The sequence below is a fragment of the Capricornis sumatraensis genome, chromosome 8, assembly GCF_032405125.1.
Source record: "Capricornis sumatraensis isolate serow.1 chromosome 8, serow.2, whole genome shotgun sequence".
NCBI lineage: Eukaryota > Metazoa > Chordata > Mammalia > Artiodactyla > Bovidae > Capricornis > Capricornis sumatraensis.
In genome coordinates this window covers 99,556,426-99,627,927 of record NC_091076.1, presented here as the reverse complement: position 1 = coordinate 99,627,927, position 71,502 = coordinate 99,556,426, and the positions used below count along the sequence as shown (strand labels likewise).

The 71,502-nt window shown below is 50.9% G+C and overlaps 1 protein-coding gene across 1 annotated transcript; it reads left to right on the top strand.

Moving 5' to 3' along the window:
- Positions 1-53,629: 53,629 nt before the first annotated feature.
- On the top strand, positions 53,630-68,527 carry METRNL (meteorin like, glial cell differentiation regulator). Its single transcript, XM_068978660.1, has 4 exons — positions 53,630-53,790; positions 59,566-59,951; positions 66,836-66,895; positions 67,853-68,527. Exons 1-4 carry the CDS (start codon positions 53,630-53,632, stop codon positions 68,173-68,175), a joined length of 930 nt encoding a protein of 309 aa, XP_068834761.1. The 3' UTR covers positions 68,176-68,527.
- The last annotated feature ends 2,975 nt before the right edge of the window (positions 68,528-71,502 follow it).

Below are 71,502 nucleotides of genomic sequence, written 5' to 3'. Positions count from 1 at the left end.
AAAATGATTCAGTCTCTTTGTAAGATAGTTTTGAAGTTCCTCACAAAGTTACATGTACATGTATTGTATCATCTAGCAATCTATCTCTAGATATTTATCCATGAGAAATGAGCACATATGTTCATGATAAGACCTGTACACAAACTTTCATAGCATCTTTAGTCATAATAGCCAAATACAGGAAGCCACCTAAATGTCCATCAATGGATGACTATATAGATACACAATTTGTGGTTAATCCATGCATTAGGATATACTAGTCAACAATAAAAAGACTGAATTATTGGTATAAGAAACAATATTGATAAATCTCAAAAACATATGCTGAGCCAACAAAGGCCAACCACAAGAGTATATATTGTATGATTCCATTTACATGAAGTTCTAGAACGGGAGTATATTAAAACCTAATGTACTGAAAGAACAGATAATATAATTAGATCACTAACCTAAAGAAATCACATTTGCGGTTGCTTCAAGGCATGGGAGAATGACTGCAAAGAGGCATGAGGAAACTTTTTATGGCAATGGAAACATTCTAAATTTGACTAAGTTGGCTTTTATATGTGTGCATACATTTGTCAAACTCATGGAATGTACACTTAAATGAGTGTACTTTATTATATGTAAGTACTATTCCAGTAACACTGATTCTTAAGGTGAGTGAGTGAAAGTCGCTCAGTCATGTCCAACTCTTTGTGACCCCATGGACTATACAGTCCATGGCATTCTCTAGGCCAGAATATTAGAGTGGGTAGCCTTTCCTTTCTGCAGGGGATGTTCCCAACCCAGGGATCTGAACCTAGGTCTCCCACATTGCAGGCCAATTCTTTACCAGCTGAGCCACAAGGGAAGCCCTTTTAAAGTATAATGTCTCTAACAAAGTACACTCAGCGTTGGGCTTCCAGTGCAAGATGGTGGAGTAGAAGGATGAGCCCTCACCTCCTGTGACACCACGGAGAGTGCGACTATCCAGTGCACAACCATGGACAGGAGGCTGCTGGAGCCCACCAAAAAGGGCACTCAGTGTTTAGGGAACAACGAATCTGAGTTCATTCCATGACGCTTTTTGAAAATATTATAATTCTGGGCTTATTGCACAAGCTGCACAGCAGGAATCCCAAAAATGCTCAGTATTATATATTACACAGTATCATCATCCTCTGAACATACTATTTTCACCATTCTAAGTTCCCTTCTAGTCTCTATCTATATGCATATATAATTTTTCAACAGCTATAATTATAGCATAAGAAAAACACAAAAATAACTTAGAATCAAACATGCAATTTTACTACATACACAAAAATTCAAGTTGTGCCTTTCCCTCTGCTGACAGCACTCCCAACAGAACCCAAAACCTGAGTGCTGCCAATGCCCCTGCCCCCACTTCTCGCTCTGTCCTGGGTGCGTGGAGGAGGGAATTCCCTTGAATTGGGAGAAAAGACAAGAATCCTCTCCGACCACCAGAAGACTGGCAGGAAGGCGGGCAGAGGGAGTCTGGAGGCGGAGGGCTCGCCTGGCACTGTCCGTGGTCCTGGTCCGCCCAGAGCACACGCATGCAGAGCAGACCGCGCCATCTCTGGGGTGGAATCCACACCATCTTTCCTTACAACTCTGCCACTTCTCCGCAAGTCCACCCTGGGGGTAGGCTCTGCAGGGCAGGAGCTTGGAATTTAGTGCCCACTGGGCCCAGGACACTACCACAGGAGGCAGAGAGGCCTCTGCTTTCACAGTGCCCACAGTTTGGTAAGACAGTGAGAGACAGTGAAACTGGCAGTAAGGGCCAGACACAGCAGTGGACAAGATGACCACTCAGACCTCAGGAGCCCAGTGGATGAAGAGCCTGGGGCAGCATGGTCCAGCACCGACCGTGATGGGAATAGAAACACACATGCCGCCTGGGCTGGGTACAGAAGAGCCACTGCGGAGCTCCTTAAAGCCAAGTCTGCTGAACAGACCTGGAGCCTGAGCCCCTGCAGCAACAGGCCCCAAATCTGTGTTTCTAACAGGTTCTCTCCCTGGCCACCAGGTTTTGGAACCAGTGCTGAGGAGGAGCAGCCCAACAAATACCCAGGTCACTTCCCTTCCCCAAGCCTTAAAATGAAAACACTCTGCACAAATAAAAAATATCTCAAAAGCTCACTAGTGTCTGAAGCATCTTCTCTTTTAAAACACCAAGTTTGGTGGCACTTGGCAAGAACTATAGCTTTCCAAGCACAACAGGTTATGATACCGACAAAACAAGAATATGTAGGGCGCCGAGTGGCTGACGTTGAGGGAGTGTGGGTAGCAAGGGTGCCAAGATTCCTCAGGTCTTTCCTCAACTCTTTTCTGTCTTTCCTCTGTTCAAGAAAAACCCTTCTGAACAGGAGTGTTGAGAATAAGGACTGTCTCTTCTTTCAAAGAAGAGAAGTAGAAGACTCTACACACATGGATCTTCACTGATTTGCAGCTGCCACCAAATAAGGGGTCACCCCATCCTCCCCCCTCAATAAACCAAGGGCCCAATCTACTTCCCAGCGGTGCTGCTTGAGCTTCCTGGGAAACAGCCATCACTAAAGCACATGGCCCTGCTCCTGAGCTAACTAATACCCTTCAGGTCTTGGGTCCACACAAGTCCATAATTTTTCTCTAAGGAAAGAAGAGGCAAGGGGGAGCAGAAAGGAAAGTGAGTGGTGTGTTTAGATGCTGAAAATTGAGCTGAACTTCAGCGGTTTTCAAATCAAAGTATAACTTTAAAACATGGCAGAAGTATCTTTGACGTGAAAACCACTAAAGTTCAGCTCAATTATAAACATATTTACATGAAAACACACAACCTCCTCTGCACCAGCAGCTATAAGGCAGGGGAGAGGACTCAGGGACAGCGAGATGCCAAGAGACAGTAGCTGGAGGGTCCCCAGCATCTCATGCTCTGGCTCTTCCTGGCCTGGTTGCCTCTCTCCTAGGGCTTCCAAGCAACATGTCTTCCGCTTGGGGTTGAGGGGCAGCAACCCTTACCTGTGGAGCTGAAATTCCCAGGTGGCATACCTGGGAAAGCAGCAGCCTCCACCTGTTCCAGACCTGAACGCACATTTCTCAACTGTTTTCTAAAGTTGTAGCAGATTCTCTCTAGCTGATAACAATATTCTTTTCTGAATGATCCCGTACTAAAATTGAAGTCAAACAGAAAAATCAGGTGGTCACAGGGAACTATATTCAATATTCTGTGATAAACCATAATGGAAAAGAATATGAAAAAGAATATATACATATAAATATACAGTTACTGTGCTGTATAGTAGAAATTAATACGACATTGTAAATCAACTATACTTCAGTAAATTTTTTTAAAAAGTAAGGTGGCATGTATTGTGGAGACAGGAGAAACAAACTTCCTCACTCTGTTGGGAACATCTGCATTTAGTAAGTTACTGGCAAGGATGCCATTCTAAATATAGTGAAAATAACATTATTCAGTAGCCCTGTGGTAACCACCATGCCCTGTGGTCAAAAGCTTTGCTCTCAAGAAACCTCAGAGTAAAGTGCGTGGCCTTGTGTTCCACTCCCAGGAGGTACGTGGCGGGAGGCACTCAGTCCTCTCCCTTCTGCGTCCACATTCCTCCCCCTCCCCACAAGCACAGGGAAGAACTGGGGAAACAGAAATACAAACCACTAATATCTACACCAGCCAATATTTCCACTTACCAGAAGTTTGGAAAAAATGTTTAACGGCAAAAGAGGCTGAAATCACTTTTCCAGTCACCTGTAAATCAGTTATTTAAAAGACCCCTCTTCCCCCAACCAGATTCTGTAAGCCAGTTCCTTCTCTGATCCTATAAATTTAAAAAGCCAGACTGCGGTGGGAATGGCACAAGGAGGACTCAGCTTGGCCCAGGGCCCCCCTGTCCCACATCTCCTTTTAGACCCAAAGGTGAACAGGTGGGGGAAGGGTGGAACAGAGCCGAGAATGTGAGGGTCCAGGACAGTCTCTCCAGGAACACAATGGCCAGCCCAGAGTGTAACAAAAGGCCACAACTGCACAGGAACTCGCGGGGAGAGTAGCTAGCAGCCCCAGGACCGACCACAAGCTCCAGGAGCCTGCAGAGCCGTGGATGCCCTGGGGAGGGCCGTTGTGCCCAGGCACACCAGGAGGGTCTGCAGAGCTGCTGGGAGGATTAGGGACACCAAACGATTAAGCTTCTCTTCACCCGTGAGGCTGGGAAAGAGCTGGGTTTTGAATTGGCCAGAAACATAGGACACCCGGGAACAGGTCTCTCCCAGACCCAGCAGAGACTACTCACCCATGGACAGAAGGGCTCAATCCCAGGAATGGAGGCCCCACACCTCCTGGCTCGCCTGCTGCCATGGTCCCTGGACCATGTGGTCTGGCCTCCAATGGAGCAGAGAGCCATAAACAACCATTAATGAACCTAAGAGGACCCAGGACACAAAACAAAGTGGCAGTCCTCTAGAGTTGCTGGAGGAAAAAACAAAAAAGAAGAGCTCTCAAAGGTGCCCTAGGACGTGGAGGAATGGAAAGCATACATCTAACTTCTAACAGCAAAGGCGAACACAAAAAGGGTGGTCACAGCTCACAACTGAATAAATGAACTGGAGGGTCAAACTGTAAAATGCAAAGTTATAGAGAAACAGAAATCAAGAGGGAAATGAGCAAATGATAAGACTCAGCATTCAAACACCAGAAGCCAAAGGAAGAAACAAGGTACAAGGAAGGAATTAACAGCCAATACAGAAAACTTCATTTCATCTGAAAAAAACCTTGAGTCTGCATTTTAAAAGAGCTCACCACATTCGAGAAATGATTCCTGACACACAGAGAAAAATTCTCAAATTCCAAGAAGATGGAAAAAAATCTTATAACTCTTCGGTAACAACCATATTTTAAAAACCAACAAATTCCAACTGATACAGAAAAAGCATGTGACAAAATCCAACACCTGTCCACACGATAAAAATTCTGAGCACGTTAGGAATGGAAGACAATACACTACATGAAAGGTTGGTGCTTCCTCCCAGTTCAGGAGAGGGTGAGGATGTCTGCTCCACACACACGGAAGTTCCAGCCAGAGCAGTAAGGCAAGAAGGCAAATAAAAGGGCCTTGAGATCAGAGGAGAAGAAATAAAACTGCCCACCGTTTGCAGATGATGTGACTGTCCATCTAGAAAATCCTTAGGAATCTACTTTAAAAACCTAGAACCAGTGAGTTTTGCAAGATCAACAGATAAAATAATCACATTTCTAGATGCTAACAATGAACACAGAAATTAGAGATGCTATGTTCATGAACACGTCCTCCCAAAGGAAATGAAATATTTTGGTGCAAATTTAACAAAATATGTACATGAACTGTATTGTGAAAAACCACAAGATGTTGATGAAAGAAATCAAAGATGATGTAAGCAAATGCAAAACGTATGTTTATGAAAGGACACAGACACCCCCTTCTAAGTAGGAATTTATTTCCTGACAGCAGTGCCCAGGTCACAGAGTGTGGGTCCTCTGTCTGAAGGCTGGAGACAGAGCCTTCAAGCCCCGCGGGAGATACCAGGCCTGCTTTGCATGGGTTCCCTTTGGGGTGGGTCCCTGTGTCCCTGAGCTTTGTGCTTGGCCTCTCAGGTTTGGAGGGACTGTACCTGAGGACTTCACCTTCCCACGAGGGGATGGGCATCAACCACCCGCTCACCCGAAACACTGCTGATGGGACACCCTCTGACACAATTTGGGATCTTTGTGTGACTCACTTTCTCTCCAAGATGAATATCCTTGGACACATCAGGGACTGGGAGTGACATTGAGGTTGCCCCGGGTGGCCCTTTCAACCCACTAGAAAGGCACCACTGGACCCAGGCAGCAGTCTGTAGGATGGCTCCTAAGAGCACGCTCTCTGAAGGGCTATACTACAGCGATGGGTGCCAAAAATCCATCTGTAAACACACTCAGGATCGCTCTCCATGGAAATGACAGCCAACAGAGTGGCTGGGTTCCAAGATAAGTATACAGAAGTAACTAATTCAATCTAATGTAACCATTTATATTGAACACATAAACCCAAAGCCCACTAATTCATTTCACAACCATCTATTAATATCTACTACTTGCCAAGTTCCAGGTGCTTCAGAAACATCAGGCAAAAAACAAGCCCTACTCCATCCGGTGTGGAGCTGGTATTCTACAAGGGAAGGCAAACAAAGACAATAATAAAGGACACAGCACTGAAGGTGAGAAATGTTGTGTGCAGAACTGAGATGCAGGGGCAAGGACATCCCAGATGCAGGCAGGTCCCACCACCACGCAGAGGGGTGACAGTATCACTGAGAAGCCAGAGGGGACGGTGGGCCATGCAAGTACTTGAGAGAAAGACAAAGGGCACGGCCTGCGGTGGGAGCGGGAGGCACGGCAGCTGCTGTCAGGGGCGGCTGGGGAGGCAGCGACTTCAGGGCCTGAGGTCGCCTGAGCTTTGGCCTTCACTGTATCCGTCTGTCTGCTGCTGTATGCCCTGCACCCGCTGAGGCACCTGGCACACCCAGGTACCGATCTGATGAATGAAGGAGCTCTGGTCCAGGAGCAGCATGGGAGCTGGCCTCCAGCTATGCTATTGCTCCTAATGAAATACATTCTGAATCCAGACACAGTCACCAGACTGCATCCCAGGAAGCTAACAAGTCAAAATACAACCTCAATGCCCCAGCAAAGGGGCCTCGTGAACCCAATCTTCCTGCAGAAATGGTCCATTTTGACACAGGCTGTGGGCATGCTGCACTGGCATCACTCCTGCACTGAGACAGAACACACTGGTCATGCTCAAGCCGGGTGTTCACTGGAGACAACAACCATCTTCTCCCAGAAAGCACGTGCTCAGCGGGCTGAGACCCATTTCCCACACCCCCTGCCCAAAGCCCAGGGCAAAGGAGAGGTCTCTACAGGAGGCCCTGTGGGCCATCCCACATAGGAGATGCCTTCTTCATTAAGTGACCAGAGGGCTTTGTCAGAGTTGGGGCACAAATCACAGGTACCCAGGGAGGCAACAAGAAGAAGGCAGTGCCCCTTCTGAGATTTCTGGACAGACACTTGGCCTAATACCGTCACTCAGTTTAAAGGGCATTCTACAAAAATGCCTGGGAATCTCTGAAAACATCAAGATGAAGAAAGTCAGGGAGGGCCTGCAGAATGTTCCAGATGAGGAGATGAGAGACTCCCAGGTAAAGGCAACATGGATTCTGGGGCCCTTAGGTGACTGTGAAGGAGGTGGGCACTAGGGTCAGCCCCTGTTGGCAGGATATCCTTGCTCTGGGTCAGAGGAGATGTCCTTGTTTGCAGGAAATACACACGGACGGGCTCAGGGATGATGAGGAACGGGTCAGCAATGCTGGCCTTGAAAACAGAGTTTTCTGTACTATCCCTACAGCTTTCCTGGCAGTTGGAAAGGGAAGTGGGTAAAAAGATGCAAACACACGTCATGAAGAAAGGAAACCCACAGGGCCAATCAACGTGGGGTGATGCCAACCATGGCTCGAGACCAGGGCGCACACATCAAAGCAGAGTGAGGCTCCAGCCTACTCCCGCCCGCTGGTCGAAATCTAAGAGCCCAAGGGCACCCAGTGCTGGGGAGGCTCGGGACCCACAGTGACCCGCCAGGAGCGACAACGGCTCCAGCCAGTCTCCAGCCACGTGGCAGCAGCACAGCTCCTCTCCTGTAGATAAACTGCTCGTCCCTGGAGGCCTGGGCACTCACTTCTGGGTGTGAACCCCAGAGGAACTCTCGTATGTGTACAACAGGGGGTGCGTGCAAGAACGTCCCCAGCAGCTATGCACAAGGGCAAGAGCGTGGAAACGGCCTGGGTGCCCGTCAGTGCGAGCACGGGTGAATACGCGCAGTGTGTTTGCCCAGTGGAATGTTGTACAGCGGACGAATGAATGAGCTGCAGACAATAGAGAGACAGAACGGAACAGAAAGTCTGGAAATAAACCTACACTGACACGGCCAATTGATTCTCAACAAAGCACCGGGGCAATACAACCGCGAAAAGAAAGTCTCTTCAACACTGTGCAGCTTAATATCCATACGAAAAAATTAACCCCTGCTTCCTACCACAGGAGACACAGAAATGAACACAAGGTGGATGATGGGTCTAAATACAAAAGTAAGAAAACAAGAGAATAATTTCAAGCAGAGACTTCTCAGAAAAAAAAAATTAACTAAAAAAGAGAAAAGTCAATGATTTGAACTTCATCAAGATTTAAAACTTCTGCTTATCAAAAGACTCCATTAAAATATGAAAAGGCAAGTCACATGGGAGAAAATACTCGGGAAGCAGGTATCTGACAAAGGACTTGTATCCAGAAACATATCAAACACTGACAACCAATAAGAGAATCCAATTTTTTTTAAAAATGGGCAAAGATTTCGATATCTCACAAAAGAGGATTTATGAATGGCCCGTAAAGCGATGAGAAGGTGCTCAACATCACTAGCCATCAGGGAATGTCACTGACAAAAATGAAATGCACTTCGATTCTGCTAGAGGGGTTGAAGCCAAGGCTGACTCATCAGTGCTGGGAGAATGTGGAACAGACGGATGGGCCACACTGCCCCTGGCAGGTCCCTTTAGACCTGTGGTTCTTCAACCCCGCACCTTTTATCTTCCCGAGAGAAATGCCACACACACCCACAGGAACACCTACATGGGGATGTTTATAGCACTTTTATTAAAATAACCCAAACTAGTAACTGCTTGAATGCTAAATGCAGGTGCTCACACCGCGTGGCCTCTGTCTGGGAGCAGCTCTGGTTGACGGAATCATCGTCTGCTCCGATTCGGCTGTGAGTGACAGGGGTGTGTACGGATGTCAGAACCCTCACGTTGCTCGTTTTGCATAACATTTTCACATTTTGATGCAAAATGAAAATCTTGCCTGTCACTGTATAGAAATTCTCCCTCAATTAAAAAGCAAAAGCAAAACAGAACGAACTACAATGCCGTGCAACAATATGGATGGACCTTAACATTATAAGTTTAAAAGGTTCCAGAATATTTTATACAACCTGGTACCCTTCTTATAAAGTTAAATACAACTAAACATTTTTAATTGTTTTTTTTTTTTCCAGATTTGCTTAGACACCAAAAAGTTCAGCAGGGAGTGGGGACAGGGTGTTGTGTGGTGGTCGCCAGGAGTGGCAGGCAGTGTAAACAAGGTTGGAGCAGGAGTCAGCACTAGTCTTGGACAGCAGGATTATGGGTGCTGAGCGTTAGCAAAAGAGACATGGGCACAGAAACAAACAAGGAGATGGATGCATGGCCCAGCAACCAGGATGCGTCCTGAACCCAGGGTCAGGGTTCATCCAGTTCTGTGCCCCTGAGACCCGGGGACCTATGGTCACAAAGAGGGAAAGGAATTACCATGGACACTGGAAAATAAACTAAGATTTCTGCTCAGAACCTATGGGACACCACACAGCTGTCACGAGAAGAAAACGACTGCCTTACACTGCACTTCAGAGAAGGGGAAGGGCTGCAAGTATGGAGCCCAGGGTCCAATTTCAGGTGTCAGAGGTGGAGCACCAGGATGAATCCAGATGCAAAACCACAAAGATCAAAAATCAAAGAAACAAACAGAAATAGAGGAAAAGGAGCCCCAAGGGCAGAGGTCAGACAAAAGGAGTGCAGCCCCACCCTACGCCCCCAGGCCTGGAGGGGGCCAAGGGAAGACTGCCTACAGATAAATGTTCTCAGAGTGCCACTAAAAAGAAAATCTACACATGAGTATACACAACACATACAATTACGGGTTCTTTTTTCACTCACAATCGTCATTTGTCATGTTATTAGAAATTCTTTATGAACATTACACTAATTTTCTCATACAGATTGACCACAATTCACTTCACCATTACTCTCCTGTCCAGTATTAACTTGTTTCCATTACCTAACTTTCCATTATAATTAATAACACTAGAGCTTCTTTGTACATATATCTTTTTCAGAATTTCAAGGACACCTAGAGTGAAATTCAGGGTCCAGAGCATAAGCCTTTTTAAAGTTCTTAATACAAAATGCAAAATTATGCTGTCAACGCTACCACTTGACACGGCATTTCCAAACACTGAGTATCTACATGTTTAGAGAACTTGGTTAATTTTATTTTTAAAAGTAGCACCAAACTAATTCAATTTGTGTTTGATCACAAATGATGTAACATTTAAAAAAATCACTGCTTGCATATCTACCTTTGAAAGTCTCCACTCCTGTCCTTTTCTGTTTATCTACTATTCGTTATTCTTTGTGTTTTCTCACCAACTTGCATGAATTAGTTCTATTAAAGGCTATTAATCTTTTAAGTATTGTACCTGCCAACATCTCCTTAGTTTATCTTCACTTTGTTTATATGCTTCTCTGTTGTGCAATTTTCTGTTTTTATGTAACCCCATTTATCAAAAATCAATCCCCTCAAGAGGTGCTACAGGAATTACACAGAAACAACTTGCCAACATCAGAGACTGATTGTCACATATTAGAACAATGATTTTAAAGACCTACACTAAAATGTTATATCTCTTATTTACTGAACCAACATACAGTCAGACATGTTAAAGAAAACAGTTACTTACCGCATCCAAGAAGCAAAGGTAAGACCCTGAGCTCTGTGCTACCGCTTGATTTTTAGAATATCCGACTGATAAAAGAGAAAAGGAAAAGCTCTTTTAGAATTCAGTTTTAGTGGATTCTCTTGCATAAAACTTACTGCGATGTACACGGTAGGAAAGCTAGGAACACTCTTCACTGCCAAGTGAAAAATCAGACCAATTTAGGTGAAACTGATGCAGTAAATATAATGATAACAGACAACAGTCCACCTAGTACTAGTGTAAAGGCAGAATGTGCTCACAGAAGAAAAATAAAGCTGGCAAACAGCTATCCAGCACAGCACTAAGGTAACCCTGGAGAGTATTTTTAAAACACAAAATTACAATGTCCCTGAATGGAAGGACTTGAATAGAACTGGCAGAAACACTTTCTCTAAAGCCTCTGCTGATTAAAGTCACGATACAGTTACCTGACAGATGGGGCCACAAACACATGAGAGATTGGCTTGCAGAAGCAGCTCACTGGACTGGACGCATCACGGGCACAGGTTTCACTGAACATGTGTTCCGGGGATGAGTTACAGGCCCTGTCAGTGTCCACTCTTCCTACACGTCCTGGGATGCCCCAGCTCCCCCAGGAGATGCAGACCGAACTTCACCAAGACGTGACTGGCACAAGAACCCCTCACAAAATAGAAAATAGACCACGTGCATGAAAATCCTGGCCGCACACAGAGTTGGTGCCACTTGCACTGCTGAGCACTGGGACGGCACGTGGAGCACAAAGGCTGCAGATTCACCTGTGCCTAGAAATCAGGGAAGCGGTGCCCCGGGGATGGGGGGGCTTCCAGGGCTGGTGAGGTCAGCTCTGCTTCAGGGAGCTGGCTGCAGGGTGTGTTCAGTTTGTGGAAAAATAATTGAGCTGTACTTTGATGATAGGTGTACTTTCCTACATGGCTATTACATTTTAAAAAATGGTTTAAAATCCCAGTCTTCAAAGAGATTACAACAGAGTTGGAAAGAGAGGTAACCAAAAACCTATGTAAAGTGCCAAACGAATGGTGGGAAGCACTAGGGAGGCTTATGGAGAGGAGATGAGACCATGGCAGAGGGGGTCAGAGAAGCAACAGGAGTGTAAATTCAGAGAATGAGGTTCCGAGTGATGGGCTGGGCAGTGAGCAGCATGGGGAGCACAGACAGCACTCACAGGGAGGGCAGCTAGGGAAGGCTTCAGAACAGGGAGAGCGCAGAAATCAACACACAGCAGGCCTGGTCTGCATGCAGAGGGCGGGGCAGGTTAGAGGAGGCACTGAGAACCAAAGAAGGAGCCAGGGGCCTTTGTGGGGCACAATTCCCACCTCCCTAGAAAAGAGGTTCCGGTACCCTAATTGCATTACAGAGACACTTAGATTTGGTCCCTCCCTGGAAAGTCACACAAAGCAGAACAGGTGTGTGCAGAATTAAAACAATAAATCCCTCTGACTCAAAGCTGAGATGACCTGAAGACTGTGGTCCGTCCCAGGGGACACCAGCAAAGGTCTGCCCCAGGCCTCACCCCAGGTGCTCCCCAATTTTCTGCAGTTAGGGGAGCAGGCGGAGAAAGCAGGTCCCTCCTGTTACTCGGCCGTGCTCTGGAGCACTGCAGCCACAAGGATGGACCACGGCCCTCGTGCAGGGCATCAAAGGGTATGACCCAGAGCGGTGTCTGGCTATTATCACGTGAAGTAGCACCTTAATTTCCAGCATTAATCCTAGAGCTTGGCCAACCCAAACCACTTAGTGGGACTGTCACAGATTTCAAAGAACCACAGGTATAACAAGCAAGCAAAGGAAAAGCACAGAAGGGGAGGCAGGAGCCTGCCTCCTGACCCCTGGGGATGGATTAGCAGCTAGAGCTGAATCTCCATCATCACTGCAAAGCAAGGCAGGCCCAGAGAAAGAGCGCATGGAATCAAAACGAAAAAAAACGGGAAGAGACTTTTCATAATCACTTTGAAATCAGCAAGAAAGTGGTTTTATTGGCGTTGGGTTTTAGAAGGGGAAAAATTGACCCCAAGAATTTGGGTAATGAAGGAAAGCGCATCTACCAAGGAAGCTGAAAGTTTCTCACGATGAGTCTTGTGTTTGGCAAAGATAAGGAATTTGCTTTAATATTATTGCCTTGAAAAGTCAAATGTTTGTGCCAGGGCCTGATGTTTGGGGAGGCCTGTCCCTTTGTGAGGGAAGTCGGTTGTCATGGTCACAGCAGGAAAAACTCCCGCCTCGGTGCGATATTAACATTCCTTACTCTTGGAGAGAAGAGGGTGGGATTGTGTTTTACTTCAATTTTAGCAAGTGATCACATTATTAAGAAATGTTTTGCTCTATTATGATATGAAATAATAGTAAATGAATCTTAACTCAATTTAAATACCCAACACTTCTAAAAATAGATACTTTGGATCTACAGTATCCAATAGTCGATATAACATTGCCTATTTAAGAAAATATTATTATAGGAAAATGCGTCCTTTCTGACATAATCATATTAACTCCATTTTTTGAATGTGTAACACAGGATTCCCATGAATTCGCCTTATCCAACCTCAAAGAGACAGCAGAATCATTTCTTCACAATATAACAATTTACTTTTTTGTAGAATACATACAAAGGTGATGTGGCTCAAGTTATATCTACTCTATAAAAAGCATTTTATGAAAGATAAAACTTGCTTTGAAAGTAGAGATTATACAACCAATCACAGGAGTCATCAAAATGCCTTTAACTTACTCTCATTCCACTATGGAAGATGCAAAACATCTTAATTTTAAAAAATCTTCAAAGGTTGTTCATAGTCGTTGTTGCCGTTCAGTTGCTCAGTCGTGTCTGACTCTGCCGACCCATGGACTACAGCACGACAGGCTTACCTGTCCTTCACCATCTCCCAGAGCTTGCTCAAACTCACATCCATTGAATCGGTGATGCCATCCAACCATCTCATCCTCTGTCATCCCCTTCTCCTCCTGCCTTCTATCCTTCCCAGCATCAGGGTCTTTTCCAGTGAGTCAGTTCTTTGCATCAGGTGACCAAAGCACTGGAGCTTCAGCTTCAGCATCAGTCCTTCCAGTGAATATTCAGGACTGATTTCCTTGAGGATGGACTGGCTGGACCTCCTTGCAGTCCAAGAGACTCTCAAGAGTCTTTTCCAACACCGCAGTTCAAAAGCATCAATTCTTCGGCATGTTTCAGAAGGAAGTTGAAATACACGTTCCCCAATAACTGATCTATAAACAATTTCTAACAGACTAAGCAAGAGAGTTCCAGAAAAACATCTATTTCTGCTTTATTGACTATGCCAAAGCCTTTGACTGTGTGGATCACAATAAACTGTGGAAAATTCTTCAAGAGATGGGAATACCAGACCACCTAACCTGCCTCTTGAGAAATCTGTATTCAGCTCAGGAAGCAACAGTTAGAACTGGACATGGAACAACAGACTGGTTCCAAATAGGAAAAGGAGTACGTCAAGGCTGTATACTGTCAGCCTGTTTATTTAACTTATATGCAGAGTACATCATGAGAAACGCTGGACTGGAAGAAACACAAGCTGGAATCAAGATTGCCGGGAGAAATATCAATAACCTCAGATATGCAGATGACACCACTCTTATGGCAGAAAGTGAAGAGGAGCTAAAGAGCCTCTTGATGAAAGTCAAAGAGGAGAGCGAAAAAGTTGGCTTAAAGCTCAACATTCAGAAAACAAAGATCATGGCATCCGGTCCCATCACTTCATGGGAAATAGATGGGGAAACAGTGGAAACAGTGTCAGACTTTATTGTTCTGGGCTCCAAAATCACTGCAGATGGTGACTGCAGCCATGAAATTAAAAGACGCTTACTCCTTGGAAGAAAAGTTATGACCAACCTAGATAGTATATTAAAAAGCAGAGACATTACTTTGCCGACTAAGGTCCATCTAGTCAAGGCTCTGGTTTTTCCAGCGGTCATGTATGGATGTGAGAGTTAGACTGTGAAGAAAGCTGAGCGCCGAAAAATTAATGCTTTTGAACTGTGGTGTGGAGAAGACTCGAGAGTCCCTTGGACTGCAAGGAGATCCAACCAGTCCATTCTGAAGGAGATCAACCCTGGGATTTCTTTGGAAGGAATGATGCTAAAGCTGAAACTCCAGTACTTTGGCCACCTCATGCGAAGAGTTGACTCACTGGAAAAGACTCTGATGTTGGGAGGGATTGGGGGCAGGAGGGAAAGGGGACGACCGAGGATGAGATGGCTGGATGGCATCACGGACTCGATGACGTGAGTCTGAGTGAACTCCGGGAGTTGGTGATGGACAGAGAGGCCTGGCGTGCTGCGATTCATGGGGTCACAAAGAGTTGGACATGACTGAGCGACTGAACTGAACTGACTGAACAGACTAAAGATAATGAAAACAAGAACTATTTGGGGGGATATATTAAAAATGTGCACCAGATGATGAAGAGGAGGAGGAGGAAGAAGACAGTAACAGGACAGCTGCTAGACTTCTTGAGGGCCCACCACATGCGGCCTCTTCTGCAACCCTGCTCCCATCAGCTTGTCCTACACCCTCCCAACGCCCACGTGGGCACTACTGATATGGCTTGTTCACAAAGAAGGAAATCAAGGCATGGGTTGGGTGCAGTGGACCCAACTGTGGAGCCCTCACCCACCAACAGGTATCTCTGCATGGGGTCACCGTGCAACGTCAAAGAACACAGTCTTTCCATAGGAACCTTCTAAAAGCAGGGGGAAAAAAATAAAAGAGCTTTCTTCTTTTAAAGGACCAAGATTTTACAACTATTTCTGATTTTTAATTTTTTTCTAAAATATTTTCTACAGTTTTCTGCTTTCCTAGGTAGAGTGCACTGGCTGCTATTTGTGAGGAACACGAGGCAGGGCAGGGGAGCATATTTTGGGAGAGAAGTTTGTTTCATTCGCCAAAGTCCAATTGTTTCTTAATTCACCTTTACCAACATTCACCCTTTACTTGTCCCCCTCCCCGAAGAAACAAAAAGAAAAATACTGGCTGGAAGCTACAAAAGGCAAAGCAAAGGGCACTTGTCCTGGTTGCCCTCGGTGGGACGATAAGCCCCTTCGCAGAACAGTGCACTATATTCCTTAAGAGCTAGTGTCCAGAGATGTTTAAACCCGTTAGAGGGCGGGCCCCAGAAAGCTCAGCTCGGGGGTGGGAGATGAACTCCAGGTAAATCAGCAAGTCCCCCAGGGGCGGCAACAGAGTCCTCCCAGAACTCAGGCGAGAGCCACGTGAACTTGCAAGGGGCACAAGCAAGAATCATCAAGTGAAAGTGAACACCCAGCGATGGAAGAAAGGACCAGAGAGAAAGCAGGAAGATGAGAAGGGGGCTTATAGGACGAGAGGTGTAGAGAGAGCAGGACTATCTCTCCCACTCACACTTTTCCCCTGAGAGCTATCCTGAATGCTCCAGTCCTAACCCAAACCCTACTGACCCCCTCACTGGGAAAGGATCTGAGCAGCGGCGACCCTGTGTGTTGGTAAGTCACCCACTGGGTCAGAACAGGATCTCAAAGTGAACACCCCCTTGGATCTCATCTGAGGGGTATTCCAGGAGAATCCCAAAATCTTTAGCTGTGTCAGGAGCTAACAAGACTCCCTCAGGACCAAGCCCACCATAGAGTGGAGGTGAAGCTGCACATTCCTGAGGGTTTTAAAGGAGTGGATGTACCTCAGTATCTCGTGGGAAGATTCTTTACAAACCCCCTGCTATGTTTGTACCCCAGACAAATTACACAAGAAAATCTTAGTGTAGCAGGACTTGGGCATCAGGTTTCCTAAAGCCCCCTAGACTATTCTAACATGCAGCCAAAATTAAAGAAAGATATGACTCCTAAAAGTTACAGGAACCTGTCCACCAGCCAGTCTTATCATCTGTCCTGCATCCACCTTCAGTTCTAGCAGTCTGTGCAGGCATATAAACTTATTCTCAAGTTTTACCTGAAAACTGTAAAGTCAAACTACTGGAAGCACAATAGATTACAATGAAAGCTAAGAATGCAAAGCTAATCATTCTGTAAAGAAACAAGGGTAAATGAAGAAACTACCACATCTTGACCCAGCTTCATGAAATTTCAAAACTCAAAACAAAAAGAGAAAAATCTTAGACACTTTCAGAAAAGATATCTTTAAAATAATAAGAATCAGACTGACATAAGATTTCTTACTAGAATCAGCAGACACCAGAAGATAATGAGGCAATTACTCCAAAATTCTAAGGAAAAATATTTTGCACCTAGAATTCTATACACAGCTAAACTGTCAAATAAGCATAGTACAAAATAAAGACATTTTCAGACATGTAAATACCCTGAATATTTTACAATCCACATACCAGATATGGAAAAACTACTTGAAGAAGTTTTCCAGAGAAATGAAAAAGGAACATAAAAAGAAAACGAAATAAAATAAAAAGAGAAAGGGAAAAAAACAGTGGCACATGCATATAAAGTAGAAGGGAATAAAGCAGAAGATTTTTTAAAGGCTCCATAGATCTTGACACCTGGGAATCCCCTCAATGTGCAGCATGGGGTTAGCAGCAGATTCATTTCAGTTCCTCTTCCAAGTCTAATCCACTAGGTGGTCTGCAGTGAAGAACAGTTACTTATTTACAAGGTTTAAACAGCTGGAGTCAACTTATTAATCAAGTTTATAAAACAAAAAGAGTTACAGAACAGAATGTGAAGATTATAAACGCTGACAGTATAAATATAACAAACTAAAACTCTGAAGGAGAAAAACAGAGAAAGGGAAGTGTGAAGTCCCTTCAGTGGGTTAAATGTTTCCTCTTTCATAGCAAGTATCAACTGATTCTGTGAGTTAAATAAATCCAGTAGGAACTAGAAAACACTGGTTGCTCCTAGGGTATGGGGCTTTTAACATCTCATTGCAGACTTTCCTATATGCCTCCATTTTTTTTTTAAAACCACATTTTCTTTATTTTAAAAATATCTGCAATTAGTCAAAGCAGACATTTATTCATGAAAATAAGTAAACGGTTTTCCTGCCATCTAAACGTAGGCTGGAAGCTAGTTTACTGGGGAGGTTGAAACAAAAGGGGGCCGAATTGTTCTATGCAGTCATTGCTCTTACAAAGCTACGTTATCAAGCCCCCGATGGAGCCAGACATGTAACTCACACAAGAAAACTACAAACCAATGTTCTCTGTGTACACAGATGTAAAAATCCTTAAGAAAGCGTATCGATTTCATTGCATAAAAACACTATACTGTCACTGTTGATTAATTTTGGCACTGTAAGAGTGATTCATTATTAAGAAAAATACTAATGTAATTTACCACGATAAAAATTTGGGGAGGGAAAAAAAAATCACCTTAACAGATATCTAAAAGACATTTAATTAAATTATATACTCATACCTCATTTTCTGAAGGCTTACTAAATTAGAGATATCAAGGTACCTGATAAAAGTATCTATCAGAAAGCAATAGTAAATATCATGCTTGTAACGTGGAAACACTACAAACATTTCCACTAAGACAGCACAATAAAAAGATTAGTTAATGTGATCCCACATTGTTCGTCTAGACTTCCTACCCCAATGCTACTTATGAAAACAAAGAATAAATCAGAAATAAAGAAACAAAACTAAAATATTTATTCAGGATTAGATTGCCTAACTAGACAATCCAAGATAATGTGATAAACTATTGGCATTGGATATGACAGGGAACCAAAGAAACTGGGAGTCTTCCCTCTCTACCCAAGTCAACACTACAGGCAAAAGATCATAAGGCTCTGAACACCCAATTGAAAAACTGTAGGAACCTCAAGAGGAGCCAGAAAGAGGTCGTACGCTGGTGTGGAAGGAAACCCAACACCACAGTTCGGGGGCTTGCTTGGCAAGAACTTCTGGACTATGTTCTTTCCTCCCCCTACTGCTGTTTGGCGAGCTGACTGCCCACCCATCCCTCCATCTCTGCGAAGCTCAAGAACTGCAGGTTCAGGAGACAGCACAGGAAGGGAGAAGCTGCTCCCGCAAATACACAAGGCCAGCCACCTAAGGCCTCCCCTTCTCTTCTCCCTGTCCACTCTGAAAAGGAACAGAGTAAGACGGAAGCACGAATGGAAGGGAAGCAAAGGGAGGAAGGCAAAAGCAGTACAGGCAGGTTACCCAAGAGACAAGCTCACTTGAATGGGGCAGGGCTCTGGGGGCAGAAGTGAAGTCGCTCAGTCGAGTCTGACTCTTTGCGAACCCATGGACTGTAGCCTACCACACTCCTTCATCCACAGCGTTTTCCAGGCAAGAGTACTGGAGTGGGTTGCCATTTCCTTCTCATGGACTAAAGGAAGGATGATAAAGCTTGTGATGAAATTTCTTCATCACAGTATTCACCAGCCAACACTCAAATGCACCAGATAAAGACATACAAAAGGTGTAAGAATTCATTGCCAACAGACCATCACTACAAGAAATGTTTTAAAATGTCCCTCAGGCAGAAGAAAAAGCAGACGGGCATCTGGTTCTATTCAAAGAAATGAAGAGCACTGAAAACCATAATTATATGAGTAAATGAGTAATTTTCTTTCTTATTATTTCACTCTCTTAAAAAGATGATTGACCATTTAAACTAAGTTAATACCAGCATTTGTGGGGTCTACAGCACATGTAAAAGTAGAATGCATGACAACAGCTTCAAAAAAGGTAGGAAGGGAGAAATGGACGTGCACTGTCCAGTTCTCACACTATACATGAAGTTCTACATACATTTGAGGGATTGAACTTGCTAAGTTGTATATACTATAAACTCAAATCAACCATTAAAACAGCAAAAAAGGGAACTGTAACTATTAAGCCAACAAAGAAGATGAAGAAGAACCATAAGGAATTTTTATTGGAGCTGGTATGATGGTATGCAGAGCTCCACAGCTGCTTGCCAGCAAAACTGGTGAAACTTATTTTTAAAAACCCAACCATTTAAAGTCTCTGGAAATAGCCCTAAGGGCACCAAGCAAATGAAAAAAAAATTTATTCAAGAAAATCTACTAAAACTCAGTAATAGTAATATCAAAAACCTCAGATATGCAGATGACACTACCTTTATGGCAGAAAGGGAACAAGAACTAAAGAGCCTGTTGATAAAGGTAAAAGAGTGAAAAAGCTGGCTTAAAACTCAACATTCAAAAAACTAAGATGGTGGCATCCAGTCCCACCACTTCATGGCAAACACATGGGGAAACGGTGACAGGCTTTATTTTCTTGGGCTCCAAAATCTCTGTGGATGGTGACTTCAACCATGAAATTAAAAGATGCTTGCTCCTTGGAAGAAACACTATAACCAACCTAGACAGCATGTTAATAAGCAGAGACATCACTTTGCCAACAAAAGTCCATCTAGTCTAAGCTATGGTTTTTCCAGTAGTCATGCATGGATGTGAGAGTTGGACTATAATGAAAGCTGAGCGCCAAAGAATTGATGCTTTTGAACTGTGGTGCTAGAGAAGACTCTTGAGAGTCTCTAGGACTGCAAGGAGATCAAAACAGTCAATCCTAAAGGAAATCAACCCTGAATATTCACTGGAAGGACTGATGCTGAAGCTGAAGCTCCAATACTTTGGCCACATGATGCAAAGAACCAACTTACTGGAAAGGAGCCTGAATCCTGGGAAGGACTGAAGGCAGGAAAAGAAGGCGTGAGAGGATGAGATGATTGGATGGCATCACTGACAACAATGGGCATGGGTTTGAACAAACTCCAAAAGATGGTGAAGGACAGAGAAGTCTGGCTACAGTCCACACTACAGTCCATGGGGTCACAAAGAGTTGGACACAACTGAGAGACTGAACAACAACAAGATGTTTGAGCTGAGATCTGCTCCTTCCCTCCCCCTAAGGAGGAAGCCCACCCTAGACAGATATAGCCAACACAAGCTTCCCTCTTCTGCTTGGCCTGTCAAAAGCTGTTTTCCTGGAAGAGACAGGGCAGCAATATTTCTCATCCTGACCCCAGGTACCTGTTGCTGAGGTTGAGGCCCAGGCAAGTCGAAAAGTGGGGCTCCCTTTTCCCACCAGCCCCCATGCTGCATTGGATGCTCTGTCACCTTGGGTAGAAAACTGGGGACCCAAATGCCCTAGCTCTGGCTTGTGGGGTAGGGGGTTCCTATGAAGAGAGATAAGGGGTTGCTGCCCTTCCCCTACTTCACTTGCAATAGGGTGTGAAGTTTAAGCCCTAGGGTACGCTCAAAACAGAAGTAAAGGCAGCTGGAAGAAGCGACTGATAGATTCATCGACAATACTGGTTAAGCTGTGGGACGACCAGTTTGTCAAACATAAATGGGTAAGAGATTGCTGGGAAGAGCTCTCCCAGTGTCAGAACAAACTTTAAACACTGACCTCAAGAACTATTCCTTTGAAGGAGCTTGAGTTCACCTGAATTATTCTTATGCCCCTGAGTATAGCTGAAAACAGTAAAGCAGCCAGCAATCAGTGGAGCTTGTCAGCTGGGCGAGGTCAGGGGAAGAGAGGCCGGCCCACACCACTGCCCCTCAGGATGACTGTGGGCACGCCGGCACTGCACTCCTGAGGCAGAGCACTAGCGGTTCCACGCAGGCACAGGGGAGCCGACTTTACTGAGACTATCCAAGCAGTCACTTCACAAGCAAACAAGTCAATGAGAGTAACAACCCTAGACAGAGGGGAAACCAGCACCTGGGACATGTTATCTACTATGTCCAGGTTCTAACAAAATTAGGAGACATGTGAAGAAACAAGAAAGCAAGACCCAGACACCAAAGAAAAAGAAGGCACAGGAACTTCCAATGAGAGCACCAGGTGTTTGATTTAACAAAGACCTCAAAGTAACCATTATACGTATGCTCAAAGACCTAATGCGCTGTGCTTAGTCGCTCAGTCATGTCCAACTCTTTGTGACCCCATGGACTGAAGCCCGCCAGCCTCCTCTGTCCATGAGGATTCTCCAGGCAAGAACACTGGAGTGGATTGCCATGCCCTCCTCCAGGGGATCTTCCCCACCCAGGAATCAAACCCAGGTCTCCTGCATCGCAGGTGGACTCTTTACTGTCTGAGCCACCATGGAAGCCCAAGAATACTGGAGTGGGTAGTCTATCCCTTTTCCAGGGGATCTTCTCAACCCAGGAATCAAACCAAGGTCTCCTGTGCTGCAGGTGGATTCTTTACCAGCGGAGCTGCCAAGGAAGCCCCAAAATAAAAATACAGCATACCAAAACTTATAGGAGGCTGCAAAATCAGTGCTCAGAGGGAAATTTATAGCTATAAATGTCTACATAAGAGATCTCAAATCAACAACCTAACTTTACACCTCAAGGAACTAGAAAAAGAAGAACAAACTAAACAAACAGCTAGCAGAAGGAAAGAAATAATAAAAGGTTCAGAGCAGAGACAAAATGAAATAGAGAGTTAAAAAAAAAGTGAGACTCAATGAAACCAAAAGTTGGTTCTTTGAAAAGATCAACAACACTGACAAATCTTTAGCTACCCTAAGAACAAAGACGCTTCAAATTACTAAAATGAAAGATGAAAGTGGGGGGACTTCCCTGGCGGTCCAGTGGTTGACTCTGCATAAGCTGTGAAGCATAGCCCAAAAAAAAGGGTGCACATTACTACTAAACTTAACAGAAGCCTAAAAAGATTATAACTGAATATTATGAACAACTACATGCCAACAAATTAGAAACTCAGATGAAAAGGACAAATTTCTATAAACACACTACCAAAACTAACTCAAGAAGAAATAAAATATCTGAACAAACCTGTAACAAAAACACAGGCTGAATCAGTAATCAAAATCCCCCAACAAAAAGGCTAGGATCAGATGGTTTCACTAATGACTTCTACAAAACATTTAGAGAATTAACAACAATCCTTCTCAAACTCGTCCAAAAATAAAAAAGAAGAAAAGAAAACACCTCTTAACTCATTCTATGAAGCCAGCATTACTTTGATGCTATAGCCAGACAGATACATCCAAAGAAAAGAAAACTACATACCAATGTCCCTTATGAATCTTTATAGAACTCTTCAACAAAACACTAGCAAACTAAATCTAGCAGCATATTAGAAAGATTATACACTATGACCCAGTGGGATTTATTCCAGTAATGCAAGGGTAGTTCATCATATGAAATCAATTTGATGTTAATATATCACGTTCATAGAACTGAAGGAAAAAAACTTATATGATCATCTCAACTGATACAGAAAAAAGGATGGACAAAATCTTCTTTCATGATTAAGAAAAATACAGTTAACAAACTAGCAACTGAAGGTAACTTCCTCAGCATGATTATAAATCAGTATTTATAAAAATCCACAGCTAACATTATACTCAAAGGTGAAACACCACAAGCTTTCCCCCTAAGATCAGGGTCAAGAGAAGGATGTCTCCTCTCCCCACTCTTATTAAACACTGGAAGTTCTAGCTGGAGCAATTAGGCAAGAAAAAGAAATAAGCCATTCAATTAAAAAGGAAGAAGTAAAACTATTTCAGTTTCAGATGACATACTCTTATAATATAGAAAATCCTAAAAATTCACACACAAAATAACTGCTAGAGCTAATAAACGAGTACAGCAAAATTTCAGGATACAAAATTAACACGCAGAAAAATCAGTTTCCCTTTACACTAACAATGAACGATCTGAGAAGAAAATTAAAAAGACAATTCCATTCACAAAATCAATGAAAAAACAAATGCTGAAGAAAGAGGTGAAACACTTGTACCTTGAAAGTTACAAAGCATTGATAAAAGAAACCGAAGAAGACCTAAGGAAAGACTCTCTTGTGTTCACAAACTGGAAGTCTTACTACTGTTAAAGTGATAATACAAACCAAATAGATCTACAGATTCACTGCCATCCCCCATCAAAATTCTAATGGTCCTTCTTAAAAACGTGGAAAATCTGATCCTATGGTTCATGGATGTGTGCATGCTAAGTCACTTTAGCTGTGTCCAGTTCTTTGGGACCCTATGGACTGTAGCCCGCCAGGCTCCTCTGTCCATGGGATTCTCCAGGCAAGAATACTGGAGTGGGTTGCCATGCCCTCCTCCAGGGGATCTTCCTGACCCAGAGATCGAACTCACGTCTGCTGCACTGGCAGGTGAGTTCTTCACGACTAGTGCCACCTGAGAAGCCCACCCAAAGTTCTTATGAAATTGTAAAACAATTTTGAGAAAGGAAAACAAAGTTGAAAGACTCATACTTCCCAATATCAAAACCTACCACAAAGCTATAGTAATCAAAGCAGTGTGATGCTTATTGGCTTTAGAGTCCAGAAATGGCATTCATTTCCAGCAACTAATTTTCAAAGAACTAAAGAGCCTCTTGATGAAAGTGAAAGAGGAGAGTGAAAAAGTTGGCTTAAAACTCAACATTCAGAAAACTAAGATCATGGCATCTGATCCCATCACTTCAAGGCAAACAGATGGGGGAACAATGGAAACAGTGACAGACTTTATTTTTCTGGGCTCCAAGATCACTGCAGATGGTGACTGGAGCCATGAAATTAAAACACGCTTACTCCTTGGAAGAAAAGTTATGACCAACCTAGAGAGCAGAGACATTATTAAAAAGCAGAGACATTACTTTGCCAACAAAGGTCCGTCTAGTAAAAGCTACATTTTTTCCAATAGTCGTGCATGGATATGAGAGTTGGACTATAAAGAAAGCTGAGTGCTGAAAAATTGATGCTTTTGAACTGTGGTGTTGGAGAAGACTCTTGAGAGTCCCTTGGACTGCAAGGAGATCCAACCAGTCAACCCTAAAGGAAATCAGTCTTGAATATTCATTGGAAAGACTGATGCTAAAGTTGAAACTCCAATACTTTGACCATCTGATGCAAAGAACTGACTCATTTGAAAAGACCCTGATGCTGGGAAAGATTGAAGACAAGAGGAGAAGGGAATGACAGAGGATGAGATGGTTGTATGGCATCACTGACTTATCATGGACATGAGTTTGGGTAAGCTCCAAGAGTTGGTAAAGGACAGGGAAGCCTGGCACGCTGCAGTCCATGGGGTTGCAAAGAGTCGGACATGACTGAGCAACTGAACTGAACTGATTTTCAAAAGGGTACCAAAACTTTTAATGAAGAAAGAATAGTCTGAAACAAATACTGTCAGAACAGCTCAACATCTACATGCAAAGGAATGAAGTTATACTTACTTTACACTCTATAAAAAATGAATTCAAAATGGAACAAAGACCTACATAGAAAAGCTCAAATTATAAAATTATTTGAAAAAAACAAAGGAATAAATCTTCATGACTTTGATTTGGCAATGAGTTTTTAGATATGACACCAGAAGTACATGTAATGACAACAAAAATAAATTGGATTTCATCAAAATTATAATTTTTGTGCATCAAAGGATATTCTCAGGAGAGTGAGAAGACAACCCAAAGACAGCCCAACCCAAAGAAAATATCTGCAATTCATATATCTGATAAGAGTCTAGTATCCAGAATATGTAAAGAACTTGTAGCTCAACAAGAAAAAAACAATCAAATTTTAAAATGACTCGAACAGACATTTCTCCAAAGATGATACACAAATGGCCAACACAAACACAAAAAGAGGTTCCATATCATTAGTCAGAAGGGAAAAGCAAATAAAAACTACAATGAGGTGAGAAACCATTTCATACCCACTAGGATGGCCATAACAAAAACAAACCCAGAAAATAAGAAGTGTTTGTGAGGATGTGGAGAAACTGGAACCTTCATACATGGCTGGTGGCACTGTAAAATGGTACAGCTAATGTGGAAAATAGTCCAGCAGTTCCTCAATGTGTTCAAACAAAGAATTACAACATGACCCAGCAATACCACTACAAGGTATATACCCGAAGAAACTGAAAACCCGTGTTCAAACAAAAATTTATACACAAATGTTTACACTAGCATGCTTCACAACAGCCTAAAAGTAGACCAACCCAAATGTGCCTCAACTGGGGAATGGATAAACAAAATGTGGTACACCTACACCATGAAATATTATTCTCTCATAAAAAGGAATGAAGTACTAATATATGCCTCAACAGACACCTTAAAAACACTGAACAATGAAAGAAACCTGTCACAAAAATAACACATATTATATGATTCAGTTTATCTGAAATGTCCAAAATAGGCAAATCTATAGACAGAAAGTAAATCAGTGGTTGCACAGAACTGGGAGGAATAGGGTATGGAGGGTGACAACGAAAGGATGCAGGGTTCCTTTTTGAGGTGACGAAAATGTTCTAAAATTGACTGTGGTGGTGGCTGCACACATTTGTGAATCTACTTAAAAACAACTTGATTATATATTTTGATGGGTGACTTATGTGGTGTATAAATTATATTTCAATAACACTGTTATAAAATATATTTGATTAACCCAAACAAAGGCAGAAAAAGAGGAAAATGGAGTGACGAATAGATATGATTAACAAAATAATAGCAAGAAGAGAGACTCAGATTTAACCACACCAATAATCACATTATATGTATCTAATGTAAACATCCCAGTTAAAAGGCAGAGATTGTCAGACTGGATTTAAAAAGCATGATCATATGCTGTCTACATGTGTATGTATGCTAAGTCACTTCAGTCATGCCTGACTCTTTGTGACCCTATGGACTGTAGCCTGCCAGGCTCCTTTGGCCATGGGATTCTCCAGGCAAGAATACTGGAATGCATTGCCATGCCCTCCTCTAGGGGATCTTTCTGACCCAGGGATGGAACTCATGGCTCATAAATATACACTGGCAGGCAGGTTCTTTACCACTAGCACCACCTGGGAAGCCCCTACAAGAATCTATAACGAAGGGGGCATCCTTTAAATATAAAGACAAGAATGGGTTAAGGGAAAAAATGATGGAAAAGATACGCTATGCTAACACTAGTCAAAATAAAGCCAGAGCAGTTAAATCAATATCAAACAAAGTACATTTCAGAGCAAAGAACATTACCAGAGATTAGGTAATGATGAAAGGGTCAATTCTTCACAACAGTCTCAAATTTTAACAGAGTAAAATTTAAAATGCATAAAGCCAAAAATGACAGAAGAGCAAGAAAGAATAATAAATCTACAATTAGAGTTGCAGATTTCAATAACCCCTCTCAGTAACTGATAAAACAAGCAGAACTTGCATCAGCAAGGATACAGAAGATTTAAACAAGACTGTGTTCAACTGCATTTGCGTTTACAGAGAACTCCACCCAACACCAGCAAATACACAACCTTCTCAAGTGCACACAGAACATTTGCCGAGATAGGCCTTATCCTGAACTGTAAAGTAAATCTTACTAAACTTAAAAGATTCACATCAAAAAAATATGTTCTCTTACGTCAGAGGAATTAAAATAAGAAATAAATAACATAAAGATATCTGGAAAATCCCTCAAATATTTGGAAACTAAATACTCTACTTCAAATAATCCATAAATCAAATAAAAAATCAAAGGAAGCAGTTAGAAGGTATTTTGCAGCTGAACAAAAATTAAAACACAATATATCAGAATTTGTGGGATGTTAATGCGATACTTAGGGGGCAGTTTATATCACTAAATGCCAGTTTTAGAAAATGAGAAAGGTCTCAAACCAGTGACCTCAGCTTTCACCTTAAGAATTCCAAGAAGAATAAATTAAACCCAAAGTAAGCAGAAAAAAAGAAAATGCAATTCAGAGTGGAAATAGAAAACAGACAAAATAGGCAAAAGAAAAACAATATAAACAATCAATGAAACCAAAAGCTGATTCTTCAAGAAGATTGTTTTTTAAATGGACAAAAACAAATCTAATGTCACAAGAAAAGAATTTTAAGAATTAGAGGGGGAGCTTCCTGGTGGCTCAGAGGTTAAAGCACATGCCTGCAATGCGGGAGACCTGGGTTCTATTCCTGGGTTGGGAAGACCCCCTGGAGAAGGAAATGGCAACCTACTCCAGTATTCTTGCCTGGAGAATCCCATGGACAGAGGAGCCTGGTGGGCTGCAGTTCACCAGGTCGCAAAGAGTCGGACACAACTGAGCAACTTCACTTTCATTTTCACTTTCCCTGGTGCTCCAGGGCTTCCTGGTGGCTCAGATGGTAAAGAATCTGCCAGCAATGCGGGAGACCTGGGTTCAATCCCTGGGTTTATGAAGATCCCCTGGAGAAGGGAATGGCTACCCAGCCCAGTATTCTTGCCTGGAGAACTCCATGAACAGAGGAACCCGGTGGGCTACAGTCCACGAGGTCGAAAAGAGCTGGAGGCAACTGAGCAACTTTCACTTTTTTTTCCCTGATTGTTCAGTGGTTAAGAATCCACTGAGAAATGCACGGGACACCGGTTTGATCCCTGGTCTGGGAAGATCCACATGCCGAGAGGCAACTAAGCCATGGGCCACAGCTATTGAGCCCATGTGCTCTAGAGCCCACAGACCACAGTTACTAAAGCCCATGTGCTCTAGAGCCTATACTCCACAAGTGAAGCCTCTGCAGTGAGAAGCCGGTGCACCGCAAAGAGCAGCCCCTGCTGGTCACAACCAGAGAAAGTCCACACACAGCAACGAAGACCCAGTACAGCCAAAAAAAAGAATTAGAAATGATCAATAATGACCATTCACATCAGGAATAAAAACACTTAAGGGCTTTCTGTTAGGCTAAATAAGTAAGGAATGAGCAGGGGTTCAATGTTATGCGGCAACGTGGATGGGAAGCGAGTATGGGGGAGAATGGATACACGTATGTGTATGGCTGAGTCCCTTCACTCTTCACCTGAAAGTACCTCAACATTGTTAGTTAGCTATACCCCAATACAAAATAAAAAGTAAAAAAAGGAATGAGCAGAGGTCGTACACAAATCCTTACTGAAGCACAAGAAAACCAGCCCTACCGGGTCCTTAATAAGTGGTACACTCCAATATTACTTAGCATACTTTTCACCAAGATTTGAACAACAGGAAACTATTTAAGTACATAAGTTGATAAGAATAATAAACTAAAGACGGTTACTGACCTCCTCGGGGAGAAGGAGAATCATGCCCTCCAATGACCACGAGGATGCCGGAATCTTCCAGCTTCTTTTTCCATTTCTCAATGATAGTCATGGACTTGTCCTGAAAGTACGAGGAGGTTGGCAGGTCAGGAAACTTTCCTCCAAATGGTCAGAGGTGACTTACACTAAGGCTAAATGACCAACAGGAAGTTTGTAAATACCTTACTGGCATCATTAAAAATGGAGAGCTCCATGGAGCCTTCAAAGTCCTGCTGCAAAACCGACCCCAAGCATTCGTCCAACCACGGTTCAGCGTCATGGACCGGGAGGATAACAGACTGGAATTCAAAACAAATGAATTGAGAAACAAGTGTGGAAACTGAATTCTCTTTCCAAGACTCTAATTTACTTCCCCATTACCATCTGCACAATGCTCATTTTCCAAGCTCAAGACATGACTCACAGAACAACCCAGAATAAGGATTCCAGGGAGAGTACAACCTGACAAACAAAAGGTGCCTATGCCTCAAGATTTGTTGTCTTAGATTTCCCTGAATTGCTCTGATTGCTTTTAAAAAGGAAACAAAATCTGAAAGGCATCAAAAATGCTCCCTATTCAATGGCAAATTCATGTGGTTCCCAATCAGTGGTCAGAAACATCATCATTTTGGTTGAAACAAGCATCTGTGTATCTTTGAACCCACTCATGAAATAAGCATTTTCAGTAAACCATGATGTTAGAGGAACTGCAACAAAGAAACCCTTTTAAGTACCCGCTACACTTCAGTATTCCTGCCTGGAGAATTCCATGGACAGAGGAGCCTGGAGGGCTACAGTCCCTGGGGTCCCAAAGAGTCAGACACAACTGAGCAACTAATACACACATACTTTAACAAAGTATGGGGACAGGGTTGGGAAAAAAAGGAGGCAACCTCCCTACAGCTCTCTCTTCCTTTGCTCTATTCAGTTTAGGACAGTTTGGCACTGTCCTCTTCTCACAGGCCCACATAAAACAAACATTTCTGAAGTGTATAAAGTAAAAACAGTGAAACCTGAGTGCCAACAAAAATGACTGATTACAGGATTTATCTTCTGTATCAGTTCAGTTCAGTTGCTCAGTCGTGTCCAACTCTTTGCGACCCCATGAATCGCGGCACGCCAGGCCTCCCTGTCCATCACCAACTCCCGGAGTTCACTCAGACCCGCGTCCATCGAGTCAGTGATGCCATCCAGCCATCTCATCCTCTGTCGTCCCCTTCTTCTCCTGCCCCCAATCCCTCCCAGCATCAAAGTCTTTTCCAATAAGTCAACTCTTCGCATGAGGTGGCCAAAGTACTGGAATTTCAGCTTTAGCATCATTCCTTCCAAAGAAATCCCAGGGTACATTAAGCAATACAGACTTTGGGTATGAAAACAGAAGTTACAGTCAGTCCTCACTCTTGAGTTTATACCTTAAAGAAGAGTGGACATATTTCTAAACAAGAGAACAGAAACATAGGTCATCCAAGTGAGTGTGTACATATGCATGTATGGGTACACATGTGCAAATACATCTATACAAAACATAGATAGGATTTTTAAATGCTAAATCTGAATATGGTTATGAAAAGCTCACAGATATAAGTACTGAAAATACAGTTTTGTCAAGGCAAGTTCTTTACTCTGAAGATCTAATTCAACAGTACTATCCCTTCCTAGATTTATGTTATTCACAAAAGTAGCTCCCTAACTTACTTACATATTTACTTTGGAATTATTTTTTTAAAGGAAAAAAGGAGAGGATATTTTTACTGTTCTCGAGATCTACAATACAAAACATAATGTGAATTTCTGCCAGAGATGAGCCTAGATTACTCCGTCCGCACGCTTGCTGGTCGTCCGCACGTTTGCTGGTGCTTAAACGTTTATTCGGGCGGAGATCCTCACAGGCTGCCCAAAAGAGGTGGTGGTAGTGTGTGAAATGGAGACCCCGGAAGACGGAGGGGAGAAGGACGGAGGGATGCAGCAGGGCGGAGAAGAGGAGGATGGAGGGAAGAGGGATGGAGGTGAAAAGAGGAGAAGGAGCGGAGAGCAGAGGGGTGGAGGTGAGGGGGACCGAGGTGTGACGTGAGGAGCGGATGAGACGAAGCTGGAATCTGAGAGACTGGGACCTGAACTGGAGCAGAGGGGCGGGGAGGGCCGGGGAGGGGCGGAGCGCCCCCCCACACCCCACCCCGCCAGCCGGGCACCTACCACTTGGGCGGGGGCGCGAGCCGGGCCGATGGCCCGGGCGCCTGGGTACCCCCTGGCCAGCATGGCGCGCGCTCCTCGGGCTGCCCCGCCCACCTCGGGATACAGCGCCTGCGCGGGCGGCTAGCCGGGAGGCGGGACCGAGGCCGAGCGCCTCCGATTGGCGCAGTGGGACGTCGATCAAGCGGGGAGCCGTGGGCAGTGGAGAGGAACGGTCTAGAGGGGCTGGAGGGCTCCCGAGAGAGCTTGTCCGCTTCTCTATCCTCAGGGACGCTTGTGTTACTGGAGTGCCTGGGTTGTGCAGGAGGTGGGGTTGGTGGGAAGACTCTGCGCCATCTGACATGGAAAGGTTCTATGTGAAGAGCAGGTGACCGCTTCCCTGCTCGGGGGACGGGGCGCCTGAGCGGCGCCCGCGTGCACTGGCTGTCACGCGGGCGTCCCGACCCATCTGGGTCAGTGAGCACAACTTCATAGCCTTCACCACCCAAACTAACGTTGAATGCAAATCATTCGACAAACCAGCAATTATGACAAAGCCGAACTGCTGTTTCATGTCTTGCAAGCATTGCTTCAAATGTCATTGTTCCTTAAATTGCATCAGTGTTTCCAAAGCCTGTGGTAAAAATTGGAACACTTAGGCCAGATGAGTGAAAAATGCATCCTTATCTACAATGGGACAAAAGCAATCTGAGGATTTGTTTCCAAGGACCTGGTGTGCTCCAAGGGTTGGTATGTTAGGAATAGTTCCATTTTAAGGGACTCGGCAAAAAGTCACATTGTAACTTCCAGATCGTACTGTGGGCTTTGGAGCTCGACTGGCTCAGTAATCAGTGGGAGGAAGAGATAAGGGGTCCCCACGGCGTCTGGCACCTCCACTCCACAGCACATGCTATCAGAATTGGGCTTGGCTGCTCCTGTCTTGCTTCCTGTACATCTCCTGCTGCCAGAAGTTTGCTTTTCACTGCCTTCCCCCTAATAAAAATTTGGCTAGAGTCTGCTTTTTGCAAACATTCGGAGTGCCAAGAGGCACTTCAAAAGTGCAGGATCTGGCTGGGGATGGGGGTGGGGTGACGTTTAGATTCTTCTCTTCGTGGTAGGAAGATTCTCAACAGAGGGGCCAGGCTATGAGGCCTGACACCAACCCATCCCTGTCCCCCCCACCCCCACCACGAGGGACATGAACATAGGGTAGGATAAGGAGGTGACAAAGTCATGGGCCTCTGAAGAGGAAGTGATGCAGGTCTCCCAAAGCTCTTGGCTCACTCCATGAGTGACAGTTTTCTTTATTTTTAAATGTTATTTCTGCAGACTGTTGGCGAATCCTGGTTATATTCAGAAAACCCAGTGCCAACTGCCGAGGCCTCCAAAATTTAAAAGCCCTCTTATGAGGTGGGTGTAGGCAGCAAAGATGGGCTTAGGTCTAGGCTTGACTACACTGGATCCAGAGTCAGAATGAGTCTGCTCTGGGCGTGCCCATGAAGAGTGAAGTCAAGCTTTAAAGCCAGCCGCTGGATGTTTCCCTACAGCCCACACTGCAAGGCTACCAAGCAATCATCCTGTCCAAGTTTACTGAGGGGACAGACCCCAACAGTGCTCCAGCTGGACCTCTACTGGGCAGTAATACCGCTGGGAGGTCAGGAACTGCCCAGCACCATGAAGGACAGTGCACTTGAATGGGTGAAGACAGGCTGCCTGTGGTGGCCAAAGTACCCTGATAATGAATCCATTCACAGCAGAGCAGCCGGCGTGTGACTGTGTCATGCGCACAAGTGTCCATCTTCTCCTCTCTCATTTTTTTTTAAAATGACTAGTTGAGACTCACTGTGTTGAGTTAAGAAACTGAAGCTGGACGTTTTACCAGCTGTGGGAAGTAATGAGGTTCCCATCACAGGAAGCATTCAACTAACAGTTGGGCAAACGTTTGGTATAGATTTGACAGGAGCATTCAAGTATCACATAGAATGGTTGTATGTCCTAGATGCCAACCCCCTTAGCCCAGAAAGTGGAACCTGAGTTGGGCTTTTGTTCCCAGGAAGTTGCAGCAGGGGAGTAAGGCAGGGGAGGAGACAGTCCAGGACCAGCATGCTGTGTTTGAGGCAGCCCCCATCATGGACACTGGAGCTGAGCCCCTAGACCTTCCCAGAGACCTGGAGAGCTGACCACCTGAGCGAGAAGGAAGGAAACCTTACCTCTCCCACACTTCTGGGTGGTGACTTCAGGATCCCACAGGTGGCCCTGAGCACTGGCATGCATAGCACACTGTAGGCCAGGTGATACCTGCCCAGAACTGTGTGCAGTGGCTGGACTTGAGTTAGGACCAGGAATGTGGGAAGGGTGGAGCAAGGGGCCAGAGGAGCCTGATGTGTGATCAGGAAGGCAGATGGAAACTCAAAATAGCATCCCCTCCAACCGCCCTGTTGTACAGTTAGCACATGTGGATCCTTTGGAGTGATTTAAGCAACTCCTCTTCAAATCTGGGATGATGCACAGGTGGGCGCCAGGTGCCTGCAGGAGATGTGTGCACAGCACGGGGTGCTAGTGCCTGAGGCCCTTGGGTATTCAGTGAAAGGCCAGGAGAGGCCAACCAGACATCTTCCTCCTAAATATTAACAGGAAAATGTCATGTGTGGGAGCAGAGGCTTGGATAAATTCACATCTGATAGAACTTGGCGGAAGAGTGGGCACACCAGAGGCTTTAGGGGCCACCTGCCAGTGCTGCTGGCGTCACTGTCAAGGCCAGGGCCAGGCTGTTAGTGAGGAGACCACCCTAGAAGTGGGGTGCCTTAGAAGGGGGGTGCACCGTGGGGCTGGATTCAGCAGTGCCTGTGTGAGTGCTCAGTCATGTCAAACTCTGTGCGACCCTATGTCTCCTCCATCCATGGGCTTCTCCAGGCAAGCATACTGGAGTGGGTTGCTATTTCCTCCTCCAGGGGATCTTCTCAACCCAGGGATGGAACCCGCATCTCCTTCATCCCCTGCATTGTCAGGTGGATCCTTTACCACTGAGCCACCTGGGAAGCCCAGGCCAGCAGTGAGTTTCCCCTTTTATGGGGCAGAGTGAGAGTTTGCAGGATGCAAAGAGGGAAACGTTACCCATGCCTCCCCATGAGGAGCTGTCTGTCCCCTCTGCCCACAGCCAGGCCTCCTGCCTCCTAGGGCTGGCTCCACACCGGGGTGCTGCCCACACACAGATCATCAGGCCTAAGAGATAGGCAGGACCCTGACCCTGATGAGGGAACAGCACCCAGCAGTCACCAAGGAATCGGTGGCCTGTATGTGAACTGAGAACAGCATCATCTGGCCCTCAGAGCTGCCTCCCGGAGCCCCGAGACCTGAGGTTGGATCTCAAAGCTTCCTTAACTGGCCTTTGTTGGGAGATACTCCTGCATGGGTCTCCCGAGCTCTTCCCCACTCAGCTGGGTGCCCTGGTTACCTGGCCTGTTTCCTGAGCAGCCTTGAGGAATGAGGTCATGGTGCCCTTCAGGAGGAAGAGCGGGCTTGCCTGCTGCCTCTGTCCTGTTCCCCCTGCACATCAGTGTCCATCAGGGCTCCATTGTGTCACCCCCGGGAGAATGGAGGCTCCAGGAACACACATGCTAATCTTGACCCTCTGAGCACTGCTTTTCCTGCAAGTAATAACCTTCTTTGGGGCCTTCCCAGGTGGCTCAGTGGTAAAGAATCCACCTGCCAATGCAGGAGATGCCAGTTCAGTCCCTGGATCGGGAAAATCCCCTGGAGGAGGAAATGGCAACCCACTCCAGTATTTTTGCCTGGAGAATTCCATGGACAGAGGAGCGTGGCAGGCTATAGACCATGGGGTCACAAAGAGTCGGATATGACTAAGCACACACGCACACACACACACACACACACACAATATGCACAGGAGCCTGTATTTTCAGTCAGCACCTGAAGAATGTGACCAGCTGGCCATCCCATTAGCTTGAAGAGGAGGGAAAGCTCTGACTCCTTCATGGTTCTGGGCAGCGTCCCACCCTCACAACCCCCTCCTCCCTTCCAGGGACCTGCCCTGGACCCACCAGCTTGAGGAGTCCCAGCCGATGAAAGGCAGGGAGGAAAATCGGTGCACAAAACCCCAGCATGACGGGGCAAGTACCAACACTGACACACTTTTATCTTTTCTCAATTTGCCTCCACCACGGCTCACTTCCTCAGAGACCCCGCCATCCCCCTGGCCCATCTGCGTGGGTCCTTACACTAAGTGCTCACTGCCCTGTCTCCCCCTAAGCTGCCGCCTTGGTGGGGGCAGGGACCGTCTTTTTGTCCACTGCCAGCTCTCTGCGGCTGGCACAGGCCAGCAGCCACGTGAGCCGGCTGCCGATGCGGGGCCAGGATGGGAGGCTGGGAAATGGGGGAGCTGGTTCCTAAGAGCGAGCCCCTGTCTGGTGCTGCACACCTGCATCCAGGGCACCTCAGCCCGCAGCCCGGTGAAGCAGAGGTGGGGGCGCTTCCCCAGGCAGAGCGCACGGCCCTGCTCCCCACTCACCCTTGTCCCTGAAATCCCCAAGTTGATTCACTCGCTCTGGGAAGCCAGGTCTGTGAAAACACTGCTCAGCTGTTCACTGGAGCCTCTGACTCAGAACAGAACGGCATAGGGTACCTGACCAGGAACAAAAGAAGGAAGGAAAGAATGAATGAATGCAGGCGGGACAGTCCACCCATAACAAAATCTAGACAATGAGATGTGCCTACACTAGATCTAGTTAGAGTTCTGTGCTGTGCTAAGTCATTTCAGTCATGTCTGACTCTCTGTGACCCTATGGACTATTGCCCCTCAGACTCCTCTGTCCATGGAATTCTCCAGGCAAGAGTATTGAACTGGGTTTCCATGCCCTTCTCCAGTGGATCTTCCCCAAACAGGGACTGAACCCAAGCCTCATGTCTCCTGTGTTGGCGGGTGGGTTATTTACCACTAGTGCCCCCGGGGGAGCCCAGTTAGAGTCCTTAATAATGTTATCAAATAACTCAAAATTTCACATGGTCAGTGTAGAAACTGCCTAACCCCAGCAATATTCTTTGGCCACCTGATGCAAAGAGCTGACTTATTGGAAAAGACCCTGATGCTGGGAGAGACTGAAGGTAGGAGGAGAAGGGGACGACAGAGGATGAGATGGTTGGATGGCATCACTGACTCAATGGACTTGAGTTTGAGCAAACTCCAGGAGATGGTGAAGGACAGGGAAGCCTGGAGTGCTGCAGTCCATGGGGTAACAAAGAGTCAGGCGCAATTTAGCAACAAGCTATATTCTGTCTGGATAAACTGCTGGTTATTTTGATTGATGTGGTCAGTAAAGTCAGTTGATAACTCAGGCTCTCCTGGAATTCACATGGTCCAGTTCCAAGGCTGTGGGTGGGGCTACAAGCCTCCCCCTCCCGTAGCCACATCCAGCTTCTTAGCAGTCCCACAGTATTTGGGTCTTGGCTTCTCTTAGAACTGGACTGTTTGACAACCCTGGGCTCATGCCGTCCCCTGCTGGAATCCACACTGGGAGCTGGGCGGGGGTTCTCTTGCATGTCCTGCCCAGGCCCTACTGCCCAGGACAAGTGAGTGCACCATCATCACAGCTGCAGTTTTTGAGAACCTGTCCCCAAGTCGAGCCCCCTCACTGGTCACCGATGTCTGTGACTTCTTTGCCTTTCCCGAGCAGGAAGATCTCTCTGTAAGGGCGCTTGGCATCACTTCTGTACATACTGTAAAGTCTAAAATTCTACTAAAATGGATGCAGCCCTAATCAGATAGGAGCATTTAGTTAAAAAAAAAAAACACTCAAATGTAAGAGTATTTTAAAGCAAAGCTTGTCTCTTGAGGCCATGTCTGGCATTTCTGCACTGCCCATTATGCCTGTCAGCATGACGGTTAAGCTTCCTGAATTAATGATACGGAAAAACAAGAAATAATAATCAGCAACACCGAGCATTGCCAAACTTCAGAGGGAAGGGGCATTGGCCCCGGAACACTGACTCTTGCCAGTCTGTCCCAGTCTAATGATTGGTGTTCCAACCAGCGATTCAACAAATCCCAAGTTTGCAACCAGCCTGCTGAGAGCTCTCCATCAGTCCTCTGCTGGTCCACAGCTGACTGGCTGAAATAAGTCAGGGTTTTCTCCTGAGAAGAGTTACAAATATACGGAGATCTAGTAAGTGGAATGAGAGGCACTGCTGATAAACTGTGTGCTGATGCTTGTGAATTGCAGGTTTCCTGGCGCAAGGATCTGGATGCTGGCTGGACTGGTAAGTCTCGGTGACTTGCAGGAGGCCAAGAAAGAGGAAGCGCAAGGGGTCTTTACAGAGAACTATGTAGGGCCCAAACCACAAAGCCATGAACAGGTGAGGAGTTTTTGGCCTCAATTCTCAGCCAGTGGGGCTTCCCACGTGGCGCTAGTGGTAGACAGCCAGCCTGCCAATGCAGGAGACCCAGGTTTGAGCCCTGGGTTGGGAAGATCCCCTGGAGGAGGAAATGACAACCCACTCCAGTATTCTTGCCTGGAAAATCTCATGGACAGAGGGACCCAGCAAGTTACAGTCCATGGGGTCGCCAAGAGTTGGACACAACAGAAGTGACAGCATGCATGCTCAACCGGTGGGTCTTTCACTCCCCCTGGAGTTGAGGGGTGCACTGGTGGCCACAGCAGTGCCTCTGAGATGCCCCTGGTTACCCCTAGCTGAGCTGGGAGCTGCCCGGCTTCTGCATGGCCTTTCAGGTCCTGCCTCAGCCCTACCACCCTGGAGTGGCCTGGCCGTGGAGAAAGGCACGCTCTGACTGCTTAGCACCCCTGAATCATCTCACCCCAGGGCAGCAGCACTTCCAGCCAGGTCCTGGCCCACACAGAGCGCTGGGCGGACACCAAGGTGCAATGTAGATCTCAGCTCATCACAGCCTCTCTTCAGCTTCACGTCCTTGCCTTCAAAGCAGACGAATAATGTCTGAATCCCTGAGTGATGTGAAGGACCCAAGGGAGGGGTTGGGACAGGGAGACCATGGAGGAGCTGCAGGGGTAGCTGGAGAGAAAAGCGTCCACATGGGGCCCTTGCTGGAGCTGTCACGGGGCAGAGTCAGTTGGCCAGGACATGCAAGGGGACAAGGGGAAATGTCCAGATGGGGTGTGGTCCACGAAGCCTCGAGGAACATTCTCATGGAGCCCAAATCTGGTTTTCAGATTTCCTGCTGACCTTACTCTGTGGCATCACCCAACGCATGAGTTTGGAGTATGTGTGAATCAGAACTCCTGACTTTAAAAAACACAGGGTTGGGGATACCTATGGCTGATTCATGTTGAGGTTTGACAGAAAACAACAAAATTCTGTAAAGTAATTATCCTTCAATAAAAAATACATTAATTAAAAAACCAAAAAACAAAAAAACATAGGGTTGGCTGGTTGTCAGTGTCCCGGTAAGATTGGTGTCAGGGAAGCTGAGTCCATGCGCTGCCAGCACTGTCACTGGATGTGCCCCCTGTCGGCTCATGGGCCCCACTGTCCTCTAGATGCCTGCGTGACCAGGAGTAGCAGAGCTTCCTGCCAGTGTGGGCACCCCGGTCAGAGCCCTCCTCCCTCTAGCTTCGGCAGAATCGGCCTTGGGCAATTCATTCCAGTTTACCTAAAACTGTTCTGGTTTTAACTCCAAGAGTCCAATGTCCCAGTATCCCCTCAGTCCCAGAAAATCAGGACTGTTGGTCACCAAGCTCCAACAAGAACCAGTGGCCAGCCAACAGGACATGGGCACGGCACACACTTGGGGGGCACACACGGGGGCCCATGAGAGGGAGGGGCACCTCGTCCCAGGCAGGCCTGCCCAGCCCCCCAGTAGATGGGGTCAAGGATGCTCTTACACCCCAGAGTGTGGGGGACCCAGTCACCCCTTCCTGGTTGGCTCACCTTGGGAGAGTTTCCTGGCCCAGAATGTTTCAGGATGACTCTGGGAGGTAACAAGGCTAGGACTCCTGACCATCTGTGGCCATCAGCACCCCTGCAGAGCCAGCCCTGCCTGTAGACACCCGAAATCACCCCAAATTATCTGCCTTACTAGCCACACCACCGAGGACAGATGCCATGTTCTGAGGGACCATACTCTTGGGCGTCTCAGGCCATGTCCAGTGTGAGGAGCTCCTGAGTTCACACCCAGGGATTTTCCCATGGTCCCTCCATCCCCACCCTGGTGAGGACACCCTGAAATGTCACCAGACTGCCCTTTCCCGTGGGAATTCCTCCTCTCCATTTTATCCGTTTCTATCAGGAAAGTATTAATACAAGAACAACTTCAACAGCAGTGGTGGTCATTTCCCAGATTCAGCTCTGCCCTCCCCTCTATCCAGTCACTGCCTGGCCTAGGTCCTGCCCCAACGACAATGCCTGTATGTCCTGACTGTCAGAGTCCAGGCCTCGTGTGACCCAAGGGGAGACTGGTGGTTGGGTCAGGAGGACACCTCGGAGCTGCAGGGGGGAACCAGCTTTCCCATAGCCAGCCTGTGGGACCCAGAGCCTGCTTCCTGACTGAAAAAGGAGGGCCCAGTGAGGGCACAAACCAGTAGGCTGCCTCTGAGAAGGGTGACACCAAGTCACTGTCATCCTCACTGATTTACGCTTTGGCTTCTTGTCAGCCCTTAAGTGGAGAAACATTACAAAAAGCACAAGAATACCATGTTGGCTGGAGTGGGGGTCATCATGAGGCCCCAGGCCAGGCGTCTCTCAGATCCCCCTAACATCCCCGGGACAGCTGTTTCAGCCCATAGACACTCTGAGCCCAGCCATTACATCCAGCTGACCACACTGGCTGCTCCTGGTCCCTGGGCTGGGAGGCATGGACAGCCCGCACTGACTAGGCCTGACCCCTGCACTCCCTTCCCTCTGCTTGGGTATCTGCAGCTGTGTTTTGTCTTGCTGCCCTGCAAGATTCCTGGGGACCCCACAGAGACAAGTTGCAAATGTTAGTCACTTAGTCATGTCCAACTCTTTTCAACCCCATGGACTGTAGCCTGCCTACAGGCTCCTCTAGTCCATGGGATTCTCCAGGCAAGAATACTGGAGTGGGTTGCTACTTCCTTTTCCAGGAGATCATCCCAACCCAGGGATCAAACCCAGGTCTCCCTGCATTGCAGGTGGGTTCTTTACCACCTGAGCCACGAGGGAAGCCTGTCTCAGTGAGACAGGCCATAGATAAAGGCCTCTGAGCTGGCTAAGAAAAGCAAACTTTAGTCTTTGTGGGAATGGGGTGGGGTTAGGTTAGGTGGGCTTGGCTCAGATTTAAAATGAGAAGAACCGTTAACCCAGGACCTAAAAGTGCGGGCAGCCCAGACGGCGCTCTGTGGCCGTGAGGGCCACCTCGGGCAGGGGAGACACAGTTATTTTTGCCTCTTGAGGTTTAGTCCTTCCTGCTTGGACATTTTTGGAAGTACAGGAAACACATGGGGTTTAACTAAGGGAAAGTGCCTCCAAAACCTTCATCTTCCACGGAGAGTGTGCCCGGTGAGGCTGAGGTCCTTCACACGTAGGTGACGGAGAACAAAAGCCGAAATTGGACTTGGACGAGGCACCATTGCTTTGCTAGGAAGTTCGAGGATCCCTTCTCACTTCGGCTTTCTCTGAAGGAAAAATCCTCGCAGTTTACCAAAATGGCGACGTTTTAGGAAATGGTCAAAGCCACTGATGATCCACAGAAACCACCCCTGCAAGCATGCAAATGAGGCGAATGAAACAAAACAAGAGAGCACGGAAGTGTGTCACTGCGAACAGCTTTGCACACCAGCTTGATCACGGGGCGGCGGCGGGGGGGGGCCTCTTGGGGTCATCCCAAGGGGCCGCCATCATCAGCCCCATGACATGGGCAGGGACACAGAGTCATGGCCCCCACAGTGGAGCTGAGAACAGGGAACCAGGCCATGAGCCACACCTGCCCACCATGCTCTCGGCAGCAAGCCCTCAGCAGTGAGTGCTGGGGATGGGGTCTGGCCCTGGGACCCTCAGACAGCCAGAGATGGCCCTTCTGGAAGGTGATGCCTTTCCCTCCCCCACAGCTAATGTGGGTGTGAGCCCTGGAAGATAGATCGTGACCTGAGGCTGAGACCAGGGCCCGCCCCTCCTTCCACGTCATGGCCCTTGTTCTCGGGCACACAAGCCACACCAGTTAATCAGGGACTTTTCACCTCTCTTCCAAGTCAGGGAAGGAGGTGTCGGAGGCTGGAGTCAGCCTCCCAAGTTGGGCCACATGAAGGGTCTGGGCTGGGGTTCACAGCCTCTGGGAAACAGTGCTGAGGATAAGAGAGATGGGGGACTTCTGGGTCATGGCCCCACGTGGCCTGAGCAATGTGTCACGAGGAGCAGACACCCAACAGCCATGGCGTCCTGTGCAGGACACCTTCCCCCGAGGATGTCTTGGAGACTGGTTGCCCCAGGCCTTTCAAGTACGCATTTGCTGAGGTCAGAACGCTTCACTGGTTTAAAGTCCGGTTGAACACCTACTGTGTGTGGGATTGAGTAAGACATGGATGCCTCCGGAAGCTGGGCCTGGGGGCTCCCACCTCCCTAGCTGGTAGCAGTGCCCTGACCACCACCCTGAGGATGGCAGTCTGAAGTCCTCCCAGGGAGAGCCCACCTGGGACCTTCACTGGGTGGAGGTGGTGGGGGCTAGGAGTGGGCAGGAGGGACTGGGCTCAGCAGGCCCACACCCCAAGGGCCATGTCACTTCCCTGCCTTTGGCTGTGGCCTTGGGGGGGGGTGGTCTGAGACCCTAGAAAGGGTCAGGGGGGGACTGTGGGGTGGGCAGGTTGGATGGTCGCCAGCAAAGGAGACTGTGGACATTCAGAGGCTGGTCACCCAGGGAGATGGCAGCCGCTCTGCCCGCCCTCGGCCGGACTTGAAAGAAGTGAAAACAGACAGAATTCAAAGACGCCAACAAAAGGGCTTCCTGTTGACACCAACAGGCTTAAGTCTTTTCTCCTCGCACCCCGACGCCGGCGCCCCGGCTGGCGCTGCGTCCCCCAGGCGACAACACGACCACGAGAAGACAAGAAGGAAAGTCACGCCGTCAGCCACAGCTTGGCGTGGTAACTTGTTCTTTAAAATTGGGCTGGAAATCCAGACCCTGCCCCACAGACATCGGAACCAGACGCGTGGCCCCTACAGTGCCCTGCAGATTTCCTACCAGGGCTGAAGGTGCAACAGGCCCACTGTGGATGCTCCTTACTTAGTTTGCCGAATCCCTGTCCACACAAACACACACACACATGTGTGTGCAGACACACACCTGCAGCACACAGAGGACACTGGGAAACACACCAACTGTGCGGCATAGTCGGGAGGACCGAAGGGAAACTCCTTCTTTTCTCTCCGCACTTCCAGAAGAATTGACCTTTCTTTCAGTAAGTGTATTTACTTTTAAAATGAAGAAGAATGACTATAAACACTTCAGTGAGCTTTCTAGACTCAATCATGACCTTTCACCTTGTTTTCTCCATCACACATGCGGCTACTCGGCAGAGTCGAAGGGTGTTGGGAAGGCACCTCCCCACCAGCCACAAGCGAGCAAGGGGCCCAGGGTACCCAGAATCAGCCCCTCCTGCCTCCAGGCTGAAACTGACGTCAGCAGTTTCCAGTGGTCGCGCTGCCACACTAGGAAGAGGGGGTCAGGACTGGACAGCAGGGGGGATGAGGAAGGGGAGGGTTGGTGCTCCTGAATCACAAAGGAAAACAGGACCCTCACCCACCCTGGAACCTAGGCACAAACCAACTGGGCCCCCATGGCCCCTGCAGAATTCATCAGGTCCATTGACAGATGTGTGTGCACTCACTGGTGTCCCACTCTTTGTGACCCCGTGGACTGTAGCCCACCAGGCTCCTCTGTCCATGGAACTTCCCAGCCAAGAATACTGGATTGGGGTTGCCATACCCAACTCCAGGAGATCTTCCTGATCCAGGGGTTGAACCCAATACTCCTTCATCTCCTGTACAGACAGGCAGATTCTTTACCACTGCACCACCTGGGAAGCCAATCCGCTTATCGATGGGGAATGGTAAATCGGAGCAAAAATGGTTTTCCCCAAACAACACGCAGAGAATGTGTCAGTGTATCTGCAGGGCAGAACGACCTGCTACAGGGCCTTCTCCTGCCTGGGGCCCCACTCACAGCAGCAACTTTTCAGGTCGCTCAGAAAAAGGTGCAGAGTAACACAGCTAAATGAGGGACAGGTTGCCTCAAAATCCCAAGGGGCCTCTGTCATGGTTCTGGGACGGGCTGACGCAGCAGCTCATCCTTCACTTTAGGAGGGATGTCTCAGCATGCCCCACGCACAGAGGGAGAAGGCCCGGAAATTTAGTCCAATCTAACTCCCCCTCTCTGACATGCGAGTGTCTGACCAGTAAGTCTAATTGCTCCTTACTGCTCACTACTTCCAATCAGCATGATGTCATCGAGGCAGGGGGCCAATGTGCTATCTGGTGGAAGGGAATGGCTCATATTCCCTGAGAACTGAACTGCGATGTAGGCCTAAAGAAGGGGTGTACCCCTGAACTAGGACAGGGAAGGTGTGTCACGGGCCTTGCCAGCTGAAGGCAAACTGATTCTGGTGGGCGTTATGGAATGGGATGGAGAAAAAGGCATTTTCCAGATCGCTGGCTGCATACCAGGTACCGAGGGATGCGTTAATTTGCTCAATCAGTGGAACCGTAGCTGTAACAGCAGCTGCAATTGCAGTCACCACCTGGTTAAGTTTATGACACTCCACTGTCACTTTTCAAGACCCACTGTCTTCCACCAAATTGTTGTTCAGTCACTAAGTCATGTCTGACTTTTTGCAACCCCATGGACTGCAACACACCAGGCTTCCCTGTCTATCACCATCACCCAGAGTTTGCTCAAACTCATGTCCATTGATGCCATCCAACCCTCTCATCCTCTGCCGTCCCCTTCTCCTTCTGCCTTCAATCTTTCCCAGCATCAAGGCCTTTTCTAATGAGTTGGCTCTTTGCATCAGGTAGCCAAAGTATTGGAACTTCAGCATCAGTCCTTCTAGTTCAGGGTTGATTTCCTTTAGGATTGACTGGTTTGATCTCCTTGCAGTCCAAGGGACTTTCAAGAGTTTTCTCCAATATCACAATTCAAAAACATCAATTCCATGGTGTTCAGCCTTCTGAATGGTCCAACTCTCACATCCATACATGACTACTAGAAGAACCACAGCTTTGATTATATGGACCTTAGTTGGCAAAGTGATGTCTCTGTTTTTTAATATGCTGTCTAGGTTTGTCATAGCTTTTCTTCCAAGGAGCATATGTCTTTTAATTTCGTGGCTGCAGTCACCATTTGCAGTGATTTTGGAGCCCAGGAAAATAAAGTCTATCACTGTTTCCATTGTTTCCCCATCTATTTGCCATGAAGTGGGGACTGGATGCCATGATCTTCGTTTTTTGAACGTTGAGTTTTAAGCCAGCTTTTTCACTCTCCTCTTTCACCTTCATCAAGAGGCTCTTTAGTTCCTCTTTGCTTTCTGCCATAAGGGTGGTGTCATCTGCATATCTGAGGTTATTGATATTTCTCCCAGCAATCTTGATTCCAGCTTGTGCTTCATTCAGCCCAGCATTTCGCATGATACACTCTGCATATAAGTTAAATAAGCAGGGTGACAATATACAGCCTTGACGTACTCCTTTCCCAATTTGGAACATGTTGTTCCATGTCCGGTTCTGTTGATTCTTGGCCTACATACAGGATTTGCAGGAGGCAGGTAAGGTAGTGTGGTATTCCCATTTCTTTAAGAATTTTCCACAGTTTGTTGTGAACCACACAGTCAAAGGCTTTAGCGTAGTCAATAAAGCAGATGTTTTTGGTTTACTAGGCGGAGGCTATTATAGTGGCTTCACCTGGCCTTTCCCACCAGAAAAGCCCTTACTCCACAAGTTGGGGAAGGAACATGGGATTCTGCTGGTTGCTGAGAATGCCTATTCCAGTCAGGCCTGGAACTGGGGAAATAAACACAGGATGGTTTCCAGGACCTACTGGACTCACTGTGAGGTGGACCTGAGTGAAGACTCCACTGACCACGTGACCTCCACCAGCCCTACTCTGACTGTGATGTTTCAGGTCTTGGAATCAGGGTCAGTCCAGAGTCAGCAGCATGCAGTCGTTCCCAAAAGAGTTACATTTTCTAAAGGCACAGTTACCCTGGTGAAAGGTCACAAATCCCTCAGAGAATATGAGGAGAAAGAGTAATAATATGAATTGCTGGCACTCTACCGGGCTTCTTCCTTAAGGGGACCTGGCCTCCCCTTCATTTGGGGGCTTCTGAAGTCTGTAAACTGGCTCTTGTCTGGGAAGTGATGGAAAGCCATGAGTCTGCTTTTATGAATCGGGTTAGACTTTTGTTTGCTTGACCTAGAACTTCTCTACTTACACAGATGAAGTAAGGTTCCAACAGGCTTCCTATCCGTCTCACTCCCAGGAAGACCAAGGCCACAGTCTGTGCCAGGTGGCCTGCTTCCTTGCTGTCCATCATGGGGACCATATCCCTCTTGCCCCGGGGCCATACACCCCAGGAGCCAGTCACTCCCAAGGCACTCAGTTTTCCAGACTGAGTGGCCATGGCTCCCACTATAAGGTCTGACCCACAGAGAAGTGATTGGAGCCCTTCAAGGGTGCCAGGGCTCCCCTCTCAGGTTTACTTCTCACCGCTGTGGGAAGAGCTGTGTCTCTGGACCCTCCCACGTGGGTGAGCAGGTCTCAAATGAAGGGCCATCTCCCCCAGCCTCTGAGCCCCTCCTGCAGGCAACAGGCAAGTCCTGCATTTCCAATTCATTCACAGCCAAACAGCCCACTAGAGCCCTTCCTGCCCCGGCACCATGACCTCCACTGCAGTCTCCACTCAGTGGGGCCTGTGTCCGACACCTTGATCTTCCCCCCGCTGCATCCCATACCCTCCTCTGTCCCGTCACACGTGCCCAGGGCTGCTGCTCCCATAAATCAGAAGACTCAAGCCCCTCTCTGGGAGCGTAGCCCTCCTCCTCGTGGGTCACACCTCTTATCCACCTTCGGTACCCTCAGGGGAGGCCGACACTGGTCACCCAGGCAGTGTGGGGTTGACCTCTTCAGAAGTAGGGGGAGAGGCTGACATCACTGGGGGCGGGGGTGCTGCTCTGGGAGGAGGGCCACCTTCGGGGCTGGGTGCTGAGTGCCCCACCCACATCTTCTCTTTAACTTGGGACAAACTATCACCTCTGCCCACCTCCCAGCTCCTGTCCTGTGTTTTCTTGAATAGGTTTCCTCTGCCTTCTCTAAGGACTGGACACATCCCACTATGACTTCAGAGGCCAGAAGAACAAGTCTGTAATGAAAACAGCTCACTGGCTGGTGAGCTCATCTAGGTCGTTTTTGGGGGAGCACACCCGTGACCCGACCTGACACTCCTCACGCCACCGGCCCTGCCCCCACATTCCTTCTGTCCCAGGTCCCAGCACTTGTCCCTCCCCTCCCCCACCCCTTCCTGCATCATCCTCCTAACACTGTCTGCCTGTCTCCTGGTCTGCCCAGCCCATGTGATCACCCTCCGGAGCCCCCCAAGGCCCCAGGACCCACACTCCACACCCAACCTTTGCGCGGTTCTGGGGCCCAGGCAAGGTGAGGCCCCCCTGGCACACGGGATGTCCCAGAACATCTGCATGGCACGGACCACTAACTCTGCAAGTGACCCTCACTTGTCCTCCCAGACTAGCTTCCTTGCTTCTCTTGGTTCTGAGTGGGACTGTCCATCCAGATGGAGCCCTCTGGGCAAGTAGATGATGGCCCACGGCTGCAGTGACGACCTCTGGCCTTCTCCAGTAACTGGGGCGACCCCCACCCCCACACCACGGCAGGGCCCGCAGGCTTGCCCTCAGCCCCTCCAGCGGGGCCAGCCCGGAGTCGCCCAGCCCGCCATGGCCTCTCCCCAGGGCGGGGCAAGTGAGAGAGAAGCTAAGGGATGAGGCCCCGCCCCCCAGGCTCCAGACAAGCGTGTTTTACAGCCGCCCCCGCCTGCTTGCCCGGGCTGAGTCACAGGGGTGCAGGTGACCCAGAACTGACTCAGGAGCCTGTTGCTGGGGCTCCCGGCTGAGACCACAAAAGGGTCCCCAAGTGCGCTGGCACCCGTGGGACCTGGGAGGGGAGAGCCCGTTGCGGGGGGCGGGGCGCTGAGTGCACACGGAACTTCTGCAGGACCTGCCTTCTCTGTTTCTCCTTTCTTTGGCAGGAAGGGGATGCCACACCTGGTTTACTTGAAGGCCGGAGTGCCCCTGGTCACTGTCTCTATGCCACATGCCTGGATTCCTGGGCCCACAGACGGAAGACGGGCCACCGCCAGCCCATGTCCAGCTGTCAGCAGGCGTGGCTGGGAATTCACATGTGAATGGGGCGGCTGGCCTGGCCACACCCCAGGGCCACCTGCCCCAGGCTAGTGCATCCCAGCACAGGGAAGAGTCTGCTGGCAGAGACAGACTCTGTCACTCATACTGGATGTTTTGGGGACAAATGAGAAAACGGGGACTCGGACCTCTCCTCAGAGGGATCTCATCTCCCTGTGAGCTCCTCACCTGCTATCGGAACCACAGTGGTGTCGGCACCATCCAGGGAGCAAGCGACTCTTCTTCCAGAATTTAAAGGCGAAACTCACAACCTCTGCCACTCACAAATGGCCCAGTGGAAAATGAACAAACGTGCACACACGAGACACACAAAGATGCGCCCAAGCTGACACGGGGTGAATCAAAGGGCGTGTGGTGCTGGGCGCATGGCGCCTGACTTGGGCAGCTTCAGACACTTGAAAATGCCCACCTGGGATGTACACCGGTAACTGCTGTATCAGAAACTTCTGCTCCTCAAGGAGGCAGTGTGGTTCTGAGTCCTTCCTCAGAAGCAGTTCAGCTGGGTGGCTGAGTGGGAAGCAACCCACGTGACACACCTACCAGGAGACACACGAGCAGCGACCGGAGGATACAGGAGCGTCTCCTGGGAACACCTGAGAGCTCCAGCGGAGTGGTGAGCCTGGCGCAGGTGAGGATGTAAACAGTGAGGCCACCATCCATGCACAGAAGCAGGATCTCTGGGCCTGGCTCCCTGGCACGCCACCCTCAGCAACCGGGACACCACCCTCTCAATGTTGTCACCCTGGGGTCGCCAGGCCTCGGAGATGATCCCAGCCCAGCTTAGGGGCCTTGATGACCAATCGGGTGCAGCCGCTGGATTGTAGAAACGTGTACCTGCTGGGGGGCACTACCAGGCCTGGCCTGTAACTGCCTGGGACAGAGTCATTGAGATGGAGTTCAGCCAGCTTCCCAGGAGAAGTGATGTTTGAGCTGGGTGAGGAGGAGGGTTGTGAAACCACCGGCAGCATGTACTCCCTGAATATGTGATGCCAGGGTGGGGGTCCTTCTCCCCTGTGGGGTGCTGCCTCAAGGCACTCAGAGAACAGAGACGTTCCTGCTGGTGTGATGGCCATGGAGTCACCAGAGATCACCACCGTGCGGTCTGTTGACGGCCAGGCAGAGTGAGATGCTGCCAAGCCCAGGCTGAACCAAGGTGGCTGCTGCAAACAACAGCAACGAGGGCGCAGGAATAATCATACCACCTTCGCTGCTGACCCACGCACACACCTGGCTGACTGGCAGGATCCCCTCACTTTCTCCCTCCCACTTTTCTCAACCACATAGACAGCAAACATACCAGTAAACTAGGTTAAAGAGGTGACTGGGTGAAGGTGTTTGGGTTGGAGCCAGCCAGCACTCTCCTGGCTGTTTCACGTTGTAATTACACACTGCTGGCTACAGTTGCTAAATGTTAAATTACAAGCGTTTGCTCGTGATCCATCATTTCACCACGATTACAATAATTATGTCCCGGTGAGAAGGTCAGCAAAAATGACCTGGAGGGGAAAGCAGTGTGGCAGAAATGACGGTGATCCAGGGGCTGAGGAGGGACAGGGCTGGGTCCACGTGTAAACCTCCCTTGGCAGATGGGGGTCTGGATGTTTTCATGTGAACCAAATCAGTCAGCCCTAAAGGAAAGCAACCCTGAATATTCACTGGAAGGACTGATGCTGAAGCTGAAGCTCCAGTCCTTTGGCCAACTGATGCAAAGAGCTGACTCACTGGTAAAGACCCTGATGCTTGAAAAGATTGAGGGCAGGAGGAGAAGGGGGCAACAGAGAATGAAACGGCTGGATGGCATCGCCGACTCAATGGACATGAGTCTGAGCAAACTCCAGGAGATAGTGAAGGGCAGGGAAGCCTGGCGTGCTACAGTCCATGGTGTTGCAAACAATCGGACATGACTTAGCAACGTCAACAACATGTGTTTTTCGAATGCCAAAGAATGAATTCCCTGGACACGTTTGGGAAAACCTTCAAAGTTTTTCTGGAAGTGTTCAGTTTCTAGGGGAGGAAGTTAATTCTTCAATGAGCAGACTCAAGTGATTGGACATTATGCATGATAGAATGACCATCAATACACATTTGAAAACCTCAAGACGGGGCAGAAAATGAAAGCATTTACAGGGACCAAGCGTTACTGGCTCAAAGAACTCACGATGCAATGAAAGTGGTAGGGCAGGGCTTGGGGAGAGGGTTCCCCCATGAGGTCCTGAGCCCTGCTGAGAGTTGGGTGGCACCTTGACCCCCGCATCAGCATCTGTGTAGACCTGAGGTTTATCGCGCCCACCTTATATAAGGCTTTGTGCGATGATGTCACACACTCTATATCCCCCTGAGAATCAAGATTCCACCTACTTTGCAGGTAACGAGACTCAGAAACAGACCCTGACTCCACCCCTGTGTGACCCATGGAGGGCGGCCACATCGGAGCCCATGTTTGCGGTCCATCCACCACCCACAGGGCCTGCTGCACCCTGACATTCAGAGGCTGGTAAAGCATGTCTGGCCCCACAGATCCCACTCCAGCGAGCTTCCTTCCCCAGGTGGTGGGTCCCTGCTGCACTTAAAAGGAACAACTGGAGAGGCTGGAGCACATGAGCGCTTGCAAGTCAGGTGGACACTCCAGAGCTGCAGCTGTCTGGCCATAACCGTCGTCATGGTCTCACTGGAGGCCATCGCTGCTGCCTCTCAGCCTGGCCCAGTTCCGGGGCTGCGGCCCTGGAACTCACCCCAGAGACGTGCCAGGCAGGCGCCTGGGAAACATCTCTTTAAGTGAACGGACAGATCAGGAGTAAAGGTTGATACTGACCTGAGTTTGGGCCATGGACCGGTAGATGGGACAGGCGGTTCTGTGGTTAAGTGCCCTGCATCACTGCCCCTCCACACGAGGCAGAGGCGAGGCGCAGCAGAGGTGTGCACCTCAAGGGCACGCTGAGCTGTGTGGTCTCTGTCATTGCTGAGCCCTATTCCCCTGGCCTCATGGGGCCGTGGAAGGAACTCAGGCAAGACGGTGGGGCTGTCACCCGGGTGTGCGGATGGGCAGCTTTGCTGTCTGACCACAGTGGGTCTGGTGCTCCATTCTGCCTTCCAGTGGGCATGCTGGTGTTGGGAGGACCGTGAATGCAGCACCCAGCTTTTCTCAGACGCCACGACACCCATCTTCTTTCTCACTATGGGTGGGGGTGGGGACACCACCTTCCTGGGTTTAACTGGGAGAAAGTCTCACTGGGAAGTGCTCTCTGACCCCAGCCATCCGTGGACTAACACACCCCAAGTTTCTCTGACTGGACTCCTGCAGGGTTTCCGTTTTGCACTTGGTGGGGCGGGGGGTGATGAAGCGGGACAGGTGGTCTTTGCTGGGCAGCCTCAACCAGCCATGAACCACTGCATTGTGCTGCCCCGACCCCCAGCATCACATGCCCCCCAAGAGCTGACACCGTGAGCACCAGGAGGTGGCTCTGCGCGGCCAGGAGGGGTCGTCAGCCCCACCTTGCAGGACAAAGAGGTGCCCAGGAGGCCCGGAGGCGAGTGAGGAACTAGCTCTGCTGCTGTGGCCCCACCCCAAGGCTGGCGCTTGACATGAGGGAAATCAGGAAATTCCTGCTTCAGGGACCCTCCAGAAATCCAGAGGTACCTGTGTCCCCAGAAGTGAGGGCCTGTCACAGAGACTTAGGTTGGACGATCCCAAGAGCCTATCAGATTCTCTCAAGAACACTGCTAGAACTTTTGTCTTTAATCAATTGTCTTAAATTTCTTAGGCTTATAGAAAGCTAAGCAGATACTACAGAGAGTTCCGATATACTCCCTGCCCTGCCCAATTCCTCTTACTGACATCTTGCATTAATGTGCACCGGTGCTATAATCGCTGAGCCAATGTGGATATATTATTAACTGAAGGCTGCAGAGTTGGCTCCTGGTCACTGCTCCACTGGTCCGGCAAGCACCATTGTGCAGAGCTTGTTTTAGGGAAGTGGACCTAAGCAGAGGTGGTTTGGCAGCTTTCCAGGTCACAGTCCTGAGCTTGGGACAGGAATCAGCTCCACTTTGCCCCCTCAAAACGGCTCTCCTCTTTGGTCCAGCGGTCACTATGGAATTCTGAAACCCTGAGCAGATCACTCAGGCTCACAGCACTCAGTATCTGCATTTGTAACATGAAGGGGCCCTCAAACCGACCCACACCTTTCTTTGTATGAAGACCTGGACCCTGACCAGCCCCAGGGCCCTTCAGAGGTCGATGAGCTGGGCCAGACTGCTTGTATAGCCTTTCCTTACCACCCACAGTGCCCTGGGTGAGAGGTGCTGCTGCGCAGACATGCTCGGGGTGCACAGAAGTGGTTGCAGTTTCCAGACTTGCAAGCAGCAGACCCCTCTCCCCTGCCACCTGGGTGGCAGTTTCACTTGGCTCACTCACTTCTCAGAGCAGTTCTGCACCCTGGTACCTGCAGCAAGTCGGGGGGGAGGGGCACACACTCCAAGGGGATGTGCTGAGGGGTGCTGCAGGCGCTTAAGCCCAGAATGGATGTGTGTAGAGTCCTCCAGCCTCAAAGCTGACTTTGGGTCTTGGGATGACATCACCATTTATAACCAGGCAAGGTCCTTGCTCCAGGCTTAGGCTGGGTGGGTTGACCTGCTATTTCAGGGCTGCCTTAAGCAGATTCAACTGTAACCCCCTTCAAGGGTGAACCACGCACCCAGCCTTGCCCCAGCACTCCAGAGGCTGTCTCCCAGACTCATCTATTTTGGACCCTGCAGCCTCCAGCTTCTCCAGAGGGTGATAATTCCATCTCTACTACCGATTTAGACTTCCAAACTCTAACCAAATGAAAGGGTGCAACGCAAAAATAATAGGAAGTAACGCGCCTCCCCCACGGGTCATTTGCAATTCCTCCCAAAATGTATATTGGCCAGAAAAGAAATGCTAAAACCCGGTCAGATTTCTCTACTATTTGATGGAGTTTCAGAATCTGGAACTCAAATCAACACCCGAGTCTGAGGAAGCAGAAAAACCTGCTTCTGATTCCTGGGGTGGCGGGTGGCTGGCTGGCTTGCCAGGGCTCCCTCCCTCCACCTGATAGATCCTTATCATCCTTCCAGAGGCCAGGGTCCTGAGTTGCCTATGTCCTCCTGTTTGGATGTCAGGCACTTGCTGGCCCCAGTGACCAGCTGGGGAAGGCAGCGGCTCTCCTCATGCTGTGCTCACGAGGCTGGGTGCTGCGCAAACAGGGAGCTCAGAAGGAAACCGTGCACCCAGGGAGCATTCGGCAGTATCTGCAGACAGGTCTTGTTGCCAAGCCTGGCGGTGTGGGGACTGCTACTCGGAATGCTGCTAAAATCCTACAGTACACAAAAGGGTCCCCACCTCGAAAATCAAGTGCGAAGCTGGTGAATCGGGCAGGAGACTAATTTTTGAGCAGGGATGGCGGGTGGGGGGACCAGGGGGAGGGATGCACAGGAGCGGTGACCTCGGCCGGCAAATCCAGAGCCTTTCTGTGAAATCGGTGTCCCAGGGTCCACCGCACACTCAACCGTGAGTCAGCCACATCACCGGCCACAGCCGGGCCTCCGCTCCCCCGTGGGCCGCGGGACGGGACAGTCTGAACTTCAGCAAGGCACACTCAGATCCCGTGGAGGGTGGGTGCCAGGAACATCCCTGACGGCCTCAGGCTGGTCACACAGCAGTGACATGGCCAGGCGCCCCTGCTACACCCCAGAGGCCATTCCGGACTCAGTCTGCCCGCGGGAGGGACCTGCCGGCCAGGCGCTCGGCCAGGGTCTGCACAGACACCGGGTCTCGGGTTTCTACCCCGCCCCCGCACCTTACAAGCCCGGGACGCGCTGCTGCCCTTCCCCCTCCCGCTCGAAATTCCACTTTCCAACCTGGCTCTTCCCTCCCGGGCCCTCCTCCCCGTCCCTCGCGCAGCCCTCTCCTCTCCGCGGCGTCCTAGCCTGTCCCACCCTTGAGCCACACGCCCCCGGCGCTCCGCGCCCCTGCCACGCCGCAGACTCGGGTATCCGCCGCGTCCAGCCGGGCGTACTGGGCGCGGGGCGCGGGCGCAAGGGGCGGAGTTCCGGCGCGCGGGGGCGGACCCGGGGCGGGGGCGGAGCCGCGGGACGGGCACCGCCCCCCAGCTGAGCCGGGACCGGGACCGCGGACTTGCAGACTTCAGAGGCTCTGGCGGCGGCGGCGGGCGCGGATCTGAGCGCACGGGTCCAGCGGCTCCAGCGGCTCCGGCGGCCCCGACTCCGGCAGGGATGGGCGGGCGGCCGCCCTGGAGGCACGGGGGGCGCGCGACCTGACCGCCCGGACTCGGAGCCCGGCCGCCCGGCCGCGCCGGGTCGAGGGTCTGCTCGGTTGCGCGGACGCGGGACAGGCGGCCGAGCCGGAGCCAGAGCATGCGGGGCGCGACGCGGGCGGCTGGGGGGCGCGCGGGGCAGCTGTGGCCGAGGCCCCCCGCCCCGGGCCCTGGACCGCCGCCGCTGCTGCTGCTGCTGGCGGTGCTACTGGGCGGCGCGGGCGCGCAGTACTCGAGCGACCTGTGCAGCTGGAAGGGGAGGTGAGTCCGCGCGGCGCGAGCCCGGCCCTCGCGTCCATTCCCCTCCCGCGCGGGCCGAGCGCGCGGGGGCTCGCGGGCCCGGGGGCCCGCTCTCCAGGCCGAGTGCGGTCCCCGCCCTCCCCCGCCCCCGGTTCTAGAACAAAAGAGCCCGCGGCGTCCCGGTCCCCCGGCCCAGAGGACGCCCAAGGGAAGGCTCGCCTGCAGCGCGGTGGGGTCAGTTCGGTCCGGCAGCCCGTTCTCCCGGCGCAGGATCGCGCGGGTCGCCACTCGGTTCCCAGAGAGCCGCAGCCCGGACCCCGCGACCCTTCACTAGAGGCGATCGGGGGTCAGCCCTCTGTCCCTTCCCGGGCTCTGCCCTCTGCGAGGAGTTGCGCGCCCCGGGCCGGGAGGAGCCGGGCCTGCGCTCAGGGCCGAGCGGGAAGCGACTGACGGGTCGGTAGGAGGGAGCGGCGGCTCCGGTGGTCGGAGAGGGGGCCCTGGCGCTGACCGCGCGCTGACCACTTTGGTGCGGGCGGAGACGCGCGGGCGGGCACCTTGCGCCGGGCGAGTTCTGGGCCTGGTCGAGCCCCCCGCCCCGCCCGGTGAAGGTCAGGCCGCCCTTGGCAGCGCGCGCTGGGCTCGGCGACCCCCCTTCACGCCCTCCGCCAAGGCAGGCAGCCGAGGACTTTTTTTTTTTTTAACTGCAGTGTGACAGGCAAGTCACTAGCGTGGGCGGGGAGTGGGGGTGGTTGGTGAGAGCGCAGCTACTCAGGACGAGAACCCGTCTACCAGGGCGCCGGCCAGAGCCCGGCACCTCGCTGTCGGAGAAGACGGCATGTGCTTCGGGAGTTGCGGGTTCAAGAGTTTGCAGAGGAACGGAGATGCTAGCGTTGTCTTCTCCGAAAACACAGTGGGCCGGGACTCCCTTGGGGTCTGGGTGTCCCGGCGTCCCACCGTGCAGGGCCCCTAAAACCCTGCCTTCTGGTGGGAAGACTCCCGCTGGCAGACACCTCATGCTGTGGGGGTGTCATGGGGTTATGTTGAGTGAAGACGGTTTTTCCGAGAAGGGCAGGGTTGTGCCAGGGTGCTGGGTTGTGCGTCAGCAGGGCAGCTGCTGGTCATCTTGGATACGTCCAGACCCAGTGTGCGTGCTCCTCCGTGGGATTTTCCCGGCAAGAATACTGGAGTGGGTTGCTGTTTCCTTCTCCAGGGGATCTTCCCCATCCAGGGATCAAACCCACGTCTCCTGCATTGCAGGCAGATTCTTTACTGCTGAGCCACCCGGGAAGCCCCCAGTTCTCTGTGGAAATTAGCAATCACGTTGCTCCTTTCTCTCTACTTCCCACCCATCCCAGAGTGAAGGTCCCGGTGTCCTGAGGTTGGGCTGGTGTCACCCGCCCTCCGGGCTGCAGAAGGTCTCCCGCCAGCAGGGGTTGGTGGAGCTGAGACTGGGCCCTGCGCGGCAGATCCGAGCTCTGGGGGAGGGTTGGCCTGGAGAATGCTGGCGCCAGCACAGAGCTGGCTGGGAGCCTCTGACTCTGACACACTCTTCTGGGGCTGCCCTTTCCCCCCTCGCTGGTAATTAAACTCCCTGCTTTGCAGCCTCTGCTGGATGAATCAGTGCATCCCTAAAATGAGGCCTTGGGGTGTCCTGCTTCAGCAGATCAAAAACAGAAACCCAGTCCCACCCCTGTGAGTTTGAATTTCCAGAGGAGGAGCTGACACCCTTTTCACATTCTTGGAGGACCAGTGTGCAGAGGATGTCTCCTCTGGAGACCCGAGGGAGCTGGGGACCATGCAGGTGTTTGTAGGGGGTAGAGGAATCCCTCTTCTTCCCGTGCATCCTCTTATCTACCTGCAGAAGCAGAGCCACTCGCCTGTACCCCCTCTCCCTCCATCATTGCTAATGAACCCCTGGTCTTGGACACCCTCCAGTGTCCTCCACTCAACCTAAAGGTAGAAACTTGTCAAGGGTGGCTGCCGTGGCTGTAGAAGTTATGGGCAGGATCTGGAGCAGAGATAGGTCCAAGTCACATTTCAGGAGCATAAGGACCGCCCCCACCCGCCTCCAGCGTTGTAATCGCTGCCCCTCCAGTTACCTTTTTTTTTTTTCTTTCTCTCTCACAGATCAGCTGACAGATTCTTACCCTGGTGCACCAGTTTGCCTGCTGATTCTATAGCGTTTATGACTTTTTATGAGCTGTTCTAAAGACGGCACAGGGTGGTGCAAGCCCCAATGCGCCGGGCGGTTTCTGATCCCCTGATAGGAAGGGAGTTGCTTGTTTATGACACTGGCCACTCACATTTATTTGACAGGCTGGATGTGTTTCTGGGTGTATCCAAACAATTAAGTAGAAGGGTTTGAAATCCCTCTCCCTCGGCCAGGGCAGGATGCGTCCTATCTTTATTAGGCCCTGGTCATAAAGGTGGACCATGAACTTTCCCACTGCGACGGGCTGGGCACTGCTGGTATGTCACACCTGGGCTGTCTCTCCTGCGAGGTGGGGAAATGAAAGGTAACTCCAGGAAGCAGAGCCTTTTGGTTTCGCCCTTGATCTGAAGCTCTTCCTGACTTTAGTCAACCAGAGACCATCACTTCCTTCTAGTGACTCACGGTTTGGACCAGGCTGTGGGTATGAGTGGTGCGGGCTCTGCTGCCACCACACTGACCCCGTCAGATAGTCCCTGCAGCAACTTGGAATTTGCCATCTTTCCCATAAAGGTGCTCCACAGGTGTGTGTCCTCCTGAGGAGTGACACTTGCCAACTCCCCCCCCACTTTTTAATGCATTAATTCAGTTAAAATAATCCAAGATCAAATCAGTTTTCTCAGTTTCCTAAGGCTGAATAGAACCATATATTTTTTCCCTGCATCCTTGAGCTTCGTCACATCAGGACATAGTTATTTCATTTTTGCTTGGTTAGGATGTCACTTGCATGTCATATGAAAATCGTAAAATACCATCACCAGTGACCATTACCCATGTGTTGTGTGTTTGCATCTCCAGCACTTTTGCATTAACAGAAGTTTTTTTCAGTGTTTCAGTGGTGACTAGATTTTCCGATAGGTACTAGGTAGACCGTGAATCTTCTACTTCAGCTGGCCCCAGGCTGAACTGAGCAGATGTCTGTCTGAATGGAGCTCTTGCTGTAATGTGACCGTGGACACTCCTGTGTTGGGTGCCTAGTGGGAGTCTTGTTGGTCCTGATGTTTTAGTAGAACAAGAGAGAAGAAGCAGAGGTGGTGACTTCCCTGGTGGTTCAGTGGCTAAGACTCTGTGCTCAGAATGTAGGGGGCCCGGGTTTGATCCCTGGTCAGGGAACTAGATCCCACATGCCATAACTAAGAGTTCACATGATGCAGCTAAAGGTCCTGTGTGCCACAACGAAGATAGCAGACCCCATGTGCCGCAAGTAGGACCTGGCACAGCCAAATAAATAAATAAAAATAAATAATTTTTAAAAAAGAGAGAAGAGGCAGAGCGGAGCCTGTGCAGATTCTGGGGATGGGGTGGACCTGCTAGAGGGTAAAGTGATGGGCGCCAAGTGATTTCTTGTTTGTCCACTGTCTCTTTGTTGCTAGTCCTCTTTTAGGTGGCGAGTGACTTGTTAGTAAATGGATGCATGTGGTCATGTGCACAGGCTGGTGGTGGCAGCCCCCGGGGCCTTGGGTCCACCTCCCCCTGGGCAGCGTGGGCTGGCCATCAGTCCCCATGAGGGCCGCCTTCACCCCTGCCACGACGTGGGCGGAGAGTAAGCCCACCCCTGTTCCCCCCTCCACTGTTGAGGTTAAGGCAACTTAGTGAGAGGTACCCACAGCCTCTGCCGTGGGTTCTCCACTCCCTCGGCCCCTAGGGTCCCCTCTTCCCATTGAGAAGGAAGTAAAACCTTTAACGGGATGGTTTTTGTGGGAGAGAGAGTTGAGGATTGGTGCCTGGGCATGGGGCAAGTGTCCAGCTGCCCCTTGAGGCTGGAGCCAGGAGAGGAGGGACACTATGATAAAGTTTGTTTGGCTGCATAAGAGCTGGGCTGATTATAGTCATCTGTGGCAACCACACACCATTTAGTCTAATTTTGTCACCCAGCACTGTAATTACACCCATCCCCTCCTGTGTGTCAGATGAGCTTGTGTGAGTTTTATGTGGCTGTAATTTGTAAGTCTGTTCTGCGTGTGCGGCCCCGGTAGGCGTCTGAGGCCAGGCTGCCTATGACCCAAGGCCTTGGGGGTGGGGAGTGGGGTTAGGAGGGAGTTCACCTCCTTGACACCTCCTTCTGATGTGGTCTGCAGGGTGACTGTGCAGCCCCAGCCTGCAGCTGGCCGTCGTATGAAAAGCAAGGCTTTTCGGGGCCCCGAGCATGAGTCACCAACAGTAAATGCAAACCATATGTTATGTGTTTTCTCCTCTGCAGAAAAGGTTTCTGGTAACTCACTCAGGCCAGGGCTCTGAATATAGCATTGTTTATTTCACGTAAAAATCCCAAGAATGTGGGTGAACCTGTCTGAGATCTGATCAGAACCAAATTTCATGTAATAAAACACTTAGTTGAAGTCACCGGGTTGAGTTCCAGGGCTGCTCGGTGGTCATGACGTAACCGTCACCACAAGCTGACATTTACATTACAAGTTTTGAGTAGGGGAAACTTGAACGTTTTTGATGGTTTCAATTTCTCGAAAACATAGTGTTACAACTTACTCAAGACCTGCCACCCCGAGAGCAGAGCACACTTCATTTTTTCCTGTTTGGCATTTATTAGGACTGAAACCCACTGAACTCCTCAGCAGTCCCCCTCGGGAAGACAGGCATCCCACAGATCTTCTGTGGTCTTTTTCCACAGTTCCCTCCTGTGTCTCCCCATGGAGGACCTTTCCTTGACTTGTGTATCTTGCTTTGATGAAATTTGAGTTTGTTTTGGAAAAAAAAAAACAAAAACGATTGGCAATGCAGGGTCTTCAGGTTTACAAATGAATGACAAAGCGGTCACATCATTGCCTTCAAGACAATAGGAACATTGTGTCTAATGGGGACCCTAAAGACAAAACTTACCAACAACCGCCCCCCCAACCAAATTGCTAACGTTCCCTTTGGTTTAAAAGCTGCTCCCTGGAGTGCATTCTTTATTGTCTGTGCATGGCATTCCAGCCTGCTTCCTGTCACTTGAATCTGCTCCCTGGTCTCCACTCCACTCAATGGGAATCTCCCATCAAATGAGCTTCCTGACCCTCATTTGGTCATCTGGAACCTGGGTTGGTGCCAACATCTTGCTGGTGTTTCCCTGTTTATTTTTTGGAAGATCCGTCCCTTCCATGTTTCCCACCTCCACTGCACCTGTCACCATCCCAGCTCAGGGAGAAACGCCAAGGACTTGGGCTCAAGGCCAGTGGAGTGTTGGGGTGTTGAGAGGGCCCAGGAGCCAGGAGCTCCCACATGCACCAGAGTGCTCAGAGCCAGACGGGTGGGACCGGGTGGCTGCACCCCCTCCCTGGAGATGGGCCCTCAGCTGCATGGTGGCCACAGCGCCCACCTGTCTGTGGGCGAGGGGTGCTGCCGTGCCCTGCCAAGTTGCTTCAGTCATTGTCTAACTCTTTGCAACCCTATGGACTGTAGCCTGCCAGGCTCCTCTGTCCATGGGATTCTCCAGGCAAGAATACTGAAGTGGGTTGCTGTGCCCTCCTCCAGGGGATCTTTCTGACCCGGGAATCAAACCCATGTCTACTGCGGCTCCTGCATTGTAGGCGGATTCTTTACCGCGGTGCTCAGGTGCATCTCCCGACTGACGCGTCTCTCCCCGTCCACAGCGGGCTGACGCACGAGGCCCACAGGAAGGAGGTGGAGCAAGTTTACCTGCGCTGTTCGGCGGGCACCGTCGAGTGGATGTACCCAACCGGGGCGCTCATCGTGAACCTGCGCCCCAACACCTTCTCGCCCTCCCGGAACCTGACTCTGTGCATCAAGCCCCTCAGGGGCTCCTCGGGGGCCAATATTTATTTGGAAAAGACTGGAGAACTGAAACTGCTGGTGCGGGACGGGGACCTCGGGCCCGGCCAGGCGCCGTGCTTAGGCTTTGAGCAGGGGGGCCTGTTCGTGGAGGCGACGCCACAGCAAGACATCAGCAGGAGGACCACGGGCTTCCAGTACGAGCTGACCAGCAGACGCGCGGGGCCGGACCTGCACGCCCTGTCGGGTGAGTGTGGCACGCAGGGTTCGGGGGTGGCCTCGGGGGGGGTCCTCTCCTGTTTGCTGGGCCTGCCCCTCATCCATCGTCTCCTGCCCTGACCTCCTCCCATGGGGAAGAATCTCCAGGCAAGAACGCGCTACCCGAGTCTGGGCTTCAGACCTGGCGGGTCTGCCTGAGGGTGGCTGAGGCTGCCCCTGGCATGCTGTGGGCAGTTTGGACTCAGGATGACTGGCCGTGGGTCAGAACAGAGCCGTGACACGGTCCTGGCCCCTAGTACACTCTTCTTCCCTGGACCAGCTGTGACTGCAATTTGAAGTGGGTGCTTTTACCGTCCAAACTCCTCCAGAGTTTCTCCTGACACACGAGTCGGTGAGGTGCTCTGGGTGTCGGCTGCAGACCCTGAAACATTTGAGTTCTGGGTGGGAGTTGAGGCTGATTCCTGTTCCCGAGCTGAGGTGTCCTGAATCATGAGCCAGTCCCGGGTTCCCGAGCCGATTTATGTGTGGGTGTCAGTGAGGACTCGCCCCTGTGGAGCGAGGGCACCAGCGCCATGCCAGGCGGGGCGACTGAGTGGCTGTGATGATCCGGGGACTCTGGGCGAGGTCCCCAAGGGAGTCTCTGGGTGGCTGAGGGCTGGTGTGTTGGCTTCAGATTTTCCTTCCTTCTCTTTGAGACCAGCAGACAGCTCTGCTGAACCCTGTGGGGAGAGCAGTGTTGGTCTCTGGAAGTTCTGTGGGCAGAAAGGAGTGTGTGGCTCCAAGAGCTCCCACACAGGGTAAACTCAGGGTCCTCATCATTTCATCAGGGACAACCAGGCCCGGGGGGCTGTAGCCCCGAGGCACAGATGGCTTTGCAGGGTCCGAGTGTGTGGGGTGGGGGCTGGCAGCACTTCGGTGCACCATTTGCACCATCTTCCTCAGTTCCAAAACTAGTTGGTAGCAAGATGCCTCCCAAGGGGAAGGTGGGAGCTCGGATAAGCTTGGGGGCAGGTTCTAGGCAGCTGTTCTTCAATGACCGGCTGAGATGATGGGCCCTTGGGGGTGGCTTTGGCATCAAGTGATGGAGGTGAGGCAGGGGTGCTGCTCACACCCCATAGTGCATGGGGCAGCCCCAACACGGAGAATGAGCTGGCCCCAAGTGTTGGCATGATCCCTCCACCATGGAGGATGGCCTGGCCCCACGCGTCAGCAGTGCTGAGGTTGAAGCACCTGGGGTGAGGGGTGGATCAGCCCCAAGAATAGTATAATCTCCACATTTTAGTGAATAAAATCTTCCACTGGGAAAACTCAGACCTCCTAGGATTTGAAATGTAGACTTTTCTCCTGAGTGTGAATCTACAGAATATTGTCCTGTTGTTCTTGACTCCGATGATTTTCTAAAACCTTAACTCTCTCTCGACCTAAACTGGTCTGTTATAGAGTTTTAGCGTATGACTGCCCAGGTAGGACCCCTCCCCCCAGGGCCTGACTGGGTAGGACCCTGTCAGGAATGCTGAAAGTGGCTATAAAACCCCAGGACTTGAATAAAACTTTAACCACAACAGCCTTTATCTTGATCACCAGCAAGTGATCACCGGGGCTCTCTCTGGTGTGTATGCGTATGGAGCGGGGAGCCACTGGAGATAAACTCGCCATAAAAACAAAATCTGGAAAAACCCAGTCACCAAATTTGATGTGTCTGACCATGGCGATGGTTGGCCGAGGGGGCAGATATTAGGAACTCGCTAGCAGTCCTTTTACTGATTAAAATGTTGAAGGGTTGAGACCAATGGGCTACTGGTCACTTGTTCTCTCCGGCTGGAACTTTGTTCTACTTTGCTGTGCGGCTCCCACCAGATTCTCAGAGGCCATGGTGTAGAGGTTTTTCTGTGATGCCACCTGGGTGATCTGGTCAGCACAGACTGGAGTCTCTGGTGGAAAATGCACAGTGTGGTTGCAACCTGGGGTGACTCAGCCTGTGACTCAGCCCTGGGGACCCGAGACTTTCTCTCCCCTTCCCCCAGACCCCAGGTCCATGTCTCCAGGCTAGGGCAGTAAGTGGATTTGGGAGAGCCCCGTGGGGTCCCAGAGAGGAGGCCCCATGTGTTGAGGTGGGTCATCTGGTCACTAGCTAGGGCCCCACACTGGTTGCATGGCTGCGGCTGGACACTGGGCTGCTGGGGTGCTCTTGTTACCCCCAGCCATATGCTTGCCTGGCCCTGGAGTGTCACGTTAAATCTGGGGCCTGCAGCGATCCCAGGGACCCTGGGGGTGATGGGGCGTGAGTGTCCGTCTATCTGCCCAGTGGCTGGGGCGCTGGCCTGGGGCAGTATAGATGCAGTGACTGTCAGAACTGGAGCTGGGGACTCAAGACGCTCCCAGGGTCTGGCAGCTGTGGGCCCAGCACCTCTCTGTCCTGAAGGAGGCGAGGGTAGCAGGGATCCGGGAAGGCTGGTCCGTCCCTTCTCCCCAGGGATGCGTCCCTAAGCTTTTAATGCCAGAGGAATGGGTACGTAATGTGGAATGCTGGTCCCAGCCATCTGGCAGCAGTGACCTCCCCCGGGACCGGGCGCGCTCTCAGAGGGCAGTGCCCTCCTGTCTGGCCCTGGCTCCATCTGGGAGACCCCGGTGAAGCCAGATCCCTGGTGGCGTGGGCCGTGGAGGTGAGCGCACATCCTGGGGCCGAGCAGCCCAGGAAGCAACCTGCTGGGGAGGTGGACAAGCCTTCCCCCTCGCCGATGAGTCACGAGTTCCAGTTGGTGCTGGCAGGAGAGCAGAGGCCCTGTGGGCCGGGATCCCGGAGGATGGGAGGTGTGCATGAGCCTCGCCGGCCGCAGCTCTGGGTGGTTCTGCCGGGCATGTTGACGGTGAGCGTGTCAGCCTCGTGTTCATCATGTTGCACAATCGGCTGCCTCGTATGAACTGAGATGTGCCGACAGCCAAAGAGGAGGCCAGAACAGAGAGGCAGGCGGAGACGGGGGCAGGCGGGCGGCAGGCGGGCGGCAGGGGTCCTTCAGCCCTGGGGGACTCAGGATTGGGCTGCCACATGGCCGGAGCAGGGGAACCTGCCGCCTCCCCTTCCCCTCCCACAAGGGCCTCGCCAGGCACCTGAGGAACCCAGCACTCCCTCCTCTGGTGCTGGAAAAGTCTGGCAGGATATAAAAGGCAGGCAAGCAGCCAGATGCAACTCACTAGTGGAAGAAGCTCCAGGCCACGCCTGGACCGTGTGCTGAGGTCTCACTGTGGCCCCGGCTGACCATCTTCTGCAGGGTCCCAGTATACTCGGGTAAACAGGCACTGGCAGCACCCTCGTGGCCCAGTGGCCTGGGGGACCCATTGGGGTGGCCAGCAAGGGAGGGCAGGGGTGTTACTCGGTCTGGTTCTAAGGGACAGAGGTAGACCCCATCTTTGGGGTTCTTCTGGGACCCTTGATTCCAGCCTGTTCTTTTAATGCTTAGGGAGCAGAGAAGCAGGGGAGGGCTGTGTGTGATGCCCACCTGGAGCTGGCCCCCTGTGTGCAGGTGAAGGGGGACGGCAGTAGTGTTTCAGATCCACAGCTGGAGGGTGGGGAGGCGCGGGAGGACTCACCCTTGTGCCAACCGTGAAGGCTCAGGAGTGGCACCCATCACTGCTTGTGGGTGCCAGGTGGGGTGAGGCGGCCTGGGTCCCACAGTTTCTGATGGGCTTCACCTCCCCGTCCCCTTTGAAACCGCTCTGTTGATGAGTCAGAGGCAAATGACCCCTTTGGGGGGGTCCCTGCTGAGATTCCCCCTCTTCAGGCACCTTAGAATATAGGAGGGGCCGTGGGAGATAAACAACAGCGTGCAGAAATGAGAAGAAACTTGGTTATTTCCTGGAAACAGAACTTAATTTTTTCCCTGAAAATTTAGTTTCTTGCACCAGGGCTTCTCCAGCTCCCCAAGTCATTATTAAGATTACCTTTCATCTTATCCAGCTCCGGGCTCTTGGGGTGGAAGGTGCGACTCCTTGCCCACCAGGAAAAGGAAGGGAGGAGAGCAGGTGTGGAGGAGACGGCTGGTGAGGGGGGGAGTTCCTTGTACTTGTGGGGCCTCTACAGGGGGTGGCCAGCTTGAGTTAGGCCCCTCAGGGTCCTGTGGGACGATGTTAGCTTGCAGCCTGGAGTTGGGGTGAGCGCGGGGTTGTCGTGCCAATCAGAGGAGGCTCTCGGCTTAGGGAACACTGGCCACTTTGCCACCTGCACTTTCCTCCCTGTTAAAATGCTGCGTTTCCCCACCTGGTGAGGCTGTGCTGGAGACCCCAGAGGGTGTCTCACATAAGATCTCCATCCCAGTCATCCTCACCTGGGCCGTCCCACCTGCTGAACCAGCATCCCACCATCTGCAAACATCTCCTTGGGCGTCGGGCTGCCCGGAGCCTGACAGTAGGGTGCTGCCCTTCCCCCCTGTACCTGCCATTCTCACCTGCGTCCCTGCCGCCCCCAGGCTGGTCTCCTCGACCCTGTTTTTTTTCCCCACTTCATGCAGTTCATTTTTTACACATTCCAGAGTAATCTGCTCCATGTCCACACTCCCCTGTCCCTCCCCTTTTCCGAGAACCACAGGCCAGAATTCCACCCGGCCACTGGGTCACCCCCTCCCCACCTTCCCCGCAAGGAAACGAGATTCGATGTGTCAGGAACCAGCGCATTCCACTCTGCCTTTACAAGCCTGACTCCGATTAATAATTGTTTCCAGACTGCTGCCGTTAGCATCTGCAGCCTGGATTCTCCACGAAGGTGCCTACACTTCTTAAAGCTCAGGGTCATAGAGAGTCGCAGGGGGTGCGGGATTTGTTAGCTCCAGCTGTCAGGGTGGCGCCAGCTCACTGAGGCTTCGGCAGGAGGGTCTGCAGGCTGCTGCCCACCTGCCCCTGGGGCCACCGGGTCCTTGGACATCCTCCATGGGACTGGGCTTGAGTCAGGGCCCGGGACAAGCTTGTGCCACCTTTTTCCCCAGCAGTCAGCCAAGGTCCTGGGGCCTATGACCCACAGAAGGTAAGGCTCCAGGGCTTGGCAATTACACATACCTAGGCCTGCAGTCCGACCAGGGTGAGTGGCCTGGGCCCGTCTCAGCTTCTGGAGAGCTTGTGCGGACCTCACCTCTCATCCCCCTGCCCTAGGAGTTTGCAAGGCCTGGCCCCGGGGTCCCAGATGGGGGCCTCTGCCCCTTGGGGGCACCGCCAGGATGGGAAGTCTCCCCACTGCCATGTCTCATAAGATACAAGTCCCCCCAGTGCACGTGAGGCCGTGCAACCCACTTTCCTCACCATAGTGACCTCTGTCAGGCCCACTGTGGGCAGGAGGCTCCCAGCAGGCTAGAGGTGGGGGACCCCCAGGGGACCACCCTCTCTTTCAGGGGAGGCCTCAAGGCTGGGGGTCCACACTCATGACCAAGAGCCACAGGTGGGCAGAAGACACGGGATTTGGAGCTGGGGCGGGAGGCGCTCCGTCCTCTCAGATGCTTCTGATGCGTCCGACAGGCTGTTCTTGTTCTGCGGCTTCTCCTTTTTCCTGATAACTTGGCAGAAGCGCCTGTGAGTCATGTACTCGCCAGACTGGACTGGGATGCGTGCACCCACCCCCACCAGGGGCAGGACAGGAAGGCCAGTGCTCTGGACACGTCATGTCCATCCTCAGGGGGTCCCAGGATGCTGGAGACTCCAGGATCATCTCTGGCTGCCCCCACACACACTCTGGGTCCTGGAGGCCCCTCCTGTTCTCCTCCGCGTCTCCCTGTCTCCTCCAGGGCCCCGAGTCACTACAGCCCCTGGGCAGGTGACGGCTCAGCCCAGTTCACAGCCAGGCAGGCAGATAGCTGTAGCTTTGTCCAGGCCCAGTGAGCGTCAAGGCTGGAGACCCTGTGGGGCCTTTAGAATATGAACGGGCCGAGGGAAGCTTGTCCTGGTGAGCGTTCATACCTAATGTTTCTGTTGTTAGGGAGTTTGGGCCCCTAGAAACAGGTGAAGAAAAGTGCAAAATCAGAGCCAAATGATAAACTCGTGTCTCCCCACATCCACTCTTGAGTTAGGAGCACCGTGGTCCCCAGGGGTCCCCCGAGTCTCGAGGTTTCTCTTTCCCCCGTCCCCAGCCTTTCTGGGGAGGGCAGGTGGAGGGCAGAGTGAGGACTGACCTGGGGCAGAGGCCCACTGAGAGGGACTGGTTTGTCTGGAGGAATCAGCCCCCTCCAATATCTCGGGATCTCAGAGGGGATCCTGTGAACTGGGCTTGCTGTGAAAGGTGTCTGGAGGGGTTTGGAGGTGGTCACCTGGTCCCATCAGTTAGACAAGGACCCCACCACTGAAGCAAGTGGACATGTCTCTCACTCCCACCAATGTGTTTAGCAGGGCCACAGCCTCGTGGTGCTTCTAGACAGTGCTTTGACCTCCTGTGGAATGGGGGTGGCAGATGGGACCGTGGGGACAGGCAATGTGAGTGGGAGGCCCTGGCATTTCCAGGCCTGACCACCGAGGCCACGCAAGGCTCTTGGCCAGGCTGGTGTCAGGAATGCAGCTTCAGATGAGCTCAGGTTGGTTTCGGCACCGAAAAGCGACTTAGAGCCCAGTGATTGCTTACCAAGTGTGACTGCAGACATGAGCTGAGTTCAGTCCAGCATAAAACTCCACTTGCCCTTCATTTTCATGCCATCGCAGGCGGCCTAGGTGAGCCTGGAGCTCCTAGAGACGTCTCCCCACCCACGAGGTGGAGGTCATGGTCTCGCCTGCTGGCTCTCTCTTGGCACCTTGATGGCAGAGGCCCCCGGGCCTAGACAGTTGCTGCTGACAGCAGAGGATTTATAGGATGTCACATGGCCTGCGTGCTGAGGGCAGGAGGGTCTGTGTTCCTCGAGCTTCCACAGGCCCCATCTGACCCCTGGCTCTCTCCTCTCCCTGCAGCCCCGTGCCGCCCTTGCAGCCACACAGAGGTTCTCTTGGCTGTCTGCACCAGCGACTTTGGTGAGTATGCTGGAGGGTCCCAACATGTGGGAGAAATAAACTCCCCGGGGGGAAGAGACTCTGCTTAAGACTGGGCTTGCCCCAGCCCCCATCACCAATTGCAGGTCATGGGAAAATGCCTTCCTTTCCACTCATTTAGAGTGACCCCCACCCCACCCCAGCCCAAGGGAAGGGACCTGTGTGCAGGACTGGACGAGAGTTGGGAATTCCTCTTTAAGGTGGGAGTTCCTATTTGAGGGGATATTGAGCATTTTCCTGCTTTGTGCTTGAGCCCGAGTCCTGGCGCCCCCGCCCATACCCAGGTCCCTTGCAGGCACCGAAGTGGGAGTTAGAGGCACTGGCGGGGCTAGGGCTGAGGTCAGGGACTCAGCCTCTGCCTGTTTGTGACATTGGCACAAACGTTCTTGGGTTAAGGGTAGCAACACTCAGTATGAGTTTGCTGGAACCGGCCCAGCAGGACCTGACTCAGCCCCCTAGGCTCCCAGGGCAGTTGGGGAGTGGAAGTGCAATCCCCCTTCTTTCTGGCCCCGCACAGACGGGATCTGGGGCCAGGCTAGGGGTCCCCAAGCTTGTGCCTGCTCTGTCCTTCTTCCTGTCACCTTTCTCTTCTCCAAGCTTCACCCTTTCTGTCCGATCTTGATGCAGAACCACCGCAGAACTTCGGTATTAACTGCAGTCATTTTTCTTGTTCCAACTTGAAAAGCTGGTGCACAGTGAGGTTTGTACCTTCTGTTTCCCCCCACTTCTGTGACTGGACCTTGAGAGAAGAGCATCTTTGCCCCCTGACAGTGGAGTGGCAGAGCAGCCCCTAGGCAGACTCTTGTGTGTGGATTGCACTTTTTAATGAGAATTTCTGGAAGGCAGCATTCAGGATCAGTTCCCAGTTTGGCTGCGGGGTGTGGGGTGTGCTCTTGGCTTGGTGAGCACCCTGCTGACCCCCCTCTCCTTCCTCTGCAGTCGTCCGAGGCTCCATCCAGAAAGTCACCCACGAGCCGGAGAGGCAGGAGTCGGCCATCCACCTGAACGTGAGCCGGCTCTACCGGCAGAAGAGCAGGGTGTTCCGGCCGGCCCCTGAGGGCGAGGGCGGAGGCTGGCGGGGGCGCGTCTCCACGCTACTGGAGTGCGGCGTCCGGCCCGGGCACGGCGAATTTCTCTTCACCGGCCACATGCACTTTGGGGAGGCCTGGCTTGGCTGCGCCCCACGCTTCAAGGATTTCCAAAGGATGTACAGGGACGCTGAGGAGAGGGGGCTGAACCCCTGCGAGATGGGCACGGAGTAAGCGCCAGGTGACCGTGGCTGCAGCAGTGGACACTCACACTGTGGTGAGTGCCTGGTGCTCAGGCTGAGTAGCCACACGCTGCGTTGCGGCCTCACGAGGTTCCAGCCAAGGACTCCCTGACGGATTGATCGGAGATGCTGTAACATGCCAACTAAGTTATTATATTTTTTTTAAAAAAGAAATGTCCATAGGAAGCAAACTCCCGTGTCGTAAAATGCCTTTGTGTCTCGTTTCGTACTGTTTTCTGGGCATCTGAAGTCACTGTGTTTGGCTGGTGTGTTGGGTGAAGTGTGGGGGCCGTAGCCCACCGTGGACAACCGACACCAGGCTTGGGTACCATTCAAAGTTGTTTCTTATGATGGAAATTTATGGAGCCAGACACCTAATGGTTTTTCATTTTGTTTTTGGATTTTTAAAGGAGGGGCTTTGCCAGTCGTCATCATTTTGGGACTGCAGGGTGTTTCCATTCCAGGGAATAAAGACCAGCCTCTGACGGATCAATGGCGCGTCTGTCTTCAGCCCTGGTCAGGGGTGTGTGGCCCTTAGCTGGGGGTCCAGGTCAGATTTTCTCCTGGGGTCAGTGCCCCCCACTGCCAGCCCTGGCGTGAGGGACCTTTCATACTGGACCCAACTCTAAGTGAGGCTGTTACCTCCGTACTTACAACCCCTGTCTTTCTGGTGGACCAACCCCACCCTCTTCCTGTTAACCCAGATCCTGCCCTTTGACCTCAGCTTCCCCCAAATGCCTGATCCCAGGGCAAGTGTCTAGGTACCTAGGGGCTGTTCTGAGCCCCAGATCCTCAAGGATGAGTCAGTGTCCTACAGCTGCCGAGACAGATGACCACAACCCAGGAGCTTAAACAACAGATGCTTATTCTCTCACGGTTCTAGAGACCGGAAATTCAAAATCAAGGTGTGGGCAGGGCTGCGCTCCCTGCAACAGTGCCAGGGGAGACCCCTCCCTGTCTCTTCCAGCTTCTAGTGTTGCCAACAGTCCTTGGCCCTTGATCTGGTGGACACATCACAGTCTCTGTTCTGCTGTCCCTTGGCCTTCTTCCCTCTGAGTATCTGTGTCCACATGGCCCTCCACTTATACGCCCAACAGTTGCTGGAGCCAGGCCCACCCTGATCCAGTAAGACCTCATCTTGACCATACCTACAAAGACTTCATTTCCAGATGAGTTCACACGCACAGGTTCTGGGTAAGATAAGAATCTCAGGAGATACTCTGTTCATCCTGCTAAGGGCTTCACCTTAACAGGTTTGTCATGTAATCAGACCCAAGGCTGTGATTCTTCCCAAACAACTGCTGAGACGCCAAGGACCTGGGAGAGGCTGACACTGATCCCCTGCAGGGAAAACTCAGGCACACCGTGAGGAGTGGCTGTCTGCCGGCTCAGGCCTGTGGGTCAGCTCAGGTGTGCCCTGGCTCAGGCCTGTGGGCTCCTACAGGTCGCAACAAGAAGCAGGTGCTCAATACCTGCCCAACAAGAAGCAGGGTGATGACCTGAAACAGCAGGTCTGGTGACAGGCACAGGTCCCACTGTGGCTAGTCACTGGGATGCGTTACGCCAGAAGGACGCCTGTAACAGCAGCAGACGTGCCTGGCCCAAGGCAGGGGAGGAGCTGACCCGCTCCTGGGTTCACGCGTTAGGTTTTCTGGGCTGGCTGGGCACGCGGATGCTGCAAAACCAGATTGTCGGGCTTTGGGCTGGCGTCCCTCACGTCAGTCGATACAGGGACGCCAGGATCTGCCCCAGGAGGATCCGGGGCCTTGACCCCATGTGCTGATGTCTGGTGGACAGCAGTGTTTCCTCCACGTGAGGCTGAAGCTTTGCAGGAAGTGCCTGGGGGTAGAGGCCTCTTAGCGAGAGTCTGGAGGGAACCTGGAGGGAGCGTGCTGGACAGGTTGGGGAGAGGGTGGGGTTTGGCGCTGAGAGTGCGGCCCCGCAGGTGAGTGCCTAGTGCCGGCACGTGGGAGGTTTCTCTCTGGCCAAGCAGAGCCCTGGCAGTAGTCCAGGGTTGCTGGGTGTTGGGGAGGGGCTGGAAAGGTCACCATTTTTGAGGGGGTGCAGAGCCCCCACCTCCATCCAACCTGTGCCTTCCTGCTGCCCAGGGGCTGCTGTGGGGTCTGAGGCCCCCACATGCACCAGCCCACTCTCTTAACACCAGAACTCCTGCCCCCTCAACACCATGGAGCCCTGAGGGGGCTAGGCACCCAGAGGCTCTCTGGAGGGTCCTTATGACTGACCAGCGGCCCTTGGCTCTGGGCAACCCCCGTCTCTCTGTGGATGGACAGGCCGGCAGCCCGCTGTGGCTCCATCCAGAAGTTGAAGGGGAGGCATGGAGGAGCCCTGAGTCCTGGCCCGGGGTGCCCTGGATCCCACCTCCCTCCTGCCAAGTGGTGCCCCCCACCCCCACCCCTCGTGTCCACTCCCTCCCATCTTGCACACTCTGCACTGGTCGGCCAAAGCCCGGAAACCACCCGAGAAACACCTCTTCCTGGCAGACTCTAAGTGAGATCCCTACTCTCTCGGCCTGTGACACTGGGCATGCTGATGGGAGCCCCAGGTCCCGAGCTATCCAGTAACATCAAGGTCAGGAAACACTGAGACTCAGCCATCATGGCATCCGTGGGCAGCAGCTCTCCTGCTTCCTGATGGCGCCCCTGTGCTAAGGGTGCTTTCTCCTCCTCTCCATCCTGTGCTTTCCTAGGACATATATGGGTCCCTGGCCCTCTCCTCCTGCTGGTCTGGGCTTCCTGAAGCCTCAGGCTCCTGAACCCCAAAGCAAGGAGACCACCCACCTCTCCCCTGTCCCGACCACCTGAGGAGTCAGGCTGACCCTGCAACCTCCAGCTGGGGGCTGCTCATCATAGGCCCCAGACCTCATTTCCAGCACCATCGGTGCCTGCCCGGAGGAGCCGGGGTGGGATGGACCCCAGGTGTAGGGGCCGTGTGCTCGCCAGGGCTTGGCCTTGACCCACACCTGCCTGTGCGGTCCACTGGGACCCAGGGAAACCTCCAGACTGCTGCATGTGGGAGTCCCTGGCCTGGCCTCCAGGGGCCAGCTGGCCTCCAGGTGAGGGCCCCTGTGGACATCCCAGGCCAGCTGGCCTCCAGGTGAGGGCCCCTGTGGACATCCCAGGGCAGCTGGCCTCCAGGTGAGGGCCCCTGTGGACATGCCAGGCCAGCTGGCCTCCAGGTGAGGGCCCCTGTGGACATCCCAGGGCAGCTGGCCTCCAGGTGAGGGCCCCTGTGGACATGCCAGGCCAGCTGGCCTCCAGGTGAGGGCCCCTGTGGACATCCCAGGCCAGCTGGCCTCCAG

Coding starts and splice junctions, on each gene's coding strand:
- METRNL (XM_068978660.1), top strand. CDS start 53,630: ATGCGGGGCGCGACGCGGGCGGCTGGGGGGCGCGCGGGGCAGCTGTGG. Junction 53,791..59,565: donor CTGTGCAGCTGGAAGGGGAG/GTGAGTCCGCGC, acceptor CCCCGTCCACAG/CGGGCTGACGCACGAGGCCC. Junction 66,896..67,852: donor TGTCTGCACCAGCGACTTTG/GTGAGTATGCTG, acceptor CTTCCTCTGCAG/TCGTCCGAGGCTCCATCCAG.